The sequence below is a fragment of the Helianthus annuus genome, chromosome 13 (genome assembly GCF_002127325.2).
Source record: "Helianthus annuus cultivar XRQ/B chromosome 13, HanXRQr2.0-SUNRISE, whole genome shotgun sequence".
In the NCBI taxonomy this organism is placed as follows: domain Eukaryota; kingdom Viridiplantae; phylum Streptophyta; class Magnoliopsida; order Asterales; family Asteraceae; genus Helianthus; species Helianthus annuus.
This window is the reverse complement of record NC_035445.2, coordinates 92,985,845-93,057,933: the sequence shown is the minus strand read 5'-3', so window position 1 is coordinate 93,057,933 and position 72,089 is coordinate 92,985,845. Positions and strand designations below refer to the sequence as shown.

Genomic DNA, 72,089 nt, shown 5'->3' with positions numbered 1-72,089 from the left:
TGTAGCAAAAAGGAGCATTACCAGTATTAACGGTCTGGTCAACCTTACCACCCATTGACGTAAACGCGAACATAGAATTGTAACGTCGAATGTTCTTCAAAAAGTGCCTGCTTTCATTGTCATTGGACATGAATAGACTTTTATAATAAGGTGTCGCAGATTTGTAATCCGGTAACACAACTTTGGCATAACCACAACATAACATATGACATATTTTGCCACCCTCTTTTCTTCCGCTTCCTTTCTCTGCATCCCATAACTTTGCATAACAAACTTCACAAGTAATAACTTGATCACCATGATCCAAATAATTTGTTAAAACATACAACATTAGAGTTATATATACAACATTCATTACAATAATAAGATATACGTATTTAAGACTTGGTATTTTTACACTATGTAGCACTACTTATCACCAAACCTAACCTGTGGAAACACCTTTATAAGGATCTCGTTCGACGGTTTCCTCTGTGGTCAAGTCGATCATTGGTATAGGAGATGAAATACGTGGTTTGGATACCAACTTACGTTTCCCAGATGATAGCCTTTGCAAATTACAGTTCAATGATGATGTTCAGGTGGTTGATGTGATGCCAGTTGAAATATTAATTCCAAAACCGTTTTCTCTAGTTGTCCGATTGCTGGTACTACAAATAATGTTACCTACTACAATTGACAAAAAGGATACTCAAAATATCGATGCAAAACAATACAAACATAAAAAAATATAAAAACATTAAATTAAAAAATTACTTACTTGTTACCATACTTGACGGACTTGGAGTAACATTATTAGCCACATCAGGAGTGGATTCAAAATTGTGACAACCAATTTTGTTGACTATGTTATCCGATGTAACACCTATGGTAGTAGATCTTCTTTTGTCAATAATACATCTAGGTAATCGCATACTATCTCTATCCTTCTTTTGTAGAATCAGAGTCACTAATAGAAAATATTAAAGCACCCAAAATAAATTAGTTGTCACGTATTTATAAAAAAGTTAATTATTTCTAAACATAATTAAAATAATATACAAAAAATTAAACAAATGTATAGCGTCTAAAATAACATACCATCAGGTGCTGGACCATGTTGTGTAACACACGGAGTGGAAGTGGAATTAATATTGGTGGATACAATATTGAGGGATGACGATGTAGTTCCCCATTTGATCTCTTATTATCCAAGTATAATTTTCTTAATTTTCTTCTATGAGATGCCTCGTCTCGAGTAACAATTGGGAGGACAGCTAACAGAAAATCGTAGACATATTGACAAAAATTATAATGAACAAACAATAACAAATAAAAATAGTTAGTTGTAGATAAGGAAAAAATAATTTTCAGTTTGATATAAAAATATATAGTTAAAATAATACCATTCGTTATGCTTGATAAAGGTCTTCTGCCTCGTCGAACTTTGAAGAGACATAAATAAAAAAATGGAAGAATTAATAAACAATTCGAGCATAATAGTTAGCTAACTAAGTAGGTGTAAAATAATATAAATGGACAATGAAATAATTAGTGTTATACCGTTAACAATGTCGGAGGATGTGTTTCCATTTCGGTGAACTGCGGATTAATATATATATACATATATATATATATATATAATCAAATAATTGAGAAGGAAAAAAAATGTAAAACTTTAAATAACTTACCATCCTGAGTGTTTTCTTTATCAATCTCATTGTATACGGAGTCAATCTTTGGTCGTTTAGGCATTGCTATGAATTTAAAAAAAAAAGTGTTACATTACAGAGTTGGTATGTTGGATCACATGTTAAATAATATTTAATCAATCAAGATTCATATATAAACTGTAACAAACCATTATGGTGGTAATTGTGTACATCGATCTATATTTTATACGGACTCATAAATCATAAAATTTATGTAAACGGATATAAACAAAAAGCAGTTGCACAACAGTGTATATCAACAATAGAATGAATTCACATTAATGAACAAAAAATAATACGAAAAAAATAATAATTTCTAAAAACAAAATAAAACAAATAAATTATATAATAAAGTGAGTACTTGGGAACAATAAAAACAGAACCAAAACAAATTATATATCTTCTAACTATAAGGAGAAATAATAGTCTCTATAAATAACGCTCCATTAACTCCGTTAAATGTATCAACATCTTGTAAATAATGCAACTCTTCGTCCGTTACTTTAACGGTAACCATATGTCCCCAATCACTAATTAAAATCCATGTGTTGTACTCCATTATATGTGGTTGGTGCCGCGTACTTTGGAAAGAAACTGTTTGAGAATTCTGAAAAGATAAAACCTTATGCCATACTTCACCTTCGAGTTTGAAGAGTTCAACAATAAGCTCTTCAGGTTCGGAAACAACAAACATTTGAATATTCTGTTTTAATGTGATAAGATGCCCTTAGCTAGAAATAAGATCTTTAGTCAAAGGAAAATTAATAAGTTTGAATGTTTCAAATAAAACATCAATAGTGATTGGGGACATATGGTTACCATTAAAGTGGAGAATAGACAATTGCAAATACATTATTGTATCGACGCTTGATGTGGAGTACTATAAGGTCGTTAGAGTGGTCGTAGTACAAAGTGAAGTCTCGATAGGAAAAGATATACTTTTCGTTGAAACAAATTCAATCTTGCCACAGATAACGTTATCAACATCTATTGACATATCATTCAAAGATATTAGCTTCCGATTTTTAGATTTATTAAGGCATACACAATGCAAAATGGCAAACTGATTAGTTGATAATTCTGCACACCTTGCTTTACTAAAACATTTGAATTGACAAATTGATTTTGAAGGGAGCCTAGACAAAACTTCCACGACTAAGGTGTCAAAATCAATAACTTCCATGATCTGAACTACATCGGAACAAAAAAAATATGAAATACATAACAATTATGATTTGTATATTATATATGTATACATATATTACTATAAAGATACATTATAATGACAGCATGCAACTTAAGTGAATAATACTATGCGAAAACAAATATTGTGAAAAAAAAATACATACATGTTCAAATAAGATGGTAAATCATTAAATAACAATAGATTAAAATACAAAGTGAACAAACTAACCGAGTTCAAAGGTTGAATACCCAGGAGAAAATTAGCAACGGAAGATAAGTGTTTTGATCAATTCTTATTGAATCAGCCAATACGAAATGAAAGGGGGATATAGAACTAACAAATTGGAACAAATCTATATCAATATATAGAGATAGAATATACAAAAAATGGAAAGATATTTATGTAATATGTTACTTTTGGAAGTGATTAAATTGTAATATAGGTTTCCATAAATGAATTTGCTTACCTTATATTCAATATTTTATTTAGGAAAATGAGATTGATGACATCTTTCCAATTAAATAAAAAAAATGTATTGTGGAAATATGAAGATTGTAACTACTTACTATAATAGACATATCAAACACTAACAACATTAAAAACCTATTACAAAATAAGTTATTGGTATCATTACAAAACATCTAAATAAACTAAACCATAGGAAAGTACACAAAGTTTTCATGTTCATCACCACAACCACCAAAATGTATCTATTGACTAACAAACAACTAACCAAAGCATAGCTGTTTTAAACACACTTTATAGTAGTCTTCGTTAGATTGAAGTTACATCGTTCAACACAATCTTCCTCTGTGAAGTTACATATGTGAAGTGCAACATGTGTCCAAACTGCAACTGGTTATCATCCATGAATTTCCTCATCCATCAACAGCGTAACGTAACGTACCACTGTTTAACTCTGTCTTTGTTTCATAAACTTCAACATCACCGTTCATGTTTTGCACAGATATAGGTTGCAAGCTTTCAGACAGGCCGACTCTATTAACAACCACAACAGGCAGCCGCTAAATGCGTTGAAAGAAAGCAAAATATAAGCAAATATAAAAAATTATAAAATTTTTAATGGTTGATCATGTAAAAAAAAGTACCAGCCTATACTCTGCTTTACGGCTAAAGTTGAAGAATTCTGGATCCATGCCGAGACCGGAAACTTTGTTTGCATTCCTTGTTACCTTCTTTCGATGCTACACATTTTGAACAGCAGTTAACCGTTTCTTTGCCTTTTTTAAGGAAAATAAATATATAGAGGTAGTTAACAACAAATATAGTATATATTGTACAATTAAATATTTAATACCTTGACAGTTTGAGCAGATGTTGTAGAACGTTTTCGGCCTTTGCATTGTTTGTTGAAATTATCGACTGTGACGGATCGGTCGACAAAAAGTTTACCATTTCCCTTTCCTTTAACCTGTTGTGAAAGAATAGAGTTAGCACATGAAATATTTTACATCTTATATGTTTTATAAATTTAAAGCTAAAATTATTCTTCATCAGTTTACATATACAAAATGTACTATATCTTGAGAAAAAAAAGGCTAACATACATCCTAGACTGTCTTTCAATTTGATCTAATAAAGTTGGAGGTTATTTTTCTAATATACTAAAGTTATTAAATTAATTGTACAATGTCATAATTATTTAATTAATATTTGACTGGTAAACCTAGGAAATAAACAATGTAGTTGTTAAACATCTAATACAACTAATATGAGCATTGAAACTATTTCATGTACCTTACTTAAAAAGCAAATTGATTAAACAATGTGTTTGTACAAACAAACAAAAAAAAAACAGCCTATAAAAGTAATGATATAGATGAAACCGTAGGTTTAAAATCAGTACTAATGTTGGTATGGGTTAACTGAAGCTTGAATTCATAAACATGAGTTATAATACGCAATTATCATAACTAAATTAATATAAATATATAATAGTGGTTGTAAACTTACATCTTGGCTTGTCTTGAAACGTAAACCATCACCTACTTTCAACGTCTCTTTAACATGAACCTTCTTCGGTGTACTTGACGTGACTGTTACTGATGGACTTTTATCAGAAGTGGGCTGGTTATCATCTTCCTCTATGTCCTGCAAACATAATATTTAAAAAAACTTAAAAGAAGGATAAAAATGGATACAAAATTTAATACTTAATAGATTCGAACCTTAAAAAGCGCTTTATCATAATAGGCCTTAGAGATCTGAATTACATCATCATCATCATCATCAGATTCAACTTTCTTGCTCAACCTTATCTCAACCTCGTCTCGATACACGGTTAAGCCAAACATAACATCATTAAGTTTTTCAAAAACCAGTAAATCATCTTCTTGAACGCCAAGATCGTTGCAAAGTTGAGCCCAACCTTGTGAAAATACATAGTTTGAATTAACCTTACTTGTTGACACTGTCCACGGAGAACCCTTATAATTAATTTCATATGAGCCAGCCACTACATTGTCTCCAAAACATTGTTGAACAAAAGAATCTTCAATGATCTACATAATATGAAACATAACACATTGAATGTTGGCTATGTACGTTAGATTATAAAAAAGTGAAAAACATGTTAAAGATAAATTGTAATGAAAATGAAATGAAATTACGTACCGTAAAACCCATTCTTAGATGAAGATTAATTGTGAAATAAGATTGACGACATACGCCATTAACATAAGATGAAAGATGGAGACCAAAATGGTTCAATGGAAGAAATGTAAGCAGACAATCCTTTTGAAGTTCAAGCTCCGAAACAACTGTTTCCCAGCCGTCAGTTAAGACCGGCATACCTTTTACTCGTTTCAACATTACGACCCATTTTTTCCCACTTGAGTGATATATACGCAGCTTCCTATCGGCCCAATCCTCTCCATAGAATTCAGTAACAAATGAGATCGGGACATCCTGTATATATAATAGTGTTAACTATATTTTAGTATTATAAGTTTCAAAAATCAAAATAAAAAATATTACTAAAAAAACTGAATTATAGGTAACATATAGAATGCTTACTATACTCAATGATGATAGCTTCAGAAGATACTTTATAAACGAAGTATACATTTTCAAACCTGCAACAACAAAAATGCTAAGACGAATGATTTCAAAAAACAAATAATTTCACATTCTCATACTTTACCGAACAGTAATATATACAGTATAGAACAAAAACACTACAGACAGAACACTGATTGGCCTAACAATACTGAAGATTCAAATCATGAAAACACAAACTTATGTGGTTGAATAATCCAAAATTTCTATGACCTTACAGATATTATTATAACTAATTTGAATGATTCTGAAATTTAAAGTTCTTATACCCGTGTCTATCAAATTTAAAGTGAATGATTAAATACAGAGTAATAACCTAACGTTTATGTATAAAGTATACTCGGTATATAAACAAAATTTGAACATAGGATAACAAAAATAAACTACAAACACTAATTTCTACCAGTTAAAGTCTAGATCTTACGGAAAACAACAACATAAACGGTTAAGATTCAAAGTATATCAATGTATAGGTAAAAAATCAAAGATAGAAAGGATTATATCAAAAATTCATCAATAATCTAAAGGAACTTAATGTTGTTACCTACAAATCAAGATGCCAAGCCCTAATTCCGGAGTCGATCAGCTTAATAGAGAAGATTCCGGCGATAATCGTAGCAGTAGTTCCGGTCGGCGATTCACTTTAACATTGGGATGATGAAGTTTTGATATAATGGTTGCGTATGGTAAGGAATCTAAAACATAATTACAACCGTCATTTGAAATGTTACATAAACATCCCCTATCCTTTGAACATTGACGCCAATACAATGGATTTAACCATAAATTACAACAACACCCTTTTAGTTCCACTAATGGTTAATAAATATTGAAGAAAGTGTTAAAATATTAGTATTTTTAAATCATGTATATCTAACCACAAAGAATTTCCTTACAATGTATAACCACAAGGAGTTTATTTAAAAAGGTTAAATTCTGTATATTTAAAGTTTTTAAATTTAAAAACGGATTTTATTATTTAAATTCTGTATTACTTAAAACGTTAATTTTTTTTAAATAGTAGGAAATACTTTCTATAACTTGATTAATATATATGTTCAGAATAAATTATGGTAACTGTTTATAAAAGAAATTGATAACGTATTTTGTACATTACCTAAATACATTACATCTATAATTAAACTAGTGCTAATACCCGCGAATTTCGCGGTGTTGAGAAATGATAAGTTTTCTATTGTTTGAAAAAAAATACGTTTATACTTGGTCTTGAAACATAAAGAGTAGATTACAAATTGGCCCTATGATGCTGCTAAAACAGTTAGGTTAGTTGACTTTTAGCTTATTGGATGTGTGCTCCGCAAATGATTTTTATAATGATATGCATCTTAGTTCTACCACTTATATAGCAAGAAATCCAATCGGAACCCTTGATCTCTAAATCTTTAGTTCTATACAAATTACCACGCTTCATGGCCCCTTTGAGAAATGTGTCATGTATACCATAAAGGTTCGTAAATATGTGGTATGTGGTCTTCATCTTTCAAACCACCAAAATAAGTTTTCTTTAAGAGGGGGAAGTGGTGGAGGTTGTGCAGTATTAGCCTCAACACAGTAGCCCATTGTAGGGAAAAGAATCCTCTTCATGGGTACCTAACATAAAGTAGCAGGGTAAAGTTAATGAATTAGGTTAAGGGTAAAGCAAATAAATTCAGTTAACATATAATGATATCGCTTCACAAAAAAAAAAAAAAAAAAAAAAAAAAAAAACGATTTAACATTACATTGCAACCATGAATTGAGGGGGTATTATAGATTTACATGTTAATGCACCAACTTTCCTTTTATAGATAAATAACCAAGAATACATATATAATGATACGGATAATTGATATAATAATCTAAACCTTTTAAAAAAATTACTTTTTTGACCTGATATTGCTAACAGTGATTTTTGCTACAAAACTACATTAAAGCCTAACTTTGTTATTTAGAAACTTATGAGATAATATAAGTGTTAATATTGATCAATCAGTGTTAAACCTAAAACAGACTCATCCATGGTGTTTGTGATCAGAGTTGACATGTTAGTTACTTGAGGAAAAAACAAACAAATAGTGAATCGGGTCAACCAAATCTGACATGTCCGAAAATATACATAATTTTTACCTGAACTCGTGTTGACAGTTGACACGTTAGCCAACCCATCCAACTTGTATTGTTTGTACTCTTTCAAGTAGTATATTGTGGAAAAACAACATAGCATTCCTAGCTCTTTTTTTTCACATAACTCGGCTCAAGCACACTCTGTAGCCAGCAAGGCCAACAAACAATGAGTACCAGGTTACCATCAATTGAACCATAACTAAAAGGTCATATGGGGCCTGCTTCTGTCTGGTTGGTGGCTAACATGCAACAACGGCCATGTTAATAACTACCCCTTGAATCTTTGATGGCAATTGCCTCTTGTTTCTTCCATAATGTGTTGCTGTCGCAACTTGATTTTCAAGTTAACTGGACCATTTTTGAACTTCATATTAATATATCCTTATAATGTCTTTCAAACTAAATGACACAAAAATATAATCTAAAATAAAACAATTAATCAAAGCGAAAAGCGGACTCTTTTTTTTTATCTCAACAAAATGGCAGAACCCCTCATAATCTAAAATAATTATTTTAATTTTAAATTATTAACTTTTGGGAAAAAATTAATAATACAATAAAATTCGGGGTGAACGGGTCGTGTTCGAGTCACCAAGTGAATATTCGGATAGTGTTCGGGTTCGTGTAAATTTTTCGAGTTCGGGTTAGGATGAACTCGCCAACCCGCGAACACGGCCCGTTTAGCACCCCAAGCAAACGATCAAAAATCACAAAAAGGAAAGAAAAATAAAGGTGTACCAAATAACCGTAGTCGTCGTAACCGATGCGCTACCACCTACACTACCCAAATCCAACTGCATAATAAACAAACATAAAGTGTCTATAAATTTAAGAAACCAACATCTAGGATAGAGACATTTATTATAAAGGGATTGATTACCTATAGCTGGACGGTGCTATTACATCAACTAACTCATTCGTTGGCATAGTGAAATATGATTGTAAGAAAGTTTAAGCCTCAAACCAATGTTAGGATTGAACCTGAAATCGTAAAAACAAAACTGCAGTGTACTTGATACAATCAAATTCCCTGCCAAGTATACAAATCATGTTGAGATTATAGTTTTTAGGGCCTATTTTTTTCATTTAATTTTTTATACAGAAAATGTTTGTACATATACATCTATATATACACACACTCTATTCAGAATTACTTGAACCAAATTCCACTTCAACCCATAATAGTGCCAATAGCTGAAACCAATCCAAATTTCAATTTTTTTTTTGTAAACATTACTTTGGATCCTAGCCAAACATTCAACAAAGTTAGTAGGCGTACATGAAGTACAGTGAGCTAAGATGTGTAAATTAAAAGATAAGTTCTCTTTTAACATGAACTGTGATATATTGCAGAAGAATGATGGGAATAAATGTAATTGTGCACTATGGAAATTTTAACTAATCATAACCCAAAGTAAATAGGTAATGTAAGTGGGCATAATTGCATACATTAATCATATACTTAGGAGTTAGGATGATCTTACTTGTAACCCTTTTTAGCGAAACGGTTTTCATTTAGAAAAGAAAATCAAAATCACGATCACATAAAATTACTGTTGCAATGAAAAAACAAAGCGAAGACCAAAGTTCAAAGGAAACATACATTGCTAGACGAAACAATAAAAATCGCCATGAATGGCGCGATGTTAGCCGTCCCACCCAGAGTTGACTTGTCAACCAAAGCATCTATTGTTTGTACTCTTGGCTTTTGTTTATCAATAGCCGCTTCAGCCTGTAAACACCACCATCATTACCAAGTGAAGTAGCTTTGCTTTCAGTATCAGTCGCATTACAACACATTATGTTACATGCAAAGACTGACCATCAGGTTCATGTTGACTATTCAGACTGATCTGATCGACAGGCTCTTGTATGCCATCATCTCCCTTCAACAGCCTCTAAAGCAACTCAATCAAATACAAACACAAAACAAATCAGCAATCAACTCGGTATAAATGTAGGTTTTCGAAACAATCGAAACCTAATTCACACATATACACAAACATAAATCCAACAAATTAAATATATATATATATATATATATATATATATATATATATATCAAAATCAATAAGGTCTCTTTGAAAGAATCACATTCAATCAAACATACAGAATAACATATTTTATCAAATAAACAAAAACTTATACCTAATCGCAAAGTGGTATACGGATACTGCTTTAAGAGATGACTCGTTAAATGTGAAATTAACCTTGGCACCCCTTATTCTTGCTCCGGACCAAAGAGAAAGGGTTGTTTCTCGTTCCTAAAGATCACAAAACAAAATTATGATTTTAAACTCTACAAAATATAACAGTTTCTACATACAACAATATTTAACATATAAATAAATTAGATAATACGGGATCTACATCATATATGAGTGGCATTCCGAACGAAGGCCGTTATTTTCAAGACCAAATAACAGCTTAACGAAAACAGGGACCGCCCCGTGATCGATAACAACCTTTGTGTTCTCAGAGGTACCAGAAGTAATGTTTGTGAGTGCCCAAGCAACTTCAAACTAATGTTAAAAGCAAGTAATCAAACAAACATAAATTGAAGTACATCAAGCAGCATTAAAACCAATGGTTTGATATTATGCTGACCTGGAGCTGTGGGAAATATTCTCTCATCAAGAACTCGAGAAAGCGAGGTACGACACCAGATTGTATGACTTCCTCGATTGGAGGACTCCGTTCTGTGAAATAAAGTTTAATCGGTTCCCCGATTAATGGTTAATGATTGATAGGACTTCTTGAAGAAGAAATAAAATAGAAAAATAAACATTATACCAATTGAGAGCAATTTATGAAATTGAGTAGTTGCCTCCAGCTGCAAGTTGTTATCAGTTGAATAGAACCCAGCAACCACAGAAGGTTGTTATCAGTTGAATAGACCCCATTTGCTTCATGTTCAGGCTTACACGTACTCGTTTTCGCGGTTTCTCAATTGCTGATCACTTCGGCTCTTGACATACCTGCAAACGTAAGTTTTTTGTGATTAGTCGTTAGACTTATGGAATTTTTGTTTTTAGTAAATAATATATAAGATGGAAATGAAAGAGTCGTTACCTACGATGATTCTGATAGTAATTGTCAAGCTGATAGCAGACATAAATAGGTTGCTTCATTCTCTTTGTGACCTAATGTTCAGTTCATTTAATTACCAAAATGTTAGATGTTAAATTTAAAGTGCACATATCTCTAATCGTGAAGTCACTATTGGAAAGTAACTATTTTAAAACTTACTGTCAATCTTCTAATGCAGGTTTTGCTTGTTGTTGGGTCTTGTATAGATTGAACCTTTTGACTTTTTGTGCCTTGTAGGCAGGCATTATCGTACCGATCAATAATTTCAACTACCTACTTGAACAAAAAGTAATCCAAAATTACAAACTATTACAACAAAAAAGGAAATGTTCATAAAAGTAGTAAATTAAAACGGTTTGAATCATACATCACGAGAAGCAAGAAGGGAAGCTACTCCTATAGGTATGAAGACAACTGTCACAAGCATGAGTGCCGAAATCACCTGCAGTAGATTACATAAAAAGAAAGTAAGCTTGGTTCTTTGTCATAAGTCAATGAATAAGAAGCATAAGGAAACACTGAAACAACGACACTTACCCATTTCGGGGTAAGAATTGGCTTGCAAGCCAGAAGTTCTTGTTGTGTAACCATAGAAGGTAGGCTCTCTAACTGCAATTTCATCATCATTTTTAATAGTTCAGATGACAACAATCATGTAAGGTAAATGGAACCATATCATGATATTCAATTGATACATGGCTGTTTGATCTTTATAGCACAGTATAGCCATTGGTCCTAATATTTTCAGCCATTGGTCAAAGTCAGAAGCAGGGGCGAAGGTTTATTGGTGCCCGGGGGTGCACCCACCCCAATATTCCGGTTAGAAGTGTATAAGTTCTAGTTTTTCGTCCAGAAATTTTAAAAATTATATAGGATCGCCTCCCCCTAATTATTTTTCCTAAATATTTATACAATATATAAATTAAAGTAAAGTTTGTTACCACTTTTTATATAAATGATATGTAGTTTTGTAAATATATTTTAACTCTTATTTGTTTAACCCTAGGTTACCCACCACACAATAGACTTAATCACAAATTTTTTATGTCTAAGAACGGGTCCTTTGAATGAATGAAATTTTTTAGTTTTATTTGAAACTATTATTATTTGACTTGACCCGAATCGATAGCCGACCTGACCTGAAACATAAAGATAGGAAAAAAAATTTGGGTCCCATCACTTTACGCCCCCTCGAAACTTTTGGTCAAGCTCCGCCACTGGTCAGAGGATAAATATACAGAACTCATGGTACATGCTACATAGTAATATGAATGACATATGAAGAGAAAAATATTTACCCACCCTAACGGCAAATCATGTAAATCTTTTCCTGATATATGCATATTTGTTTATCGCATTGTAAGAGTTTACTTTAAAAAAAACAACTTAGCCAAAGTCACCATCTATATGCATAGGGACACATAACAGAGATAATCAAATCAAATGAATCATAATACAAAACCTAACATCAACGAAACCAATGAGATTTGGGTCGCACACTACTAAACTTGATAAATCGAAACTAATTGAATAGTAAAGACTTACCAGAATTGATTGATACACCGGATGCAGAGAAAGAGATGGTTGTACCCATTCGATTTGCGACTTCATTAAGGACACAAACAAATCTTGATTAGAATAAGAAATTAGGTCAGAAGCAACACTTGGAATATGAAAATAGAATGAAGAGCAAACATTCAACCATTAATTTTAGGGTTTTTATATGAAAAATGGAGGGGGTAAGGATTAGCGTGTATAGAAAGATGGAGGCTGGATTGAATAAGGGAAGACGAATAGGATTTTCAGAGAAGAGTGAGGAAGAGAAACCCTAGTTCTTTTTGTGTTTATATATACGATGTAATAATTCGACCCGATTGTAGGTATAAATGGATCCCGCGTGACCCATCATCAAAGAGAAATGAATTGGTGTGAGTTTTGGCGGGAAAATGAGCTTTGGAGGCCCTAGGAGGGGGACATGTGTCCCCTAATTAAGGCTTTTATTAGGTTGTATAGATTGCACATAAATTTAGAAATGATCATGAAATTGATTTATCGTTACAAATTTAATAAAATAATATGAATATTTTACAGTTACATATAACACAAAAAATATATAATTAAAGTTTTATATAACAAAAAAAATTTATAATAAAAGTCAAAATTTATAAATAAAGACTTTGAGAATTCAAAATTTGACGCTTTTACTGGGACGGAAAGAGTAACATTATTTTTTTAAAAACGGATTGTATTAAAAATGATTCTGATTAATATATATATGTTTATATTAAATTATACGTTTTTTAAATAATGTAGAGTATATATAGTAAAAAAAAAGTAGAATAATCATGACATATATAAGAAAAAAGGGTATAATTAACAACAATTAACAAACAAAAAATTTGTTTCCCGAAATAAACAACTAAACCATGAAACAATCACGTTCATATAAAATAACCACACGAGTCAAACCAATGTCAAATTTCGAAAAAAACCCAACAAAAATATCCAAAAATGAACACAAAACAAACGATGATATCAAATGTTTAAATTATAGATGACTAAGTTTCTTTCTTTGGAATTAGAAGCACTTCATCGACACCACTGTCTTTACGAATCTTTGATGAAGACTGGGAAGAAACATCATCCACGTCATACACGGTATCCAAATTGTGCTTCAAGTCACGTTCGCTGTTCGTATCCAAGTCAGCATCCTTCTGATCAAACGATGTTGTAAAGCCAACTTTAAAAACATTTGAGCAAGGGGTTACATCGTCTCCCATTTGGGATATAGAATCCTATAAAAATAAAATAAATAAATAGGGATGAGTTATAAATATTCATTTAACAGATAATGAGTAAAACTTAAATTATATATAAGGTAAAGGATAGTAAACCTTAACAGGCAAATCATCATTACGATTTGAATCGGATGGTTCGACATTGACGGCTTCCTCATCAATAGGCTGATTTTTTTTTAAAAAAGTAAAAAACAAAAATGATATTAATTAATAGTTAAACATTGTTGGCAAATTGTAATAATAGTACAAAGGTGAATTGGAATAAATATACCTGAATAGTGTCAAAAAGTTTATCAAGCTCGGACAAAACAACCGGGTTATCAGTCATCTTGGAGACTGAGTAGCCATTAGACTTCTTGCTGATGTTAAAAGAAGAAACAGCAATCTTGAACGCAAACTTCATATTGAGTAAAGAATTTAGCTCCTTTGGAAAGCTTCCTTCGTTTGCTAACTGTTGAAAAACAAAATATACTTTAGTGTTGTATAATAACCAAAAATATGATAAAATGAATTATTTAGTACATACTTCAATGTTGTTGTCTAAAAGCTGATTAGCATTAACCTTCAAAAGCTTTGTCACCTCACGCTCAAACAATGTTAGACTCACAATACCAGTACAATCTTGCACACGTATATAAAGTCTAATTCTGCAAACAAATATTAATGAGATTTACTTTTTTTGACAAACAAAACTTAACATGGATAATATTTACCTTGGAATTGATGAAACGGTCCTTGTATTACAAACATCAGTCTTGCATTCCAAGACAGTAACCTCTTCAAAACCATCAGTACCATCCTGTTTCTCTTTAACAACAGTAATGGTTGAAACCTTTTTGTTGCAGTTTGTGCACGCGTTGTAAAACCACTCATTGTTCGATGCAAAACTCTTGATAGTCCCAACAATGACAACAAACTTCGTCTGCGTTTAAGATATAGATAATGTATAACAAAATAGATAATGTAAAACATATTAAAACAATTTTTTATCCGTGTTACCGTGTCTATTGAGTTTAACGACCCAATGGGATAAAAAGTCAAGTCAGAAAGGAACTCTTCAGTGGCAGACTTCACAACAGAAAAACTTAAGCCAGAATAACTGGAAGAAATTTCGGGAGAAAGTTTCTCGATGAATCTAATAAAAAATGAAAAATAATAATTTAGAATCACAGAAATGCATACAAAATTATAAAAACATATTAGGATAGTGAACCTTTGTTTAAACTCAACAACTTCATCAATATCACTGTTAATTAAGACTCGGGTGACGGTATACAAATTAGAAACCGACAAATGCCCTGTACATAATTATAATTTTTTTTAATTAATTTAAACAATTATTTAAAGTGACTCCGTAAAGAAAAACACAATATATTTGAAGTAATACGATACCTCCCCAGAATCTGTATTTCCCAAACTGAATGATTATGACGACATTTTTTTCACCTCGATTGCTGCTCTCATACTCCATTATTTGATCCGCATAACCGTCCCAAAGTGTCACAAAGATCTGCTTATTGCTGAACATTAAAAAGGTTAACAAAAAAAGTAGTAGTTTAGAATACATAACATAAAAAAATATTATAAGGAATAAAAGTGAAGATAAAATAAATAAATACTTCAAGTCTTCAAGCATAAAGGTGACTTTCTTCTGGTTTTTTCCATTATTAGTTTCCATGTCTACCTCGAAGGGAAAACTTTTGACCAAAAAACCAATTACATCTAGGGAAAAAAGTAAAAAGTGTCAACAAAAGAAAAAATGTGTTATGTTGTATTATATAGTTTTAATTGTATATGATACCAATTGGACTTTTAAAGAACTTGTTGTCAGCTGTTGGATCCTCCACAACAGAATCAAACGGAGTAAAATCAAAACCCCATTCAGAACCAATAGCCTCGTGGCATTCCTCAACAACGGTGTTGTTATTAAGGTTAATCTTTGTAGGACCGGTTTTGCGACCGTTCGATTGCGTAACGAACGTTTCACGTGCGGAATCCGTGAACGAACGTGACCGAACACACGATAACGTACTACTAATGTGATTCCATTGATAGAATTGACGTGTACGGTACAAGAATCACAAATACAATACTTTCTCTCTCTACTTTCTCTCTCTAGAAAGTCTTCTCTCCAAGTCTCCTCCTAAACTTCTATCAAAATCTTTATTAAGAATAACTAAACTAGTGACATAATCCCCTATTTATATGGTCAAGGCTATTTAATGAAAGTTCACACTAATTACAAGTTTGCCACCTTGCCATTTCTAACTAAATATGACATTATGCACTTGATTCCTTCCGGCTTTTCACTACGACTCGGATTGACGAAGGCGATAGACAAAATATGCATCAACAATCTCCCCCTTGGATATTGCCGTAGTCAATCTCGTAGTGAAACTCGTAGCGACTTGACTTTCTCTCTCTCTTGAGTTCCTCTTGCTTGAACAGAATCCCGGTGGATCTGTCTTCAGCTTCCGTTGCTCTCTTTCTTCAGAATCTTCAGGCTCCCCCTTTCGTCAAGCTTCCGTGCTTTTGGGATCGACACCTGGCTTTGCGTATCAACAGATTGAATGTTGACGGAATCTTCAGTGAGAGTCTTCAACATGACATACTCGGATATAGCTTGGTCTTCTTCAGAAATTCTGCCTGGATCTTTCTTTCTTTGGCTATAACTTTCATCAGACTTCCCCTATCACCCTGCTAGGATAGACATCTGGGATTTGTTACCACCATAGAAATTATCTCCTGACTTCTCTCTGTTCAGCTCATCATCTGCATCATCTGCATATATCTCAAACACTCTATCACAAACAAATAAAGTTGCGATTCAACTTAATGAATCAACAAATCATTTGAGAATTTTTACAAATTAAACACTAATCACAAATTTGAAACATTTCAATTTCTAATTCAAAAAAAAAAAAATTAATGAATCATTTTAAACATTTCAAATGTCTTAACCAACCTGTATGTTCATCAAGTTTAGCCTTTGAGATTTTGAAAATCAGCTCTTCACCATCAGTTGTCGAAAATCTTTTTGGATTTTTGAAAATATGAAACATAAATGCAAAGACAGAAATTTAAATGCAAAACAAACATATTTTTGTGAGTTTGTGCAAGAGGATCATATCAGTTTTTGAGACATAACACAAGCACCGTTAAGCTTTTAATCGTTTTAAGTTCTAAACGATTCACGTAGATTGACGATATAATTGTCCTCTTAAATTTTCATACAATTTTCAATCTATTCAGGATACTATTTAGGTATTTTATGAACTTAGTTCAATTCATGTGTCCCACCTCTTGAATATACTCCCGTATCCAGAATCCCAATATTCAGTCTTACAGGTATGAACACTACAATGATGTCTGTACATAAATTAGGGGAAAGATGCGAGAACTGAGGGATCTCAGGTCAGAACTTCCGTTCAGCAGAGAGATATCAGCTTCGACTTAGCAGTGTGTCCCCTTTAGAGGATCTTTTCAGCTACAACAGATGATTATCAATTTTATTGTCTAATCAACTGAGGGCTTTATGCTATATTTCAAGCATTTTGTGAAAAGTATTAGCCAAGGACTAGGTCAGAACTACCGTTCAGCAGAAGTCCCGGAATAATACCCCAGACATCATAGAGTATAAACACCTAGTATATCAGAATACGAGACCTTTCAAATGAGATTTTAGGGGTTACCTATATATCCAAGTAGTGTTCCCCACGAATTTCATAAGTTTGAAATTTTAGGTTTATATCCCGAATAAATCTACTAAATGTACAAAAACCTATCGTCACATCATCAGTGAGACCGTTTATCACATTTTACATTACATTTCTTTAGCGTGCTGTGATAGTCCACTGATTTACTATCATTTCCTCTTTTTCACAACAAAACTCATTTTTAAATTTTTAATGTTTTTGACATTTTCAAATTTTCTAATTTTTTGTTAAAATTTTTCTCCCCCTAAAATCAAAATATGTTTCAATTTTGATTTTCTGGGAAAATTTGAAACAAACTGTACAAATTTGACAACTTGATGAGAATCACTTCAATTCTCCATCCACCTGGCATAAACAATCAGAACTCCCCCTCACAACAAACTATTTTCCCATTGTGATTTCAAAACACTTAAGTTTGTTTTAATCAAAATGGTTTTTCCGGAAAATAAGTTTGATTGGTTTTACCAATTGTAGATTATCATTTGTAGAAATATCCAACAAATGTTCGGGGTTGTGGTTCATCATCTTGTCTTTTGACCAATGTAGGAAAATACAAGTACAACTTAATGTCCTTGATTTACCATTTGCATTTCAGAAACCTCTGTACCAATTGTAAGAAATACACGAACAAACCTCTTTACCGTTTGAATGACGTTACCGAATACAACTCTAAGAAAGATGCCGATTCATGCTCCACGCTTACCAACCTGGGATCTCCGGCAAGTCAGGTTTTTCATTTAAACAGATTCACCCAAGCCTGACGGTCCTTGGGTGATTTCGAATTCTTGTTCAACAATGGTGGAAAATTTGCATCATCCATTGCTAAACCTGAATTCTCCTTTTTTACCTCAACCAAAAGCTCCTCTGGTTTTAACGAACCAGAATCATTGCCTGAAGGTGGCTTGTCCGACTTTGATCTGTCAGATTCATCGCCGACCTTCTCCTTTTTCTTCTCCTCTTTTGTCCCCAGATTTGTATCTGATGAATTCTTTTTGCTTGTTGTTGCAGCTGAGGGAGTTGATTCATCAGAACTTTTAATCTTTTTGTCCGGTGAACCCGAGGACAAAATCTTCTTGAGATACTCTCTCGCCTTCTTCCTCTTTTTCCTCAGTCTGTCTTTCTGCCCCTGTGAAAGTTTTACTTTCTTTTCTTGAGTTGACTGTTCTTGAACTTTAGGTTTCAAAACCTTCTGTTCCTGGGGCTTGACTTTGACTGGAATCTTTACCATTTTCTGAGAATTAACCCTCAATCTTTCACTAGATTTCCTTGGGTAATCTCTGGCAATGTGACCTTTGATGTTGCAATTAAAGCACCTCCTGGTCTCATAACTCCAATACCGGCAGTTAACAGCAATGTGTCCATGATAGCCGCAGCTGTAGCACACTCTGTTATCGTACCTATCACCATTTTTAGTCCAAACGCTCAGATCAAAGCATTGTTTGGCTTGGTGATACTCCTTCCTCAACTCTGCTTGATTTGGCGCTTTAGCACTGTGGTCTTTCCTGCACCCAACAATTCTTGAATTTTCATTCTCTACCTTTTGTAATTTTTCCTTTTGATTGGATGTTTGTACTGATGAGTTTCTTTCTTCGTTTTTAAATTTTTGTTTCTGTTTTACAATCTTTTTCCCAGGTTTTTGCTTAGAACATTCTCCCTTTTCAGTTGATTGCAAAACAGTTTTCTGAAATTTTCCTCTTAATTTTGAAATTATTTTCTTTTTCTTAATTTCAGCATCAGACTCAGTCTCAGACTCATCTGCTGAATAAAATTTCTCATTTTCATCATCAGTTTTCTCATCACAATCTTCAATTTTGACTTTGTCAAAATTTGTTACTTTTTCACTTATCGGAAATGAATTGATTGGTTTTGGACAGGGAAAATTCAAACTGTCAGATTTAGTCACAAAACCTATCAATTTCTTCTCAAGTTCATCAATTTTGTTCCTCGAATTCTCAGCTTCACTTTCAAGCTGAGATATTCTCCCAAAATGAGACTTGATTGTTTTCTCATTTTGATTTTTCAAATTTTCAAGAACAGATTTTTCATTCATCAAAACTTTTATCTGTTCCTGAAATTTTGATTCATTCGCTTTCAGGTTTTTGTTTTCAAGCTTTATCCAGAAATCCTCATCTTCTGACGATTTCTTTTTGCTTCCAAACTCCTTTTCTAGCTCTTTGATTTTCTTTCGAGCACATTCACCTTCTTTTTCAAGTTTAATGATTTTCTGAAGATGGGAATTTATCATTTTCTGTTTTCAATGTTGTTTTGACTAAAAACATTTCTCCCATCTTCAAGAATTCTCAGTTGATTTTGAAATTCTTTTTCACTTTTTGTTTTTTCAATTTCAAAATTTTTAATTTTCTCTTAAAAAATCTTTTCCTTTTCTTTCAATTTCTTGTTTTCAAATGTCAAACTGTTCAAACCAACCAACAGTTTGTCATTTTCAGCTTTCAACTTCTCACAAATTTCCTGAACCATAAGAATCTGTTTATCATCAGCTTGCTTCATATCTCTCAACTTCTTGATCTCTAATGCCAAACTTTCCGCATCTTTGACAAGTTTCTCATTATCGGTCTTCAAGTTGTCACATTTTGAGCATGCTGATGCTGAACTAGAAGATCCAAACTCTACAGATTCTTCAATCCTTGGAGTATCCTTTGTTTCCATCTTGTCGATTCCTGCACGAAAGAATTTAACAAAATCAAAAGGATTCAGATTATCATCAATATAACATTTCCTTTTGATATCATATTTCAGAATACTCTTTGTTGCAAGAAAATCACAAACTCTTCGATCTACTTCAATGAGAACATCCAGCTCCAATCTATGTAAATTCTTTTCCATCTCAGACAAAAATTCCCTCCTTTTCTTTTCTTCCTTATACCACTCTGCTCTAATTTCATTAAAGAACTGATGTGGAGAAAACTCGAGAAAGAAATCTTTCTGTTTTAGCTCAACCATAAACTCATCCCATTTAGCAGGTAATGCAGTTGTCAATTTTGATAGATATTCATCATTTGACAGCCTAATACCCCTATTCCACATATTATCCGTTAAGATTTTAAACCGATTTTCTATCTCTTTCAACGTTTCCTCCTTTTGGCATATGAATAATTCAAAACTTTTAACCCAAGTGTCCGTACTCACATTTCTATAATCGGTATCCATATTTCTCATATACCAATTGTTAAAATCCTCTAGCATATTGTTTTCTTGTTCATCAAATACCATTGCCATTTTTCGCAAAAACAAACCCGACACGTGTTTACCTTCAAATGGCGGCACCTCCAGTCCACTACACTAATCAATAATTGGGCCGATATCTAAGTGTGTCGGTGCTTGGATAACTGTTGGGTCTTGGGTGGTGCAAGTGGGTTTAATGGTTGGTTAATTTGGGCGGTGGAACCAATCAAAAAATTTGATTTGGTCACTTGGGCGGTGCACAACAAAAATATATAATAGGGCGGTGGATTATAGCTGATTGGGTAAATGGTCGGTATAACGGAGCCGTCAACAGACAAACATAACTGCTCACACTTCACATGCAAACACAACGGACATCACCTGCAATTCTTATCACATCAATTTACGAGAACTGTTGAACCGACAATCTGCTATGATTCAGAAAACATGTGGAGAAGATGACTAAAAGCGGTTCAACTGGATGACATATGAGCGGGTCATATCATTGACTAAAAAGCGAGCCAATCATAATTCATTACGAGCGGTTCATACATGTAACTATGAGCGGTCCATAGTGTCACTTATCAGCGAACCAGAACAATTTTAAACCTTTTGAGCGATCCTAGTCAACTCCACATGAGCGATCCAACTAATTTCCAATAAGCGATCCTGAGGTGTTCATAAAAGCGATCCACACCTGAATTTTGACGCGATTTCGGTTCGAAAAATTGCGATTTCTCCAAAACGGCTTGGAGTTTTGATGTGAAACTTGGTAGGGTTTTGATTCAATGATATTCGCACAATATACTAGAATTTCAGACGAATCGGACCGTGAAAACACGTTCAATTTGTCGAATTTCCGTAAAAACCGTAAGAAATGAGTAGAAAATGATGAAATCGATGAAATTGAATCTGATTTGGCTCTGAATACGCTGAAATCTGTACGAGAACGACGTGTTTGATCAAGCAATCGAGCTCCTAGCTCTGATACCACTTGTAGGACCGGTTTTGGCACCGTTCGATTGCGTAACGAACGTTTCACGTGCGGAATCCGTGAACGAACGTGACCGAACACACGATAACGTACTACTAATGTGATTCCATTGATAGAATTGACGTGTACGGTACAAGAATCACAAATACAATACTTTCTCTCTCTACTTTCTCTCTCTAGAAAGTCTTCTCTCCAAGTCTCCTCCTAAACTTCTATCAAAATCTTTATTAATAACTAACTAAACTAGTGACATAATCCCCTATTTATATGGTCAAGGCTATTTAATGAAAGTTCACACTAATTACAAGTTTGCCACCTTGCCATTTCTAACTAAATATGACATTATGCACTTGATTCCTTCCGGCTTTTCACTACGACTCGGATTGACGAAGGCGATAGACAAAATATGCATCAACAATCTTCAAACCACTGTTAGCGTACTTGACCTTCTGACGATTCTCAGCCAAGGAAGGATTTCTAAACGTCAAACAACGCTTTTCTTCTAAAAGATGTTGATATCCAGATGCGTTTTTAGCCAAAACAAAAGCTTGCATTTTTGTTCCCTGACAAACAACAACATTATTTTAGAAAAAAAATACGTACTTTAAGAATTAACAGTATATAATATTAAATTAAAACATAAGTCTATGAACACTTACCTCACTGTCCATGACTATCATATCATAACAATAAACTTTTCTAGCGTTATTGAAATCAGCTCTTGTCCACAAACGAACAATTCGTATTCTGATGGTGTAGTTATCAACGTTGAGGTCCAAATTATTCAACAGTGTGATTGCAGCTTCTTCCATTTCTGCATAAAATTCAAAGGAAAGATTAGAAAAAAAAAAACAATATATACTAACACATTGTAATAAATTATCAATCAATATCGTATAGAACAGTCAATGGTATTCTTACCAACGCTTATGAAAACTGATAGACAAATTGCTGAGTAGAGAAGATTGATTACAATGTGAAATGTTTAAAGAATATTTATAATAGGTAGGCAATGTTAATTAAGTAAACATTGCATATTATACAAAATTAAAATATCGAAAAAATCAATTATAATAAACGATGAACATGGAAATATGTAACAGAAAGGTCTTTTCTAAAAATACAGTCAATCAATCTAAATGTCTAAAAATAGGATAATATGTCATAAAAAATGATAAATTGAAATGTAACAAACCACCTTAGTAAACGGATTTGAAATATTAAATTCATTCTTTTGCTTTAATTGAAAATGAAGCTTTCCAGCATTATACAACTTTAGCAGTTATAAACTCAGCACTGAAATATGACATATCACACATTCAGGAGCATATCCATATAATGTGCATCAATATCACTATCTATACTATATTTCTTTACTTTTTAGGCTAATTATAGGTCTGTAAACGATTCAACTGGAAAAAAAATAAATGGGGCATATTATCAATTTCCATAGTTATCAATTTGAAATTGCAAAGTGACCTTCGCCCGGAATGTGAGCAAATATATCGACAACGGAGGGAATTTTTATGATTAATAAGTTTCAAAGTAATGAAAAAATCTAGAATTTGCAACCTATTATCTCATAGCTGAGATTCTGTAATTATAAATAATATAAAATCTATAACGCAAGGTGTATAAAAAGTTTATAATGTAACAACATAGTGTTATATATTGTATATATAATACTAAGTTCATAATACTATTTTATGAATACCGTAATATTATCTGAATACCTTAATATTAAAATCTTTATATATGCAAAAATTAGTTTATATATCGTTTTTTGATATATAATATGTGTAGATTTGTTAGATATATATAACACATTGAACATTGATTTTATTAACACTATATTTAGTTGTAAACAATAATCAGCAATGTCAATATGCGAGTATATCAATTTAATTTTATCCATAAAAGTAGTTTGTATATTGTTTGTTATCTATGATAAAATGTTATAGTGGGAAAAAAAATTACTAAAATAATAGATTAAACTTTTAAGTAATGGCATATAGTGGTTAAAATAAGAATTAAGATGAAAGTTATATAAAAACTTGAAGTTCAAGAACAAAACCAATGTTAAAACCAATAAAGTTGAAAGGCAAAAAACATGCCATAATTGTAATATAACTAATTACTACGGCTAACGTAAGGTACAACCCTCTCAACACTCAAAACCTGCTCATTTTCATTAAAAGAATAGTGAACCTGGTCACGGACCTTAATTCGAGCGGCTTTCATGAACTTCTTCCAAGAGGTTAAAGCGTATCGAAAACCACGACCATTGGTTCTTCTTTCACGTCTGGTACTGTTGGTAATCTGGAGAGGCGGATCCAGATGCAAAAATCTTATGGTCAAATCTTTTAAACCTTCATGAAGCTTAGCCATGCGTGAAACAGGATCAGGAATTCTCTGTATTGAAATAAAATTAATAATAAAAGTTAATTTTTATTAAGTAAAAAAAATAAAACTTGTTTATATCTGTTTTTAAAATGATATCCAAACTTACAAAATAATCTTCACCAGCCATACGAACAAACCGAGTAACACCACCATGTATTTGTTCTTCAACTTCATTTTCAGCGTCTACAGGTGCAACTTCAGTCTGCAAATTAATATATATAAAATGTATTACATTATGATATGTATAAAATTTATAATTAACTACCAATATTGAATTTACCTCATCAAGATCTACGTCAGGATAAGTTATTTCAACACCGTTTTTCCCAAAGACTTTTAAATAGAAAAAATGACCAAAACCTTTGGTGAATAAGAAATAACTACCAACCTCCAACTGAAACAGACTAACAATTACATCCATACCAACGGTAAAACCAACTTTGCCGTTAAACGTTACAATGGAAACGTTAAACGTTTGGTTGTCTATCATTACAGTAGAGATTACATCATTTGACGAATAATCGTAACTCTTTGGCAAAATACATTGAGGAATGACCTGTAGGATGATAAAAAAAAACAAAGTGAAAAAGGTTAGTATTAATATATCTAAAGTAATAATTAAATACATTAGGAAAAATAGAATCATATTTATCTTACATAAAAGTTACATGATGGAGGGAGCATATATGTCCAGAAAGAGCCACGACTAACCCCATCAACGAAACTTGTTAATTTAAAGGTAGTAGGATCTACAGGATTAAATACTACCAAACATCCTTCGGTTAGACCCAAGTGTTCTACAACATTGGACCAACCATGAAAGAAAAATAACTTCCCTTTAGAAGCGCTTAAAAACATTAAAGACACGGCCATCTTCAGTGTGTATCATAACATTAGTAGGGCCTTTGTCAACGCCCCATAGTTTGGAAGCAGCATCCTCGGGAATGGACTAATAAAACAATGAAATGGAAAATGAATTATAATTATAGTCAAAAGATTAAAACAATACAATAATAATAAACTGTATTTAATAAGAAGAAAAAGAAAAGAACATAAATAACTAAAGTAATAATTATTCATTTACCAGAATAAGTTGGTCTGCTCGATTCATTACCCTACAGAACCAGGGTCCTCTGTAACTGAATTACATAATACAATGTTAACAAAATATAACATGTTAAGGTTATTGTTAGAAAATAATAAAAAAGCCACAAAATACCTTGATGAACTTTCACCCATAGTGAATACCTTCAATAACGGGATACATAAACAAACGACATCAAATCAAATATTATGCAATCAAAATAATTAACAAACAAAGGTTTCATGAATATGTTGAATCAGGATTTGTATAACTTAAAAATAACAAAAATAACAAATTGAAAAAAATTTATAAAAATATTAATTCATAATTAATAAAAATATATATTACATAACAATCGATAAACTGATTTTCGTTTCAATAAGTTGAATCAGGATTTGTATATCAATTGTATTTAGAACAATTGTAAAGAGAGATTAGGGTTTATGATATCGATAACAATTAACATATATCCGTTACAATCAACTACAACATACAAATCAAACAACTTAATTGTGGTTTTATAATAAAAAATAAAAATCAATAACAGAGGTGCAATATACTTACCGATGCTTGTATTTGGATGTCTGATGATGAACAAAAAAAAGAGCACGCTTCTCAAGTGAACGATTGAAACATTATATTAAAAGCAAAATTTTGTATATATGCAATAAAAATGGAAACGGTTCTAAAAATACCTAAAATAAATTATGATTATTTAATAAGATTGCAACCTTCTATATATAATGAAAATAAGGCGGTTAAAAAATTGAAGGGAATATAGAGGAGATCTGTGGTGAGAAAATAAACAATCTGTTGATGAAGCAACCAGTGAGAGAAATTTGATGGAATTTTTTTGAGGGGTCGTTGACATTGCCGAGGAGCGTAAGGAAATGATATACCTTAGCATTTCCTGATACTCCTTGACAACATCAACGACACCTCCATGTTCCAAGCAAAACACTGTCACTGTATTTTTCTTCAACTGAACGATTCTTCTTATTACCTTTAATATGTATCATCTAAAATGTATAATACAATAAGTTAGTGAATAATGAAAACAAAACGATACCTTAATGAAGAAGTCCCAGGCAAATTAGAAACCTACAAAAAAAGGTTTGAATGACAAAAAAAAAAAAATCAGATCATATATTGTAAATCATCCGTAATGTTAATACTCAAAAATAAACAGATCTTGAGAGAAAATCAGATAAAGGCTTAAATTAAAATAAAAATGATCAAAAAACAAACAAATGAAACACATTTAAAAATATTACATTCAAATAATTTAGGGGTCATAGAATACAGATTCAATCAAATTAAAACAATTTTTTCATGAAATTCAGATTTAGCGATTTGAATCAATGTAACATCAAATTCAATAACAAAAACATACAGAACGGGAGTATGAATAAACATTATATTCAATAACAATAACATAATGGTAATAAACAAAAAACACATATCTGGAATTACATTCGGAGTTAGAGTTTATACAACAGAACAATACTTCTTCAAAAAATTAATCAAAAAACAAAACAAAAGTTATTAAAAACACAGACCTGGATAATAAACATAAACAACAAATCTATAATGATAATCGGAGATAGGGTTTCTTGGATAATAAAAATTAATCATAAACAAAACAAAAGGTAGTATACATTTCAATCGGTTTAGGGTTATGAGTAAACATCAAATTCTATACCAATAACATACAGATCTTGAGAGAAAATCGGATACAGGCTTAAATTAAAATAAAAATGTTCAATAATCCAACCAATCAAACAAATTTAAAAATAATAGATTGAATTAATTTAGGGTTCATACAATACAGATTCAATCAAAATTAAACATTTTTTTAATTAAATTCAGATTTAGGGATTTGACTAAATGTAAAATCAAATTCAATAACAATAACATACAGATCTGGAGTATGAATAAACATCAAATCTAATAACAATAAAATAATGTTAATAAACATTAAACACAGATCTAGAATTACAATAGGACTTAGGGTTTGTATAACATAACAATATTTCTTCAAAAAATTTATCAAAAACAGAAGAAAAGGGATTATACACACATATATGGATAGATAACATTAACATACGAAATAAAAGATATTATACATTACAATCGATTCAGGGATATGAGTAAACATCAAAATCTATAACAAAAACATAAAGATAATAAACATAAACAACAGATCAATAATGACAATCGGAGCTAGGGTTTATTGAAAAGAAGAATAGTTTTTCAAAAAGTAAATCAAATTCCGAACAAAAAAAGAATGATTAAACTAAGAAATTAACAATCTACACTTACAGCTTTCGATATGGATCAAAGAACAATTTCAGAAATCGATTAAAGATGATGAAGAAAAGGACGCAGTATATGTTGAAGAGAGAAGGCGGTGCTATTCGAGATAATTGAAGAGAGAAGGCAGTGAAGGTTTTTGTGTATTTAATAGCATTCAAGGAAATGAAGGAAATAGGTAGAAAATGAGAATGGCGCCCAATTTCACAATTATCTGGCCAAAGAGAATAGCCACATCATGGTCAAATAGTCAACCATTATTTTGCTTTAGTATAATAGATAGATTCTTTAAAATTTAATGTTTTGTTCACTTTATAAATATATAATCGTATTTTATATATTTTGCTTTTATATTTTGGGAACATAGATATAAGATATATACCACCACTTGAAAGAGGCATGAGGCCCATTGCAAAACGCATACCTTCATAGAGGTTATTTAGACCATGTGTAGTGGTTTTATCAATAATGCCCCCACCATGGGGCATTTTCTGCCATGTGGCAGTCCAGTCAGCATGGGGGCATTATTGGGGGTTATTGCAAAAGTGCCGTGGTGGGAATAATGCCCAATAACGCCGCTTCCAATCATTACACAATTATTTTTTAATTAAAAACTTAAAATACTTTATTAAGTTAAAAAAATACAATAGTAGAAATAAAAAAAACCTATTCAAAAGTAAAAAAAAAAATTACATTCCAAAATCTAAATAAAACTAATTTCCAAAAAAAAAATTACAATACTAGAAAATGCAGGGACTAAAATGAAAATTTAAAATCCTTTTTTATAACCTGCAATGAAAACTAAAATGAAATGTAGGGACTAAAATGAAAAAAAACTTTTTCTTTTTCCTTTCACCCACAAGAACAAAACCTGCAACTTTTCTTCTTCTTCCTTTTTATAACCTGCAACTTTTAAAACTAATTTCTTTTGTTTTTTTAAGTAAAACTAAGTATATACACATGGCAAGGTTCAATTGGGCAAAGAAATAGAGTTTTAGCGTTTTTTAAAGCACGCCGGGGACAATTTTTTCTCGAAACACGCTTAAAAACGCCCAGGTGTAATGGGATGGGGGCGTGTTCGGGCGTTTTTTTTTTTTTGAATTTTTTTTTTAAAAAAAACGCCCCATTACGGGCGGTCTTAGTGATTGTCCGAATGAAATGCGGAACTTCTTTTTTTTATCGGCAAATTTCTTTTAATTCCTATCGTTTGTTAGACTTGAACACAAGACCTCCCTTTTAAAGTGTTTAAAGGTTTTGACTTTGTCAGTGGACAACCACTTCATTGGTGCGAAACTTATATATTGATTAGGGTTTTATTGTATGTGAATAGAAATCGTTTTCATGTTTACAATATTATTTTTGACGACCGACAAAATCATTTTATTAACGTGAAAAAGCACTCGACTTCAAACGGTTTTTCACCCATAGAAAACTAAGGGTCTTCACTTCCTCAATTACACCCGAAATCTGAGGCGGTTTGTTGTTAAAGATCACATTGTTTCTTGTTCTCGTATACTCCAAAAAGCTGTTAGAATCACAGCATGCATGACCTTTCTTCTCCTATTCGGCCAGCCCAATCCCTATGAATGTCAAGCAAATGAATGATATGAAACACAAAGATAGGTGGAATATGGCACCAATGCGAGGTTACTTGCCAAATCGTTTCGGTGAATTGACAAGATATAAAAACATGGATCAGATCTTCATCAATATCACCACAAAAACGACAAGCTGGATTTTGCACCACAATGTTTCCACGTCTAAGAGCTGAAACCGTTGGCAGCCGGTCGAGAGCAGCCCGCCAAGTGACGAACCCCATTTTCTTGGGCACCCAGTTGTTCCAAGGAAAAAGAAGACCATGACCCAGACCAGAGGCGGATTCAGTGTACAAGCAGGGGTAGCTCCGCAGTGTAATTTTTTTTTTTTTTCAGTTTTATACAAAGGATACCGGAACCATCCTTAAACTTTTGCTTGATAGTTTTAACCAAGAAACTACTAGGCGAATCAAACCCATGTCCACCGATCACTGCTCTTTGTTAAAGAGACTGAGCTAAGGGATATGCATAGATTCTTCAGCTCATTCAGTTCCTGTTGGTTCATGTTTACAAAGCTAGTTTAGTATTGACAAAAATGATTTTTTATTTTATTTTTCAACTAAGCTATCTAGTGTGTGAAATCACCACATTTATTTGTGCATATATAAACGCGCAAATAAGTTATGTGAATAAAAAAACCATTAAACTAACTTTTTTTTCACCTAAACATATTTACGTTGACGTAAGTTATACATGTGTTATAAATGAACAATTAAACTACTTTTTTCATGTCATGCGTAATGGGCATTATACAAACGTGAAAATGTTTGATAATGCCCTCAACACCGCCTCCTTGGTATTATAGGTGCATGAAGAGAGTGGGACATTTCTATAGTAATGCCCAAAGAGAAGAAAAATAATGGAATATAATGAATGAAATGAGCACTAAGAGACATTAACTGTTACATATTTTTTGAAAGGGCATTATGATGGTGATGTGACGAAAAATGCCCCTAGTGGATATTATCCATTATCTATGGTCTTATATATAAATTTCAGGAGAATGGGAGACAATATTACATTTATAAATCAATTTCTTTTATTTTTAAGATTAGAACATTATATTATATAATTATATAATTTGCAACACCTCTAGGCAATGAGGTGTTTGTTGATGCAGATTTTGTGTCCGATGCTTGTCGAATAGATTAGTTATTAATTTACGCTGAATTTGTAATAGTTAGTGACACGGTCTATCGAACGTGTATAGACCCGCTCGTTTGAAGTGGTCAAACGAGAGGGTTATTCGTTTGACCGTGTGTGTTCGCTAGACAAATTATGGTTGTATAATGTTTGGTGTCGAAGGATAGGGCATCGAAGGATTGTGTATATCCTTCGATGAGCTCGAAAGATATCCATCGAAGGATGAAGATGGACCTCGAAGGATATGTCATCCTTCGAGGTATATGTGTATCTTTCGAAAGCTGAATGATCGACAGATGATCTTTCGATTAGTCAGTTAGATCCTTCGACCATACAACCTATGTTGGGTATAAATACCAACACTTTGTCATTTGCAACATATGAGAGTGAGAGGAGGTTTGTGACCTCACCGGGAGAAATCACCACTTGATTTCTCCCTGGATGTATACTTCTTTGGTATTAGTTCGGTTATCATGTAATCGGGCCGACTTGTAATGTTTTACTACCGGATTAATACAAAGTTTGTTTGTTTATCATCTCTTATCTCTTCCCATCTTGAACATAATCATGAAAATCACGGTTTCGATCCCGAAACACGGACCTACAATTGGTATCAGAGCCATGGTGCCCGATTTAGTAAAACTAACCGTTTACTAAGTCACATGTGCTCTAGATCTGTGATTTTTGTGCGTTTTTGTTCAGGATGTAAAAATGGTGAAAATGAGAAAAACTCAGATCTGGACCCGAATATTCAGATCTGTGCTAAAACGAGTGTTGGGTTTTATGTTTTTCTCCTAAATACTCAAGTTTTTATCATCAAAAATTATCTACAAAGTGTTTCATCAAATCTGCAAAATTACACAGTCACTGTGTTCTTGAAGTTCTTGATATCTTCATATTTCGAAGGGTCATCAACTACTTCGAAAGATCAGTTCTGATATGATAGCAACTGATGTTTGTGAGATCCACATCTGACATGTGCCCGAAAGGTCAACTTACAACTTCGAAAGATCATGTTGAGATTTTCGAAGGATCATCTATTCTGTTTTGAAAGATCCCTCACCCCACAACAACTTCGAAAGATCAACATAACCCCCAACGATTTCGATAGATCATCTTAATCCCCAACAACTTCGAAAGGTCAAACAAGATTTCGAAGGGTCATCTCATCTTTTTCGAAAGATCAGACAGATGTAGTCGAAGGATAATTCTCACCCTCAATTTCGAAAGATCAGATGTTTCGAAGAGAGTGAGAAAGAGCTGCTGCTGTTGTTCACCTACATGAAGAATGGCGGCTGCATTTTTTTGGGGCTTGAGTTTGTTTATCATAGAGATTAACGGCGGAATGTTTGATTTCAGTGGGTTAGGGTTTTCATTAGAGATATGAGGATGAAGGTGGTTGGATGTTGGTGATGGTATATCGCCAAGGAGAGAGACAGTTTGGGGGTTTGACCAAAGTAATTGTGTGTTGCAGAGACATGTCTCAAATGTTGAAAAAGGGCAGCTAGTATTTACTGTTGGGCCCATAAATGGATTATCTCCTTTGGTTTATTTTATAATGGGGCATGTTGGTAATTCAGAACTAACACTTGTTGGGCATGTTGGAGCATGCATCTATTGGTCCACATGACCATAAAACAAATTTAGTGACAGTTTCAACGGCTGAAATCTATGATGTTATGTGGTCTCAATGTATTTAATTGGTCGGGTGTTCGTGAAGTTGTTTTGAACCCGTCTAAATGTCGACGCCAAATCCGTACGGATTTTGGGAGCGCGCGGGATGATGCGGCATGATGAAAACAAGAGATGATGAAAACTTGATTGTTGAAAAATGTGGGGTAGTCACGGTTACCGATGCAAATGGCAAAAATGGTGACGCGACTATAATGGGCCAAAAACAACACGGTATGTTCACTTCCGCACGTCAAAATTTATGATTGTTACCGGTTATTCGGAAATGTTCGAAAGCATTTTGTTTATTGTCATATTCTCGCATTTGAAGACGAACGTATGAACCTGGAACGTCTATACCGGTCCTAACGAGTTCACAAAGTCTTTGGAGGGATACAAGTCGGATCCTACGGGGTACTAGGCGAAATTTCCTTATCAACTAGAATATGCAACGAAGAAATCTTTTTGTTTGTTGTCATATTCTCGCATTTGGTAACGAATGAATGAACCTAGAATGTCAATACCGGTCCTAACGAGTTCACAAATTCTTTGGGGGGATACAAGTCAGATCCTACGGGGTACCAGGGGACGTTCTTATTCAACTAGAATATGCAAAGAAGAAAGTCATGTTCGTGAATTTTCGGAACCGAGAACATTCAATGAAGATTGATGACAGTTCCGCTCAGTGGAGGGAATTGGTGAACATTTGATGACAGTTTCTTTGAAGTGGAAAGAATCTGTTAAGGTTTAGACATTTACCAAAGAAATGGGGGGATAAAAATTTTCATATGTTGAATTTCTTCGGTAAATTTCTAAACGCAATCACAGGTGGTAGAGTTTGTGATTTTCTGGTGATTCAAACGGTTCGGCGTGGAATGTTTTGCACAGACATGTATTTGAGGATTTTAATTAATTCTCCAGCCAGCGTGAAGGGTTTTGCACGGAAGCATACAGGTATCTAAAGTAGACAGTTGTTTCAAAGTGCTGTTTACTGAAGACCTGGGGGAATCTTTATGGAAGTTGATAATTCAAGGCTGAAGACCTGCAGGATTCGGTTTTGGGTTTGATGTTTCTTTGGGATTTTACAGGGATCTGGGGGTAACTCAATTCGTTGAGTTTGCAAACGATGTACTTGGTCAAGCCGACCTCCTGAGTACTGATGCTGAAGATCCGTAGTGCATTACGTGGTCAACTTCACAAAGGCGAGACAATGAGATCTGGATGTAGTTCAACTAAGCGTGCCGTTTGGTTGAGCTTGCAAGGGATACACTTGGTCTAGCTGACTTTCCTGAGTGTTGATGCTGAAGATTAAAGTGCATTACTTGGTCGATTCCACAAAGACGGTTTACAGAAGACAGTTCACCAGAAATCTCTATCAATGTAATATGCTTGAAGATCAAGACTTGATGCAGTTTTTAAAGAATGGAACCCTTATCAAATGTCGGTTGGAGTATTGGAAGATCAGCGGAAGATCGGTCAATTGAGCCTTTTGAGGAAATTGCACAACACCCAACACGGATACGCGTACTTTGAGGGGGAAATATTATACAAGGAGCATCAAGATACTACTTACCTGGATCATCGGTCAAGGGGGAATTTGTTAACACAGAGAAGATGAATACTTGACTGAAGATCGATTGCAGTTGCATTTTCAGCATTCGACAGCAACGGACAAGGGGGAATTTGTTGATGCAGATTTTGTGTCCGATGCTTGTCGAATAGATTAGTTATTAATTTACGCTGAATTTGTAATAGTTAGTGACACGGTCTATCGAACGTGTATAGACCCGCTCGTTTGAAGTGGTCAAACGAGAGGGTTATTCGTTTGACTGTGTGTGTTCGCTAGACAAATTATGGTTGTATAATGTTTGGTGTCGAAGGATAGGGCATCGAAGGATTGTGTATATCCTTCGATGAGCTCGAAAGATATCCATCGAAGGATGAAGATGGACCTCGAAGGATATGTCATCCTTCGAGGTATATGTGTATCTTTCGAAAGCTGAATGATCGACAGATGATCTTTCGATTAGTCAGTTAGATCCTTCGACCATACAACCTATGTTGGGTATAAATACCAACACTTTGTCATTTGCAACATATGAGAGTGAGAGGAGGTTTGTGACCTCACCGGGAGAAATCACCACTTGATTTCTCCCTGGATGTATACTTCTTTGGTATTAGTTCGGTTATCATGTAATCGGGACGACTTGTAATGTTTTACTACCGGATTAATACAAAGTTTGTTTGTTTATCATCTCTTATCTCTTCCCATCTTGAACATAATCATGAAAATCACGGTTTCGATCCCGAAACACGGACCTACAGTGTTGTAAGCTATGCTTTATCTGTGTTTCTTGCTTAGGTTAGTTGTACTTCAGGTTTACGTTGAACAAGCTTTGGTTTTATTGGTATCAACGTTGATGTGCAATGTTGGTCATAATCTTTGTATTGAAATTTGTACAACAGTTTCAGTGGAAAATATTTGCTTGATCCATGGTTTTGTTTGGGTGGTTTTCTTTAAATTTAAAACCGATTCCTTATCTTGATGTGCAAGTTTGGTCATAATCTTTGTATTGAAATTTGTACAACAGTTTCAGTGGAAAATATTTGCTTGATCCATGGTTTTCTTTGGATGGTTTACTTTGTATTTAAAACCGATTCCTTATCTCACCAAAATCAGTTTTTTTCTCTCTCTTAAAAAGTCGCACCACCCCATCTCTGTTATCGTGGCTGGTTTTATAAGCACCACATCATCATTTTCTAATTCACCGATTGGATGGTGGTGGTAGAGGCCTTCGGCAGGAGGTGAGGAACCGGTGTGGTGGTGTTTGTTAGAGCGTCGGTATGTTAGTTTTGAGGCTTTCGGAGGGTGGTGCGACTTTTTAAGAGAGAAAAAAAACTGATTTTGGTGAGATAAGGAATCGGTTTTAAATACAAATAAAACCACCCAAATAAAACCATGGATTAAGCAAATATTTTCCACTGAAACTGTTGTACAAATTTCAATACAAAGAGGGTGGTGATGAACCGGTGTAGTATAAAGCATTTAGCGACATTGTTGGGCAATGTTGATTGTACTCTTTCTTTTACAAGTTATACGTCGGTTTTCTTGGAAACCATTCTTAGATGCATGGTTTTCTTTGTGTGTTTAAAGTTGATTACTTTTTTCATTTTATCAAGATTCTTTAGCAGATTTGGTTGATGATGAAGCCATCGGGTATTGGTGCTGAACCCGGTTTGGAAAGTTGTTGCATGTGAGTGTTTAGCCGGTGATGATGGTTGCCGCTACTTGGCATGGAAACTCCGGTTGCAGCTGTAGCGGCACTGAGTCGTGCTATCTTGATGACAATGAGGATGTTTGAATACGAGCCTCTTTTTTTCTTTTTTTCGACTTTAATGAGGTTTTTTTATGGTGGTGGTTGGGTTGTTTGATGATATTTGTGGTTGTGCTTTTTACGATGTTATTAGCGGCAGTTGTGGTGGTTGTTGTGATGGTGTTGGTGGACTGAGATGGTAGAACGTATGAATGGACATTTGAGACATGAATTAGTATAAACGAGTACATAAGCTTTCCAAAATGGGGTATACATCAATATGTTTATTTCAGATAAATATGATGATTTTACCATAAGTAACCAATTTGTTAGTTTTACCTTTTACAGAGACACTATATGAGTAACAAAAATTAAATCAAACTAAACCAATTTTTAGAACATGTTGAATTGCCATGTAAATATGTCGATTTACAGCTAAGAATGAATATCGAAAAGTTAAAAGAATTCATAGTTATGCTATTTGATACGGTTTAACGGAACCCGTCGTAATGCGCGCCCCCGCCGCATTGCGGCGGGGTACTCATCTAGTTTTATTTTAAATGTGATACATAAAGCGGTTATATTTCCGCTTACTCCAGTCTAGTCTCTTCTGACTGCCACATCAATCACCATACATGTATATTATGCGTTCCTCGTGATTTTTTACTTAAACAATTGATTTTATAATATATGTGAACCTATATGTATTTTTTTATATATGACAATCCTAACTTCATATATTAAGAGATAGCAAACTTGCGAAGTTACATCAAAACAGAATGTAGGCGGGCAACAAGCAGCGCTGCTACCCTTTTCTAAATTGCAAACACTAACCTTCCAAATACAAACCCCTATCCCCCTTGCGGCAGAACAATTATTGTGTATGATCCGTTGGACCGTGGTCTAAAAGTGAATGGCATCTGACGCTAGGGAGCCAAATGTATCAAAGGCAAAAGGGAAAGAGACATGCTGGTTGTCTACGCAAGCTTTAGCGTGCTTATCCACTTTCTTTGATTATGCATTTCTTGCTGCCTGTCCAGCTACAAACAAACCAACAAAATGGGAAACCCCCGTGAGGTCCACACAAGCATGTTTCCCCAGCCCAACCGAAGACAAGCAGGTCCGCTAGTCGCAAAGTAGACCTCACTTCCATAGGGCCTGTGAGGAAATTCACAGGGGTCTCCCACTACTAGAAAACTGCTATTATTCACACGTCAATTTCTGAGTTACCCTCATATTTCCCACAAAAAACGGTGCTGTAGGAATTCTACTCGTGGGTAATCCTCTTATGACGCATTTCCTACAGATTTTCCTACCCATTTGCCACACAAACGTTTTGTTGGAATTCTCCTACTTATTTCTCACGGGATTAATTTTCTTAACTTTGCAAGGCATTTCTCATAGAATATTTATTTTATAAAATTTTGTGTTTAAATCAAATATATTTATATTTATATTTATTATATAATATTATTATATTTTAATTTTTTACACAATTCCTACGATTTTTTTCTCTTCCTACACAATTCCAACGGAATGTATTTGTTTTCCCTACACGGTTCCTACGAAAATATATTTTTTCCTACACAATTCCAACTGAATGTAATTTTTGCCTATGCATTTCCTACAAAATTAGTTTTTTCCCTACACAATTCTAACGAGATGTATTCCTTTTTCCTACTCAATTCCCACGAAATTAGTTTTTTTTCCAACACAATTCTAACGGAATGTATTCTTTTTTCTTACGCATTTCCGACGAAACTATCTTTTATTTCTACACAATTTTTTTGATAAATTGAAATCCTACGCATTTCCTACTAATCGTTAAAATGAAAACGAATTCCGTCGGAATTCTGTCGGAAATTGCCCACACTTTTCCTACGCATACCGATTCCTACAAATTTCCGACTAATGGTTAAATGAAAACGGATTCCGTCGGAAATACGTGGGCAATTTCAGACACTTTCCCTACGCACAACAATTTGTGGCTCTTTTTGTCACAAAACTAAGACACTGTCCTGTTCATAGGAATTTTGTGGGAAAAGTGTTGGCATTTTTGTTTGTAGGAAATGGGTAAGAAATTTTGACAGAAATAATAACAATTTTCTAGTAGTGTACTTCTTAGCAGAAATCCCAGCTATGTGTTTTAACTTTTTCAATAAATATGTTCAAGAACACCCATTCATTCCAAAAAGATAGCCTGATGGTAAAATTTTGTATTTTTCAATTAACTAGTAGGTTTCCAACCGCGCGTTTCGGCGGGTATGCGATAGGAATCTGATTGGCATCCGTTCTGTTGTTACGCTACCATCACACACTATAGTAAGCAAAGTAAAATAACCAAAAAACAAAGTTGTAATACGACCATGCACGTGCCGGTTCGTTGCGACGGTCACAGTATGCATAAGTAAATAGAAATTCATATTACCTAGCAATTAGAACTTGTCCAAGTCATATTCAGCTCATATTTATAAATAATGAAAAACTTATCCAAACTAAACAAAAACTAAGACGGATATCTGTTGGTGCATACATCTGTTGACTTCGTCTTGTATCGATTCTTAGAGTAGATTGTATAGATTAGGGCACGTTTTACGAGAAAATAGGCAAGTTAGTGAGATTAGAAGTTGATTTCGCTCATAGAAGCAGATTCCGCTCCAAAGTGTCATTATGTATTTTCGTGCGAAATCACATGAGTTTGATTTCGCTCCAAATGGTTTGATGACATTTCGGGCGAAATCAGGTGCCTATATATAGGTCACCTGGAGCGAAATCAAGGAACAGTCCCTTGTATTCCATGCCGAAGTGCTGCCGGTGTGAGGTTTGATTGTAATCAACGTCAGATCAATACAATCAGTGTTTAAAGTGAAGATTCAGCTATTTCTACCTTTGTTTCTTGTTTTCCGCACCTGAAACAAAGTAAAACTCCTCTGAACGACTCATTTGGGTAAGTCGAACGATCCTACAATTGGTATCAGAGCCAGTTGGAGGAGTTCTGCAGTTTACAGCCAAATTTAATTGAAATTTCTAGCTTCTACACTTTCTTTCATCATTTCAGGAAGTTTTAACGGTCAAAACCAGATCAAATTTTCTCAGATTGTATAAAATTGGACTTAGACAAACCCTTGAAAGTTTCATAGCTAAAATCGGACTAAAAATGGACAAAAATGACCTACGAGCTGATTTCGCTCGAATGGATTACTTTTGATTTCGCTCAAAATTGTTTAATTTCGCTCCAAACAATTCGCTGATTTCGCTCCAAGGTACCGATCCTGAGTGATTCCGCTCCAAAATTCATTGTGATTTCGTTCCAGGGTAACCATTTAGAGGTTTCGCTCCAAAATCAGTGGTGATTTCGCTCCTGTGTGAATATAGTGATTTCGCTCCAGATTAGATCTTGGTGATTTCGCTCAAGAAGTGTTATTGGTTAATTTCTCTCCAAAGTAACTGTTTTGAAAAACGTGATTTGTAATCATGAGTGAAGAGTTCTACAACGCGTTCGCTTCATCCCCGACTACTCCGGCTTCTATTGCTCAGAATATGAACTTGGAAAACGAGACTGGAACGTTACAAAAGCCTCCGAAACTGATGAGTATCGAAGAATACTACGGATGGAAAGACAGATTCGAAAACTGGGTTCAGGCAAATCATCTTAGGTCATGGGAGTGTATTCTGAAGAAATATGTTTTGCCACGTACTGAGTTACAAGTTGTGAAAACAAATTCTGAGTTTAGTAATGAAGAACGAGATATGTATAAAGCCGAAAAAATGATGATCAGTCTATTACAGCAAGCCATCAAAGAAGACATCTTCATTCTACTACAACACGACAAAACTTCAAAGTCAATCTGGGATGCTCTTCGGGTTAAGTTTAAGGGTAGTGAAAACATGATTAAGAGAAAGAAGGCGTTGCTCAAGAAAGAGTTTGATCTGTTTAGCAGTCTACCGGGTGAAGACACAAAGAAGCTGATTGAACGTCACTGCCACTTGGTGCGATCCATGTCAATGCTCAGTATAACAAAAGATCGTGAAGAGTGGGTAGACAAGTTAGCTGATGCGTTACCACAAAAAGAATGGGTAACCTACTTGATGATTCTAAAAAATACCGGGGTTTATGATGGGTTAACGATTTCTCAGTTTATCGAGAAGATTGAAGGTCAAGATTTGGAACAGCAAAAGATCGCGAGGATGAACAGTCCAAGTGGTCAACAGGATGTAAAAATGTATTACAAAGGTAGTGTTCCGGTTCCAGAAATTGAGAGAAGTCCGAAAATCCAGACTGCATTTAATGCTGGGGATTCTACAGAAAAGGTTAATCAGAGTTCAACTAAAAGCAGCAGTGGATTCTCTTCATTCCCAAGTGTTAATCCAAAGGAGTCAACTACAAGTTTTCATTCTCAAAGCACAAAAACAGGAAGTGGTTATGTGATCCAGTGCAACATCGCTTTGAATCTTCCAGAGGGTCAAAGTTTTTCGGAAGAAATCGTGAAAGATCATATGGCGCTACTTGATTCTGTACTTCTCTCGTATGAAGGTCTTGTTGCAGGACGGATCGGAAATCCTATGCTCACAAAGGAGGATTACGATCAGATAGATGCCGAAGAGATGGAATTAATGGATATCAAATGGTGTCTAGCAAGTGTTCTTAGGCGAGCTGAAAATTTCAAGCTGATTACTGGGAGAAATGACTTTCTTGATGCACATGTTTCCACTTTAGGTTTTGATAAATCTAAAGTTACTTGTTTTCGATGCAGGGAGAAAGGCCATTTCAAGAGAGAATGCAAGAACAGGGAAGCTAGTGGAGCTCAGAATCCGTTTGGAAAAGACGATTACTACCGGAAAGCCATATATCAGCAGGTTGGTCAACAACGACAGCAAGAACCACATGTGGCTCATGGTAGTAGAATCGAGGATTCAAAGAGAGCGTGTTTGGTGGATTTTAACTGGAACAATTACATATCTCCTGAAATCAAAGTCTGTTTAGTCAATCAGGATGACAAAAGATTACCTGATGGTTTCAGCTGGGATATGTTTGTTGATGAAAAAGGAGAGCTTAAAGCGTTCATTGCTAAGATCGTTAGAGAACCAGATATGTTTGCCACATGGATGAAGTATATTGGTGAGACTGTGAAGAATGTAGAGAATGAGTCTGTTACATCTGATGAAAGCTCAGAAAGTGCTGATGAGAACTCACAAAGTTCAGATGAGAGTGTACAAAATGAGGCTAGTTCTGAAAAGGAAGTTGTTTTTGATAAAACACCATCTGTTTCTGGTTCTTCGGATAATGCGTCTGAAAAATCAATTGAGTTTGATCAGTCTCCAACTGATGAAAGCAGTGAAGATGAAGAAGAAAGACATATTAATGTTGCTAAATCTCATTTGTCTCCTGAAAGTTTTCAATTTTATTTTGCAGAACGCTTGGAGAAGCTGAAAGAGAAACGAGCTGCAAAAGAACAACAACAAATGAAATCTGAAGATGTTGTTCAGAATGAAGAAGTTGAAAGTGTTGCTGAGGAAATGGTTGAGATTAAACAAGTGAAGAAAAAAGAAAAGGTGACTGATGCTGAGAAAGTGATCGAAGTTGAGAAAATCATTGAAGTAGAAAAGATTGTGGAAGTCATCAAGCCTTGCTTGAAGTGCTTGGAATCTTGCAAAGAATGTGCAGCCAAAGACGAAAAGTTGGCTGAGTATGAAAAGAACAAAGAGCAATTACTGTTCAATCTCAATTATGTGAAAGAATCTTATGATGTCTTGAACAGAACAGTGACTGGTCTTCAAAAGAGAAACTCAGAAAGAGAGAACGCTTTGACAATGATGAATGCTGTGATGATGTCAAAGCAGAAAGCTATCAACTTCTACATCGAAGAAAGTGCTAAGTGGAAGCAAGAGTTGGAAATAGAGAAAATTGAGAATGAGAGAATTAGACGATTATTACAAAGTTATTCTAGTTCTGACTATCTCATTGATCGAATTTATCCAACTGTTGCAGGTTTCGAAGCTTTCCAAGACGACAAGCCAAAGAAGAAGGATACTGGTAAGAAACCGACTGTTAGCTATAACAAGTGTCCGCCTCCAGTATGGGAAGGGTATTCTCCTAGAAAACCAAACGAGGAGCAACTTGAAAAAGCAGTCAATATAAAGCTAAAAACCGACACAACTGATGATTTACCAGAAAACATTGACGTCACTTTCACATCGTCTGACACTGATCATGAGTCTGAGTTAATCAAAAAGGTGGTCGATCAGGTGTTAGATACTGATGAGGAGTCTGAGTCAAAGTCTGAGTCTGGAGGTCAAAGTTCGTCAGTCAACGATCCAAAGTCGTCGGTCAAAAAGGCTTACAGTAAAGAGTTTTTTATATCCAAATCGATTTTGAATGATGAAACATTTGAAGTAGCATATACTTTAAATGATTCTGACAAACTATACTCTGACAAAGAGTTTCCAATAAGAAGTGTTCGTTTTGATATGATCAAAAGGGTTTTCAAAATGACAGAAATTAATATTTCTGAAATAAAAGATTTAAATCTTACTGGGAAACCTAAAAAATACACTTCAAGAGTTCAACAACGTTTAAACAAGAAAAAGGGTTACAATTCTGGTTCTGGTTTGCAAAAGAAACCAAACCAAAATCGTAGCTACAAAAAGAAAGGTCTTGGTTTCATTCCACCAGAAAATTCTAAAAATGACAAAATTTCTAAAAGAAAAACAGAATTCGTTTCAGGTGGAAGTGCCGAGGATGAACAGAAGAAACCGTTCTGGAGACAATCGAACCAGGAGTTTCTTGCTAAGAAGAGAAGGAATGGAACTGGAGTGTTTCATCCAACAGAGACTCGAACCTGTTTCAAATGCAATGAAGTTGGTCACATGGCATGGAATTGTCCGAAGAATATCAAGACAAAACAGGGAGTTTCTGAAAAACTAAAAGAGAAAGTTATTGATGTTGAACCACCAATTGAAAACTTCAAGTTTTTTGAAAATTCAATTCATGAAGTTGGTGAGTGTTCAAAGAAAAATGTTTACAAAAAGAAAGCTAAGGACAACCAAGTATGGGTTGTTAAAAAGGTTGATGAGATAGTCGGCGATGAATCTGGTTCCACAAAGCCAGATGAGCCACAGGTTGAAGTAAAAGATTCAGTGAATGATGATGATTTCCCATCACTGAAATTTGAAGAAATTAAAAAGAAAGTTGGTAAGGTTAAAATCTCGGATCAGTTTTACTCCGAGAAAAATGAGTTTGATGTCGAGAAAACATTCAATGGGAATGTTAAGAAAATTTTTGGGAAAATGCTTAATGGGAAAGCAAAAGGGGTTAAAGATTTTTATGCAACTAAAAAGGCAACTTACAACCCTACTAAGCAAGAATTGAAAACCCTCAAGGCTGAAAAGACTTGGGTGGAAATTCTTTTCCCGTAAAGTCTTAGGACTACGCCAGAGATCCCAAGTTTGTAATCGTGGATCAGGAATCGGCATCATTCTAATTTTTGAATAGATTGTATGAAAGATTTTGAATGAGTTTAAATTTTACAGGTTGAAGGACTACGCCGGAGTTTCCAGGTTGGTAAGTGAGAAGCAGGAATCGGCATCTTGACTGGTAAAATGATCTAGTGTAGACGTTTTATTCCTATACTGGACAATGGTGATGGTTTTTACAATTGGTACAGAGGGTGCATACTTTCATACGGTAAATCAGGGACATTAATTTGTACTTGATCTACTACAAGTGTTTGGTGAACAAAATGATGAACCATATCCCCGAATTTATTAATGATGATTCTACAATTGGTAAAAACAAACTTATTTTCTGGAAAAATCATTTTGATTAAAACAAACTTAAGTGTTTTGAAATCATAATGAGAAAATAGTTTGTTGAAAGGGGGAGTTCTGATTGTTATGCCTAGTGGATGGCGAATTGATGCGATTCGATGTCAGTTGTCACTTTATCTGTACAGTTTGTTTTCAATTTTCTATATTTGGGTCAAGAGATTAGATAGTTTTCAAATTTTTTAAAAAAAAAATGTGTTTGCATTTTAGGGGGAGTAGAAAAATTTCAGAAAATCCAAAAACATTAGAAAATTTGAAAAAAATACAAAACTCACTTTTTATTTGAAAAATATTGATAAAACAACAAAAACATGATAAAATGTAAAAAGAGTTTTGTGGTAAAAAAAAAAAGAGGAAATGATAGTACATTAGTGGACTGTCACAACATTCTAAAGAATTGGAATATAAAAATGTGATAAACAATCTCACTGCGGATATGTCAGTAGGTTTTTGCACATTTAGTAAATTGTGACGAGATATAAACCTAAAATTCAAACTTGCTTATTCTGTGGGTAACAATTTCTTGGATATATAGGTAACCCCTGAAATCTTGGTTGAAAGGTCCCTTATTCTGAGATACTAGGTCTTTATGCTCAGTGATATCTGGGGTATTATCCCGGGACTTCTGTTGTATGGAAATACTGACCTAGTCCCCGTATAATACTTTCCATAAATGCTTGAAAAAGCGCAGCCCTCAGCAAATTGATGAAACAATAAAATTGATAGTCATTGCTATTGTAACAAAAGATCCTCTAAAGGGGACACACCAAAAGTCGAAGCCATCATCTCTCTGCGTATACGGAAGTATCGACCTGAGCTCTCATGGCCCTCGCAATTAACCCCTGGTCAGATATCATCTGTGGTACACTCACCTGTAAGACTGAATATTGGGATCTGGATACGGGAGTATATTCAAGTAGTGGGACACGCGAATAAGTTTAAGTGTTTAAGACATTAATAACGTATCTCGAATCAGTTGAAAATTGTGTGAAAATTTAAGTGGACAAATATATTGACAATCTAGGTGAATTGTTTAGAGCTTAAAATGTAATTAAGCTTAACAGTGTTAGTGACTCGTCTCATAAACTGATATGATCCTCTTACACAAACTCACAAAAATATTGTTTGTAAAATATTTCATTTCTGCATGTCTTTATTTCTACAATTGGTGTCTTTATTTTCTTTACATTTAAATCCAAAAAGATTTTCGGTGTGTTTTAGCATAAATTTTTGAAAATTCAAAAAGATTTTCGACAACTGGTATTGAAAAGCTGATTTTCAAAATTCCGAGTGCTAAACATAATGAGCAAAATTTGAGGGAGAGTGTGTACTTGAAAATTAAATGTTTTCAAAATCTAATCCTTCAATTGGTTCATCAAAATCTTTGTTTGTTCTGAGGGAGAGTCAGTGTTGATGCATGTCTCTACAGTTAAAACATGAGAAATTTACTGTGAGGTAGAGTCTATACAGGTTAAATGTGAGCTTAGTTATCAATCTTGAGCAGAGCTAGAGCCAAGTTTCGATCTTAAAACAATCTTCTGAAGAGCCAGGTCATTCGATTCTGAAAAGCTTTTGAGAGCCAGATTCAGATACCTGAGGACTTTGTGGACAGAGCATGTGCCAGGTTTCGATTCGGTGGTCAAAGCTTGAGCCAGGATAAAGATTATGTATCTGTGAAAGCCAGACAACGATCCTGAAGCAGATGATGCTGAGGAACTAGAGGAATGCCAGCATATCGCAAGGGGGAGTCTGTAGAAGATGTGAAAGAGTAGAGAAAGTGAAGCCCAGAGGCTGATCAAGGCTGAAGTCTGTCAAGACTCGACACAGTTAGACTCGTCAACATCTGAGGGGGAGTCTGTTGGTGCATACATCTGTCGACTTCGTCTTGTATCGTGTCTTAGACTAGATTGTATAGATTAGGGCACGTTTTATGAGAAAATAGGCAAGTTAGTGAGATTAGAAGTTGATTTCGCTCATAGAAGCAGATTCCGCTCCAAAGTGTCATTATGTATTTTCGGGCGAAATCACATGAGTTTGATTTCGCTCCAAATGGTTTGATGACATTTCGGGCGAAATCAGGTGCCTATATATAGGTCACATGGAGCGAAATCAAGGAACAGTCCCTTGTATTCCATGCCGAAGTGCTGCCGGTGTGAGGTTTGATTGTAATCAACGTCAGATCAATACAATCAGTGTTTAAAGTGAAGATTCAGCTATTTCTACCTTTGTTTCTTGTTTTCCGCACCTGAAACAATGTAAAACTCCTCTGAACGACTCATTTGGGTCAGTCGAACGATCCTACAATATCACTGACCGCTCAACAGCTCAAGGGTCGGCTTCTCCATGACAACCGTTGCGTCTTCTTCAATCAGATCAACATCCGGCTAACACAGATCCGTAAGGTACACAGCAACTAACGAAATCGCTCAAGAAAACCCAATTTAACTGTAGGCCCTGGTGGCGGTCGTTGTTGGTGGTCATAAAGTGGCGATGGGTTTAAGGTATAATTATACCTCTGGTCTACCTCTGCAGCAATTGTTACCATAAGCTTTCACAGATGTCCCAGAACTACAATTATCATATAACATCTTTTATAAATAAATGATTTTAAAAAAAAAACTTCTCATGCATAATGATAAATGATGGCATCTGCGTGCTAACCATTGTTGAATAGATCTTCATGTTTTCAAAAGATCTTTAAGTAATTAATATATTGGTGATGCTAGAAAGACAAAACATATCATACGAGCAATGTCCAACAATATCAAACCTGCAACATCAAACCTGCACCGTCCAAAATCAATACTCTCGATAAAAAATGGTTAAGTTCTAACACATAAATTTTGCCTCATTTAAATTATTTTACCTTCAAACTTAAACACTAAAGAATTATTTAAGTTCTTCAAACTTAAGCATTAAAGAATTATTTAAGTTAACCTTAATGAGTATCCCAAAGGCTAACATGAGACACTCTTTTCCATCAATTTCATTTTTCAACTCCATAATTATTCGGTGCAGTTGATAATTTACACAACAATTCAATAGCCATGAAAATAGGTTCAACGAATAAAAAAAAATAATTTATAGGTAAAATACTAAAAGGGAGCATTCAAATTGCAACCATTACTGGTCAAAGACCAGTTAAACCAAAAACATTCATACCTCTGTAACATAGAAGTGCTATATATTCGATCCCGTTCATGGCTTACGTAATAGTCCAATACCCCTGAAAATATGGTTCAAAGAATAAAGATTTAATTAACTTCTACTGATAACCATGGTGATGCAAATATATTAATATGTAACAATGCTACAAACATCTGTAGAGAGAAATATGTAGAAAGATAAATTTCAATTTGACAATAAATGTCGTTCAAGCATTATCACAAACACCTGGAAGACACTCGAAAAAGTAACCACATTCTCATAAACAGACAACATGCACTTACAATTTCAAACCACCCACCATGATTTCTTAAAATGCTGTCACAAATATGTACTTTCTATAATTCTCTAGCATATAATATTAAAAGTAAATGGAGTTAACTTTATGCTTAAATATCTAAAATTTGTTGTAAACCAATGTAAGTATAAGAAGAATGCTATAATCAGTCACTCACATTCAAAATCATATTTATTGAGAAAACAGAAAGAGATAACTAAATTCCATCACTTATATTAACAAAGAACGAGAAACATCTAACGCTCCATTAGCTGCAGACCCAATTATTGTTCCTCACTTTCTTACACACCAACTTCAATAAACCCTAAAACCCCATTATAAAAATGAGAAGTGAAGCCCTTAACCACCATCACCTTCTACCGTTTGTCGCGTCAAAACCACCCGACCATCATCACCAGCTGGAGACGACGGCTCTGCTCTCTCTCTCCACCGCTAATCTGTCTCTCTCTCTTACTCCTCTCTCTAAAACCTATTCTCTGTGTTCATACAACAAAAGAAAAGAAATGGAAAGCGGTGGATTATGTTTGGCATTAAATCCCTAAATTGCCCTTCGTTACTGTTCAATTGCTTCAATATTAATATGTGTATATTAATTTTTTTTTTTTTTTTGAAAATTAATACTTCATTAAAAACGCACCTCCGACCCAATCGGGCAAAAGGCCAATACAAAACAAAACCCCCGATCCAAACGAGCAAAGGGCAAAATTACAACATATATACATATTAAGTCGGATTGGAGAGATGTTCGGGAAGGTCTTGCATGTCCCTAAGGGTCTGATCGAGGATCATAATCTGTCGGTTTGTAGGGTTGGAGTGTTAGCTGGGGTGTCTCAAAGGATCAAGGAATCAGTGTCGCTAAAATGGAAAGATAAATGCTTTAGAATATGGGTTGAAGAGGAACAGGAGGATTGGTTACCGGATTGTTTGGATCATGAAGTCTCCGACGTTAACTCTGATTCTGTCCGTCCGTCTCCAGCTGGTGTTTCTCCGGAAGCACAGATGGAGGTTAACGGTAATGGGGGTTTTGGGGATGCTCATAAGGTGGTCACCGGTGCCGGGGACTCGGGGGATGATCAGAAGGTGGATGGTCAGAGGGAAGAGGAGAAGACAGAGGGGTGGAATCGGTTGGACGACGAAGTAATTGGAGTCTCTTCGGGGATCGGAGATTTTTTCTCGAAAAAGTTGGCGGATGGTGGAGTTTCGGGTTCTGGTGTTAATGTAGTGCCTTCCCATGCAGGTGGCCCCACCAGACCGGTAGAGAGAGAAAATTCCCAGTCCACGGACAATCAATGTGGTGATAGTCCGGTTACCGAGGCTATGGATGAAGGAATAATCCCACCTGGTTTCAAAGTGGGGAATTGGAAAGAGTCTTTTGGGTCGGTCGTTGGGCTCTCTAAAGGATGTAAAACTTATAGGAAGCAAGCTTGTTGTAGGCCCAAAGCCCAAATGGAGTCTAATTACAATTATGAAGAGCCCACTAATAGAAAAAGGCGGAGGCAGACAAAAACAGTGGGGATAAGGATAAAGTTAATAATGTTAATGGAGATAAACATTTTTTGTGGATCTCAATGAGAGGTTGGCGGAGACTCCGGATATCTCCGTGGGTATTGGGTCGTCGGATTTGGCAGGGGTGGCAGAGAATGAAGTAGTTCTTATGTTCCTAACACGATTTCGGTTACAGGAGAGGATGCAAGGAAGGAGAGATCGGAAGCAGAGAAAACTATTGAGATCGGCAACGAGATCGGTATCGATCTAAGAAGACATCAGAGGTTAATCGAAGAAATGATTGAAGAAGAAGGCACTCAGAAGGTGAAGTCATGAATTATATGTCGCTCAATGTTCGCGAAATGGGGGTCCCTCGAAGGCAGGCTGGGTCAGTGGGTTGAGAAAAGAGCTAAAGTTAAATTTGATTGTTTTACAGGAATCACAAATGGAAGAGGTTAGTCATGATTTAGCTAAAAAATTCTGGGGTGATTCTAATTTTTTGCTGGAATCGGTGGGAGCCACTGGTAGATCAGGAGGCTTGGTGTGCTTATGGGACCCGGGGATGTATAAAATAGAGGGGGTTATTAAGCAAAGGAACTTCTTGCATTTGTTTGGGTGGGCGAAGGGCAGTAAACAGAGATTGAATATAATTAACATTTATGCTCCTCATAGGGCTAGTGAGAAAAAGGATTTGTGGTTATCATTGTCAAATGTTATCAAAGCTAGGGACGGACAGTGGATTCTCCTTGGGGATTTTAATTTTGTTAGAACTCCGACGGAAAGAATGAACTCGTCTTTCAATAGAGGTAGTGCCAGTGACTTTAATTTCTTTATCAATGATTGTGAGTTGGTGGAGTACAGTATGAAAGGGCGAAAATTTACTTATCTTTTGCCGAATTCGAACAAACTTAGTAAGATCGATAGGTTTCTGGTGTGCAAAAACTTTTTTAGCCTGTGGCCGGATGCATGTTTAAGAGCTTTACCGAGATTGTTTTCGGATCATAAGCCCAATCGTCTTGGAAACAACATGTAAAAATTTTGGAGCTAAACCTTTTAGATTCTTTAATTTGTGGCTTGAGTTGAATGAATTTGAGAATGTGATAGATTTGACGGTGGCTTCCTATGTTAAGGTGGGGGACAGGCCGGATGTTGTTTCAACGAATAAACTGAAACATGTTAGGAACTCTGTCAAAGCTTGGAGGGCTGAGAAAAAAACGAAAGATAAAGAAGAAGAAATCAGGGACAAGGAAGAAATGGAATCCTTGGATAAAATTTGCGAAGAAAGAGAGTTAACGGAAGAAGAGGTGTGGATAAAGGAGGAATGTTTGAAAAATATGTGTGAGAGAAACCGGTTGAAGGCCATGGATGTGAAGCAAAGGGCGCGGTGCAAATGGGCCATTGAGGGGGATGAGAACACCGCTTTCTTCCAGAGACTTATAAATAACAGAAAAAGTGTTAACGGAATTCCGGGATTGCTTGTCGGTGGGTCTTGGGTGGACAAATCGAAGGACATCAAGAAAGAAGTGTTCAGTTTTTTTAAGAATCATTTTGCAGAAAAAGTTAAGAACAGGCCTAGGCTATGCTGCCCGGGGATTAAAAGTTTATCGGATGTTGATGCTAATTTCTTATCGGAGCCGTTTTCGGCCATGGAGATCAAGGAAGCAATTTTTGAATGTGGTTCGAATTAGGCCTCGGGTCCTGATGGCTTTAACTTTAAGTTTGTGAAGCACTTTTGGAGATTCTTTCAGGATGATTTTAAGGAGGTTATGGATAATTTCTTTGGCTCCGGGTTTATCGATCATGGTAGTGCTACGTCCTATAAATCTCATTGGGATTATCAGCAAAGTTATCTCTAAGATCTTGGCTAACCGCTTGAAAAAGGTGATCGGTAATTTAATTTCTGGGTCCCAATCGGCTTTTGTCAAGGATAGGTATATCCTTGACAGTCCTATGATTTTAAGCGAGACTTCGTCGTCTTGGCTTAAGAAGTCTGGTAAAAAAGCTTTTATTTTCAAAATTGACTTCGAAAAGGCGTATAATAATGTCAATTGGGAGTTCATTCTAGATATGATGCATCAAATGGGCTTTCCTAGTAAGTGGTGCAACTGGGTTAAAGGGGTGTTAAAATCTGCCAGCTCTTTGGTCTTGGTTAATGGCTCTCCGACGTCTGCGTTTTCGTGTCAGAAAGGCCTTCGCCAAGGTGATCCTTTGTCCCCGTTCCTTTTCCTTATTGTCGTCGAAGCTTTGTCGTGTTTAGTGGTTAAAGCTTGCGAGGTGGGGAGATTTCACGGGGTGAAACTCCCTAATGGGGGCCCGGTGGTGTCGCACCTTTTTTTATGCAGATGATGCATTGATTCTTGGGGAGTGGGATAAGGAAAATTTTTTTACGATTGCGAGAATTCTGCGGGTGTTCCATGCGTGTTCAGGATTGAAGATCAATATCCATAAATCGAACCTTTTCGGAGTAGGGGTGGGCGAGAATGAGGTGGATAATTGGGCAGAGTTGGTAGGTTGTAAGAAAGGGAGTTTTCCGTTTAAGTATCTCGGCATACCTCTTGGGGCTAACATGAATAGAATCTCTAATTGGGATCCGGTTGTGGAGGTTTTTAAAAATGGCCTTTCTTCTTGGAAAGCTCACTTGCTTTCTATCGGAGGCCGGGTTGTTTTGATCAAAGCGGTTCTCGAAAGTCTTCCCGCCTATTACCTTTCTATTTTCAAGGTGCCGGTTAAAGTCGTTCAAACCTTGGAATCTCTTATGAGCAATTTTTTGTGGGGTGGATCGGAGGATGTTAAAAAAATGCATTGGGTGACGTGGGAAAAAGTTACGCTCCCTAAAAATCTTGGCGGTCTTGGTTTTTCCAATCTAAAAACGACGAACGAAGCTCTTCTTGCTAAATGGGTTTGGAGATTCAAAGTGGAGGAAGAAAGTCTTTGGAGAAAAGTGGTCTTGGCGTGTCATGGGAAGTCGAGGAAATGGTCGTTTTTGCCTTCAAACCGAGCCATGACGGGAGTGTGGAAAAACATTGTTTGTTTGCTGTCTAAAGTTCTTTTAAGGGGAAAAAAGATTCACTATTTCTTTAAAGGTAATGTGGGGAATGGGAGTAGTATTCGGTTCTGGATAGATCATTGGGCTGGGGACGGACCGTTAATGGATTTATGGCCCTCGTTGTTTGCCATGGAAACTGATAAAAGTTGTTGGGTTAAAGATCGGATTCCAGTGTCGGGTGGGTCGAACTCGGTGGAGTGGGATTGGTCTAGGAAGCCGGGTACTCCGGTGGAGGTTGCGGAGTTGCAAGGTTGTTCGGTTTTATTGGAAGGCCTGCACACGTCGGGGTCGAGAGACAAGTGGAGATGGACTCCGAACGTCTCAGGTATATATTCGACTCAATCGTTCAAAGCCTTTTCTATAGATCCGGAGCTGCCACGTTGCTCTTTTTCGGCCAAAGGAAGTAGGTGGGTTCCGGCTAAGTGCAACATTCTCGTATGGAGGGCGGTATTGGATCGGCTGTCGACAAAGCAAGCGTTATTAAAAAGGAACATATCGGTGGGTTCGGGCTTATGTGGTTTCTGTAGTGACGCCACGGAATCGGTGGATCATCTCTTTACGGCGTGCCTCTCGGTCCATCAAGTATGGAGCAAGTCCAGCGCCTGGGTTAGGTTGCATCCTTTCTTTGCTTTTTCATTTCGAGATATTATGGATATGCATAAAAGTTTGAATGGTAATAAGGACTCAAAAGAGAAAGTCAAAGGATTGATCATTATTACGTGTTGGTGCATTTGGAAAGCGAGAAACACAGTGATTTTCGACAACGGTAGCGGTAATGAGGATGACATTTTTAGGGAGGTTAAAACTCTTAGTTTCTTTTGGTTAAAAAATAGATCCTCCCATGACAATTTGGATTGGGGCGAATGGTGTAAATTTCCATTGTACATGATGTAATTGGTTGTTAGTGGGGCGGTCCTGTGTGGTTTTTTTTAGCCAGGCCGGCCGGTGTTTTTTAATACAAGTTAACCTTTAAAAAAAAGAAAAAAAAAACATGTGTATAATAATTAGTCATAAATTCAAATCTTGTAAACAACATGTGTGGTGTGATTTTAATTGATAAAAAAATAGTTTTAATATTATGTTACTCCTTGTCACATCATGTTGTGTCGGTCGATTGCTGCAATAATTGTACGTGATTACTTTAATTTTAGATCTTGTCTTTTGTTCTGTACTAATTTATCACATGGTATGGGTTTACTACAGTATTCAATATAATTATTTTTCTTTGCGAAAATTTCTATGATTAAAAACATATCCACAAGAACATACGTAAATACACACAACAGCATGCAGTGACCTATCTATTATAAAGAAACAAACTAGTTGAAAATATTAATACCGATACATAAACCAAGAGCGATTGTTGTCCACTAGTTTTTGCCCCACCCGTGTTGCGGGGGCACTAAGCCAAATATTTTTCTCTCATAACATATACGTCTATGTTTCAGTTACTTGTACATACTACTCATAACACAGTCTCAGAAAAAATTACATCGAGTTAACCTGTTAAAACAAAACACTACCATTGCTAAAAAACTAAAACGATGAAAAAACTATAATGTTAAACTGAGGGCAAAATTGTAATTTTTCTGGACAAATGAGCGTGTACCAGGCAGCCGCCTGGCACGAATAAAAATTGCACCGTGTCAACAAATTAAAACAAAACACAACCGTGTTTTGTCAAAAAAAAAAAAAAAAAAAAAAAAAAAAAAACTAAAACGATGACATGACGGTAATTTTACACTGATGAAAAAATTGTAATTCAACAGGAAAAAAAATAATGGCAAAACTGTAAATTTTAACTGAGGCAAAATCGTAATTTGTCTAGGAGAAGAGAGAAACAAAATCAATGGCAACACTGTAATTTAAACGGGATAAAATCGTAATTTAGCTGGAACAATAGCGGAGTGCCAGGTCGCATTGCGAGACACTAAGCCGAATATTTCTCTCTCATAACATGTGCGTCTGTGTTTCGCTTACTTGTACATACTACTCATAACACGATCTCAAAAAAATTACATTGAATCAACCAATTAAAATAAAACATTATCATAATTTTGCTTAAAAAACAAAAACGATGGAAAATTATTATTTTAAACTGGGGAAAAAATTGTAATTTTTCAGGACAAATAAGCGTGTACCAGGCAGCCACCTGCCACGAATAAAAAGTACACCGAGTCAACCAATTAAAACAAAACACTACCACAGTTTTGTCAAAAAAAAAAATTAAAACAATGACATGACTATAATTTTACACTGGGGGCAAAATCGTAAGTTGACTGGGTAAACAAACAAAAACGATGGAAAAATGTAAATTTAAGTTGAAGGCAAAATCGTAATTTAGTTAGGAGAAAAAAAAACAAAACTAATAGCAAACCTGTAAATTTGTATGTGGCAATTCGTAATTTTGAACCGATGGCAAAATTGTAATTTTTCACTAGGAGCAAAAACATAATTTTATTTTGAACTGGGCAAAAACGTAATTTTGAACTGATATCAAAATTATAAAACAAGAATAAAATTGTAAATTGATTGAAGCAGTGAAAGAGTGCCAGAATAATTTTAAAGCAAGAATAAAATTGTAAATTGATTGAAGCAGTAAATTCCTTCACAAGTCTTGTTTAATTGTTTTTTTTTTTTTTTTTTGAACGGCCAACAAACACAATCCCAAGCACTTTCGGGGCATCCACTGGACAAACGGAGTACTCCAAGAGTAACCCGAGTCCACCACCAATTCCGGGGAAAACCCGACGTTTAATTGTATATATAAAAAAATATAAGATCAGGTTGAAACCTCCCTAACTTGTAGGAACTCGATAACTCCGTTATAATCCTACCTCCCATGCAAAATTTTTAACCATTTTCTCTTAAAACATAGATGAATATTTAACTAAGAAATATGTAAAAAACAATTGGTCGTGCATTTACATAGGGGCGGATAGGCCCTCTTTTATGGGTTTTCAGGAACCTATTTTATTTGGTTTGTGGAAGAAATAAAAGAGGCCTCCTTTCAAGTTGTGAAGCATAGATCAAAACATCGGACGATCTCGCGTCAGAAATGGTGGGATTTTAACTTAAACTTGTAATCGGTCCGTCTCTAGTTTTATTTGCTTATTCTGTTTTTTTCTGTTTTGTTTGGTCCAGCTTCTGGCTGGAAAACTATGTGTTTGGTTTGTTTGTTTTAATATGAGATCCGTTGGCTATTAAAAAAAAAATTGATTTGGAAAAAAATAGTAATAACCTTGTATAATTAAAAAAAAAATAGTTACAAGAAACCTACTAAAAAAAGGACCTGGATTCACTACTGCATTTAATTGTACGGTTGTGCATTTAGGGGCGGATAGGCTTCTTTGTAATTTTTCACAAACTTTTTTTTTTTAATTTCCGTTAAGTAAGATAATATTTAGATATTTTTAACATAACTTTAAAATAAAAAAAAAAAAAAAAAAAACATATTTCATGGAGTTTCACGGTTATCACAACTTAAAAGAGCATTCCTAAGACTACAAGGTATGGTGATGGACCATCCTTGGAGGATGATCCGCCACATAGGCGCCACGTCATATTCCTCCCTAAGATAGTCCATCCTCCAAAACTAGAAGGCATGATAGGATGGTCCTAGTCATAGTCCTCCACTACTTTTTATGTTTTTTTTATTTTTTTTAGTATTCTATGTTTTTAACATTTAACAAATATACTAACAAAATATTTTCATTAATATTAAACCCACATTACATAAATATAAAAAAAAACATAAACTTAAAAAAAAAAAAACAAAGACTTAATAAAAATAAACATAGAGTTAAATAATTTGATGTTTTTTCATGATGTCGTGTTGTAATTTTTTTCAACATCGAACGTTTCGGCTCGGGTTCGTCCTCGACATTCATCATCATTATTTCCCATTCCATGAGCCGAATTTTTTCATCGGAAATTCGGATTTTCTCATTCGCCAATCGGACCTTTTCGCGTAACTTTTCTTCCGATGCACGACTTTTTTCTTCGACGCCCCGCTCCTTCACCTTCGTCTTTTGGGCCGTGACGTCGTTCTACATTTTTAGGTGTTCCATAAACTCAACCATGTTCGGGTCCACCTTTTCCTTTTCTTTTCCCTTGGCCCGCTCCTTCTTTATGTGACACCTCGCGTCCGATCCACCGGCGCTAAAACTACCCGTTTCCGATGTTTTTTGGCGTTTCGCCATCGCCACCTCGTTGGGAATAGGCGCCCATTTTGGTTCGTCTTTTACAACCATCCACGCGCGAACGTGAGGAAAGTTGGTACCATTCTTGTCCTTATACTTTTCCAACGCCATTTTGAACACATCCTCGTCGTTCCACCCGCTACGACGGTCACTTGTATATAATTTATTATATTCCTCGCAAAACCTATTGATGGACGTGTTCATTTTCCGCCACTTTGAGGAAACCGAGTCGAGATCTCGATACGGGCCTTGGTCCATCAAGGCGAGAAACTTGGCCAATACCTTGGACCAAAACCCCTCACCCGATTGGTTATTACCTATAAAAAACAAACAAAATATATAAAGTGTTAACATAATAATAAACAAAAAAAAAACTTTAACAAAAAAAAATTAAAACTTTAACAAAAAAAAAAACCCACTGTTAACAAAAAAAAAACTTTAAAACTAATAAACATAAAAACCCACTGTTAACAAAAAAAAAATAAACTTTAAAACAAATAAACCTAAAAACCCACTGTTAACAAAAAAAAATAAACTTTAAAACTAATAAACCTAAAAACGAACTGTTAACAAAAAAAATAAACTTTAAAACTAATAAACCTAAAAACGAACTGTTAACAAAAAAAAAATAAAGTTTTAAAAATTTAAACTTTAAAAAATGTAAACTTTAAAAAATGTAAACTTTAAAAAAATTACGAACCTTTTAACGGGTTGTCAGAAATGCCAATGAAAGCCTTGGCTAAGGCTTCTTCTTCGATTGGTGTCCACTTAGTCGCCTTCGGTTTCGACGGTTGATCACCCACCACTTGCTTGCCTTTGTTTCGTTTTCCTTTCCCTTTAGGCGGTTGGGTTTCGGGAACAATCTCCACATCGTCTTCGGGTTCGGATTGGGTTGGGATCGGGATCGGTTGAGGTTGAACGGGTGGTGTGGGGATCGGTTGAGGTTGAACGGGTGGGAAGTTCTAAGCACCCCGCATCATCATTTGTTGAAGGGCTTGATTTTGGGAGATTTGAGCGAATTGGTTTGGCGAGTGTTGAAATGAAGCAAACGCGTTCGGTGAATATTGCGAGAATTGGTTCGGTTCTAGCGTCGGATAATATCCCGGAACCGAAAAAACATTAGATTGGGTCGGATTGTTGGGAGTATTCGGGTTGTTCGGAGTGTTCGGGTTGTCCGGGTTGTTGAACGGATCCATGAAAAAGTGTAAAAAGGTTTATAGTGGAAGAAGGTGTATAAAAATTATGTGAGAAAGAGATGAAATTTTGGGGTTAATTTGGTGATTGAAAGTGAAAATGGAAGGTAAATATATATATTTAAAAAATGTGACCGTTTGGATTTTTTCAAAATATGGAAATTCTTTTTTTTTATTTTTTTAACGGTCGAAATATTAATGTGGCCCCACTTTTTTGGACCGTCTCCAACGGCAAGGAACGGACGGAGAGGCCGCGACGTGCCGGGGGCGGCACGGTGTTGGGTGCGGCGCCGGGGTGCGACGGTGTGGGGACGTCCCCCATACCGTGTAGCCTAAGTATAAAACATAATGTTTTTCTTGAGAAGTGTAAGAAGACATTGTAATTGACATGTAGGCATCATGTTTAGACTTAGGCATACTGTTTTCGGTTGTATTGGTAAGAAAAACACCAAACATAATAATTTAAGACACAATACAATGAATTTTAGGCTTAAAACTTAAAACATCATGCCAAAAACGTTAAGTATTGTGTTTTAAGTGTTAAATAGTGTGTTTTAAATTTCATGTCTATAATACATTGCATTGTGTTTTAAATTGTTATGTTTAGTATTTTTCTTACCAAAACATTATGACTAAGTTCAAAATATGATGCATGCATATCAATTCGTATGTCTTCTCACTCCTTTCACGAAAAATGTCATTTTTACATTAAATCCAAAAATCTCATTTGTTTGTTACATTGCGAGAGATGGAATCTTAAAGAGTAAAATCCAAAAATCTAATTTGTTTTTACATTGAATATATAAAGAGAAATTCATAACTTTAAAAAGTTAAACAGCTCTTTCTGTTGCAATAATTCAATGCTTATCACATGTGTATATCCAATAACTAGTGTGATTGTATACGTGTCTGAGTAAAAAAATTATAGGTCGATTTAACATGTGTATAGATGTTAATATAGTAATGATTGTTTTGTTTTATATGCGCATATGTATATCTATCTGATTTAATATATCTAGTTGATTTTTCGCCCGCGCGTTGCGGCAGGGACCCAATGTCTGCAAAACGCGTGTCAGCAGCAGATACCGAATATCAAAACATAAATAAAAATGACGTGGTAAGGATGGTCAGTCCGTCCTAAAAGAAGCGATTTTAAATAACCTAATATATAATAATAGGACACACACGTCCTACACGTTGAAAATTCGGTTGTTTTCAATTTAGTTATTACGGTGCTAACATGTTAAAATATGGATGAGCTCGGTACTGGTAACTGCACCGAAAGTACCGATCTGGAAAATCATCGAAATTAGGTACCGGCACCGAAAATGCTCGGCACAATACGGTATGTTATTTGAAGGTAAAAATCAATAAATACAGGTATGGTGCTAGACCGGTGTCGAACCGAAAGTAACGATTCTGAAAACGCCAAAAGGTGGGTACCAAATTGGTAACGAAAATGATTTGGTAATAGTAAATTTGGTACCGATACGATACCGGTTTGATTACAGGATTTGATACGATTTGCTCATCAATAATCTAAATATCCAAGTTAATTTTACATGCTACAATTCATTCATTACAGAAAAAAGACAAAAAAGAAGCAAAATAAGTTGTTGTGCATATAAAACCTCATTCAAACGAAATACAGTTTACTTACTATGTGTATGAAAAGTAATCAAAACGGTGCAATTACTTGCATTGCTACGTTGCTACAGTAATCAAAACCGGTACCGAAAATACCGTTGCCGAAAAGTGTGTACCGGTACCGAATATACCTGGAACGGTACGGTACGGGTCGGTACTGGTACGGCACCGGTATTTGAGGGTAAATACCGGTGCCGAACCGGTACCGAAAGTACACTCGATTTGGTAAAAACGGGTACCGATACCGATACCCAATACTATTTGTTCATCTCTTAATGAATTACTGTTCATTCACTTCTAAAATTAATATATAGGTAATATTACATTTGCTTTTTTAATCTCATAATTTTTTTGTTTATTTCATTTATAAATATTACTTAAACTTATCTTAATCTCTATTATATTATAATAAATGTTTTAAAAATATCATCAAGTCTCTTCTTTTAATATTAATATTATATTTAAATAAATTCGTTATAATATAAATAATATTATGAAAATATATATTTTTTATTTACTCTATTTGGATACTCAAAATATTTTAGATTTTCGCAATGAATGGATAACAAAATATGCTGAATTAGTAGTAGAGATAAAACAATTAATATAAATTATATTATTGTAATTTATTTGCGATAATTCATATGTTATTTTTATTTCAAAATATTAATGTTATTTTAGTTAACATAATAATTAAAATAAAGTTCTTATCTAAGTGCTTTCATTTCAAAAACAGCTAATTAGTATGGGAATATATTTATAGATTAAATCCCTATAGTATGAAGTATTTCATAAAAATAACACAATTATACTTATTACACGGTAGATGTTAATATAGTAATGATAGTTTTGTTTTATATGTGTACTAGTGCTAATACCCGCGAATTTCGCGGTGTTGATAAATGATACGTCTCTTTTTTTAGGAAAAAAAAAAGTTAGTTTAAACTGATCATAAAAGAAATTGTATGCATGGACATATTATACTAATATTGTTTAATACATGTTTCTTACAAATTTGTCAGTTACGTTAAAATTTGTAAAGTTTATGAAATAGAAACAATAATTAAAGATAATAAATTAAAGATATAGATGGATAGTATAATACCAATTCAGGTGTTACTGTCATTGCAAAAAAAATGATAGTTAGGATCGTCACTTAGTTGTAGATAACCTTCGACATTGCTAATATGTTCGTATTCTTGCTGAATCAAAGGAGCGTTGTTTAACAAAAGTTGTCGACCATGTTTATTGAATATAATGATATTAAAATGTGTCGAATCCTTTAATTAAAGATAAAATATCACCATGATTTAACCGAAGATCTTCTATGTCACCATGATTTAAACCAAAATCCATAGTGGTATGATGGATTTTGGTGGACATGTTATTACTGCTTGTGATGTTTTGGTTTGTTGGCTAGTAGTTTACTGTTAAAGATAATTATCATTATATGATAGTGACGGATACCATTATTTTGGATATAAGTTTTAGTGGTATTTTTTGATAAGTGATTATTGATGTTCATAGATAGTTTTAAGTTAAGATTTGGTTGTTTGTATGTTATTTATATTATTGTATAAGTTTGAAGTGACATTAGTTAAACTTTTAATGCATCAAGTAAACAATACAAATGAATATCATAAGACAAAAAATAAAACAGTCAATGTTCGGAAACTAAAAGTAAAATAAGTAACCTATAAATTTGTAAATATCTCTTTGTATACAACATTAGTAGTTTTATTCGTAATCTTCCAGTCAACATCTAAAACTAAAAGTTTTAAGCCGTCCATGCTTTTGACTCTTGACAGTGCCACGTAGAGTTGTCCATGAGTAAAAACAGGCTGCCTTAGAAACAAACCAACTTTCGATAGAGACTGCCCCTGGCTTTTGTTTATTGTCATGGCAAAACAAACTGAAACTGGGAACTGTCTTCTTTGTAGCTTAAATGGTATTCGTTTGTCTGATGGTGACAAATTAATCCGTGGAATAAAAGTTCTAGTTCCAGCGTTACTTCCAGAAATGACCTTTGCTTCAATAACCCGATCACCAAGTGTAACGACTTGTAATCTTGTACCATTGCATAGACCATTTTTCTGATCTAGGTTTCGTAAAAGCATTATTGGAATACCAACTTTTAAAACTAATCTGTGATTAGGCATACCTGAAAGTTTTAGACCATTTAGAACATCAGGGGGGTAAACATTGTGTCGCATATGGTCATTTACATCCTCGGATTGGCATATCGAATCAGAGCTTAGATACTCCTTTTGTTCACCAGGAAACTATGCCAATAAAAGGTCATTTATTTCGTGAACAATCTCGTTCTTTGGCGCGAGTATAGCTCTTTCTTGAAAGTAGTTAGGATCTTTGAAATGTTCAAGTATCGAAGGATACACAAATTTGATTAAACTACCAATTGGATCAATGGAATCAGTAATCAAGAGTTCTTCCGGAATGTCAATAACAACCTCACCATCATTTCGACCACTAACCTTGCCCTCACCAATATCCAAAAGCCAATTTGCAAATTCTTTTGTTTTTTCAATATCAGCATCATCCATCCCAACAGTTAACCTCATATTCTTTGTTAGCTTTAGTAATTTGCAATTGCTCCAAATATATGATGAACTCAAAGAAGCGTTAACAATGTCTTATCTAGAACCATTAGGAACACTTGGAAGAATCTGGCTAAAGTCACCGCCAAAAACAATTACCTTTCCTCCGAATGGTAAAGATACGTTCTCTGAAGAATCAGACATAAGTATGTCTTTTAAGGTTCTATCCAAAGCTTCAAATGCATGTTTGTGAATCATTGGAGCTTCATCCCAAATAATAAGCTGAGTTTTTTTTAAAAGATGAGCAATTTCGGTATCAGGTTTCACGCGGCAAACAGAATCTTCATTTAAATTCAAAGGAATGGCAAATCTAGAATGTGCTTTTCTACCTCCTGATAGTAGCAAAGACGCAATACCACTTGACGCAACATTTAATACAATTTCACCTTTACTTCGGATGGCCGATGATAATGTCTTCCATAGATAAGTCTTACCAGTCCCACCATATCCATAAAGGAAAAACACCCCCCCCCCCTTATTTATTCTAACAGCATTCGTAATTACATCCAAAACATGTCGTTGTTCGTCAGTTAAGCTGCCAACATACAACGTAACTCATCTTCCAGAGTAGCATTGTCGTAAGATAGCTCTTCGTGAATCAAATGATTATTAGCTGAAGAAATAGATCCGCCGTCTGGATACGGCATTGTTGCAAAGTTTCTCAGCGAGGAGTTGTTACGAAGTAAGAATTTCTCAACTTCTAACAACGCAAAATTCTTAATCCGAGCGTCAGAGTAATTTAAATCTGTCAAAAAACCAAATAAAAAAATAGGCCCATAAGTTGTAAGAATTTGTAAATAAACAGCGTAAAATTTGTTTAAAAATATACTTATTACTAAATAACGTGTGTCAGACAATTTAAACAAATAAACATAATATAAAAAAAACTGTTTCTTTAAACAAATTGCTTTTTTATGATATAATAGAAAACATACCTTCAACGTCTAACTCTTTTTCTTGTCTTTATACAATGTCATCTGGTAAATATTTCCATGTCTGGTCCCATACAAAATCAGGTCTAGACAAACTACCAGACATCAACATTGTTCCAAATAAAGTTCGTAGATAAGAAGCAGTGCCATAAACGTTTGCTTCTTTAATCGCTTCAACATACTCGTTGTCATCATCCAAAAGCCCATAAGCATAGCATGCATCTCTAAACGTAGGATATAATCGACCGTTTACAGTCCGAATATCTTCAAATGATTTTGGTCCCTTTACTTTGTTCAACAATATTCTTAGATAATAAGCTTCACCGGCTGAAGGGAAGACATAATGAATCCTACCGATTGAAGAATATCGTTTCCTTATTTCCCAACTTCGAGAACTCGTTTTAAAAACAAACTTTGATGGAAATTCAACATAAGTAAGTTGACGTGCCTGAGGTAATCGTTCGTTACACTTCATCCAAGATAAGAAGATGGTTGAAGCAACAGATGGTTTTCTAAGAACATCGTCAATGTCATCATCTGCACCATAAACTATGTTTTGTTGACCGGGAAGATGAAAAGGCAGACGCATTACTGAAGGATATCGATAATGAATGTCATATGAAAAAATTCTCCATGCAGATTCGCATGCAGAGATGTATCGGCAATCATAATATTTTTCTATTTCATCCACAACAGGTTCCTGGTCATCATTATTGTTACTATCTACCACTCTAAGAGTAGTTCTATCTGGACCTTTATTAATGTATTTGAACAAATACTTGATAGAACCGATTTGGTTGCACCATTCAACGTTAATATGAGCCTGGTATCGTTTTAAGAGCAATTTACTATATGGAACAACAAATCGGTTATCAACCTTGACACGCGATTTTTCAACATATACGCCAGAATCTCTTCTACGATAAACTGGAAATCCTTTTTTGTCCAAACAAGTGTTTTCGGCGAACTTCTTGGGAAATTTTTTTGAACATTTACGGTCCAGCATGCAAGGAGAATTCATGTTCAGAACACCACACGGTCCATGAATCATGTAGTCAGCCACCAATTTATACAACTCAGGATCTTCATCTCTATCAGGAATCTCGGCAGAAATGATTGGATCAAGTTGGTCAACGGACGCTATCTTGCTATCAGGATGCATGAATACACAAATATGCGCATGAGGGAGTCCACGTTTTTGAAATTCAACGGTGTAGAGTGTGACAACCCGAACTTTCAAGGTTAGTAACGTTTAAATCTCATGATCTCGACTCCTCGTTATTTCTTTTCATAATGCCAAGTATTAGTGTTACTTGTTCGAACAGACCGCACCCTAAACCCTTGTAACCCGATAGAAACTGATTGGATTTAAATTAGCTCATTAGATTTATGATTTGGATATATATAAGTTAGTGGGCTTGAGCCCAATTCGGATAGTCAACAGGAAACCGCCCCAAATGTGTTATTTTAGCAAAACTTGTTTAATTGTTTAGTTTAAAACTCAAAACCAAAAACAAACTTTACCTACTTCCTTGTGCTTGCAACTTATCGGCCCAACCTTAAACAACTCGGCCCACTCTTTTCTTTTCCTTCTCAAATACGTAAACAAGGTGTTGTGATTAGTGGCAGCCCTAAATAAACCCTCACCATTATTATTACGTACATACTGTTTAAAGTTCTCAACTTCTTGCGAACCCTGGCACATCCTCTTTTGAATTCGGTAACCGGCGACAGAACCCTTCCCCTTCGAAGTCTGTGTATTCAAGCATCACCCTTACCATTCGGTTAGTGTTATTATCGTCCATGTTGAGTCTAGTAGTTGTGTTGGCTATGTGCAGTATGTTCGTATCGTATATGTGTGTTACAAGAAGGCATGATTATACTTGTTAGATAAGATATATTTAGATCAGACGGATCGGTTAGGTTAATATAATGAGTAACAACAAGAACTAATTTGTAATTCCAAGGATTTCGTGATGATGTGGTGTGCTAGTTCTTGATAAAAAAAATAGGACTTTAATGGTCGAACTTGTGAACATGTAAATTGTTATATTACAGTGATGTGTTTAACATATAGGACTCTAATTATTTCCACATGATAACCGGTTGTTTGAGATCTTGGTTAGTAACCCCTACTTGTTATGTGAACATATATATGAAAAGAATGATCCAACAATTTATGTTAATGATATGAATGAATTGTTTGTGCTGGTAATTACTCGTCTAGATAACGATCACTGTTGTTGAAATTATATCAATGTTATGTGACAAGTTGGTAAATTATGATTGTGATTTGTGACTTTAATCTTGATTAAACTGGACTCAATATTATGTTTACTGATGTTGTAAAGAATAAACTAATGAATTCAAGTAATTTAAGTTGGGCTAGCCAACTCCTTAATTATATGCTGAAATTAAGTGATATGTAGAGTAAATCTGATGTGGGTGGTGATGAATGGACCGAAGTTTCCCTTGCTTTTCCTTAGTGGGCCGCCAATAAGCATCAGAATTTAGTGGGCTGGGAGTTAGTGTGTTGACTTTTTGGGCGGCATGCATAGGGATGTTGAATGCAAAAAAATATGATCAGTGAATATGGATGTTGAATGCATCGATGTTTACAAAAGAAAAGTATAATATGCATTTCCTAACTCAGATCAACTTTGTTCATGCATGTTAATTTAAGATTGTTTTGTTTTTTTTGGAATAGCTTATGTAATGTAAGGTGGATAGGACCTATTATCCTGAAATAATAAATTAAGTGAAATTTACTGTGCATTGTGTGATACTGTGTGTTAACCTGTTAACTTGATCACATGAACACCGGGTTGTTTGGACACTAGGGTATTGCAAAACCCTACTCGTATACTCATTTACATGACCTTATATTATAGGTCGCGTGTAACTGGCCTAACCATTAATTAACGTTAGAAGTACATTATCACACCGAGCAAACAAAGGTGAGTTCACTGCTCTTTTTCAAGCATGCATCCCGGGGAGGGATATCGGGTAACGTTCCAGGGAGGAACGTCAGGTTTTGGGATGTTTGTTATTATTCTCACCTTCTATCATATAAGACCCCTTACATCTACCGACAGTTGCCGAGGAGGCAACGAGGTTATTAGTTGATAGCGCTATTAGGTTTGGCACCCTCACACCGTACCTGGGAGGACGGGCGTGAACTAATTTCCTTAAAGCATGACCAATGTTTTGATAGAGACATTGGGGTTGGGCAAACACATCTTGTAGCCATTTTGGTATTCGAGTTAATAACAACATCAAATCAATTTGTTAAACTATTTTATACATGTGACTGATAACTAAACACGGTAACAAAACTTTGAACTCACCAGCGTTGTCTGACACACTTGTTTGCATGCTTGTAGGTCGTTAGCTGTTTTGCATTGGAACTTGCTATCTGGAGTAGCTGGAGAGGTCATGGGTCGACTGGGGGAATTAATGCTATTGATTTCTTGATACTATATATTGGTTTTTAAACTATTTAACTTCGTTTAATCTTGCTTCCGCTGAATACTTTGGTTTTCTTTTGAACTTGGATGGTGTTTTATTAATAATCAAGAACTTTATTTTAGAATTATGTATGGGTTCTATGTAATTAGTGGCTCGTTGCTGGTACGTCACACGCCTATCAGGGACACTCCCTAAGTGGTATTTTGGGGGTGTGACATAGACAACTACAAAACAGGATTAGATAATGGAAAAACATTATAAATACAAACATAAGTAAATCTTATATAGACAGATGATTATTAATAAGAATAATTCACAACTTATTGAATAAAAGTAAAAAAAATTTGTATACTTCATAATTAAAAAGAAGCGTACCAGAGTTGACTCTACCAAGTAAGTTGTTATCTTTAAGGTCCTTAGTTATGGAATCAAGCTTGATCTTGAAAATTCGACACAAAATGTCTGGTCTATCTTCAGGTCGTATGGTCGTATCTTTTAAAAACCTTTGTATTTCAGGCCACTTTGGGTTACATGTAATCGTGATGAAGAAATCAGGATACCCAAACCATTTGCATAAAGACATTGCGTCTAAATAGTTTTGCATCATATAGCACGAACCACCGGTGAAAGAAGAAGGAATAAATATACGTGATCCGATTTTAGACATGTCTTTGTTGCCATCATTATTTTCCTTTTGTATATTCTGCAAAGTATCAGATCTCAGGTGAGTCTGCTGTCGTCTTATGTAAAACAACCGTTCGCTCTCTATCATAGTGTAAGCATCAACAAAAAATTGTTGGAAAAGTCGTCTTGCATAATGAAGGAGAGAAATTTGTTTACACGGTCTTGAAGTCGATAAGCAAAGAACTCACGCATAGTACACATTGCTCGCTTGCTATTGGTGTCTTCGGTAAGACCTCTATGAAGGATGTCAACTCTATACATATCTTCTCCATACGGGAATAACAAAGGATATTGTAAAGAAAGATACGACGAATGTAATTCACTAATACGCTCGATACGACCTGTTTTGGTTTTTACGACAATATCTCGATTTTCAACAGCCTGAGTTATATATCCAATAACCAATGCAGCAACTTCAGAAGCTTCAGGCAGGTTGTAAGTTCTACCGTCTTTCGATCTCTTACCAATAAGACATAGCTTTAAGTTGATATGAGGATTTTGTTTAAAACAATCTCTGGCTTGTCGATATGTTTTAACCAAAGCATTGTTAGAGTCTAGCATATTTGTAAGTTGTTGGATAATCTCAATATCATAAGATGTTTCGGCGGATGAATACGAACTGTCTGAAGACCTGAAACTTGCAACATACGAAACATTTATTAATATCTTACTGATGTAATTTACTTAAAAAGTAACGTAACATACTGAGATTAGAATAAAAAACATACCCAACAGCGTTTTGGCGGTTGAACACTTCATTATCCGTGTCATATATATACAACTGGCTGAATCTTGGCTCATCCCCGTCAACTGGTAAAAGGCTACCAATTGTATGATAGTTTTGACCACTTAATCTAAATACATAAGGAGCGTTTCCACGGTTGATAGTTTTGTCAATCCTACCTCCCATTGAGGTAAATGAGAACATCGAATTATATCGTCGAATATTTTTTAAAAAAAATTACTTTTAGCCTCACCACTAACAAAAAGTTGTTTCAAAATCATAGGAGGATGTTTTAGGTCAGGTAACAAAACTTTACCATACGCACAACAAAGAGAAAAGTTCGTTTTGTTTGGCTTTTTTTCTCCCCTGTTGGCCTCGGATTTCCATAACTTTGCATTACATGATTGACATACCATGATCTGGTCACCATGATCCAAGTAATCTGTATGTTTTTTTTTTTTTTGTGATGCAATAAATAAGTTGACAAACATAATATTTTTTCAAACAAACAAATGCAAAATTAGTAAACTGCAAAAGAAATAATAAGTAAGGCAACTATACCTTTTGAAACACTAGTCAGCGGGTTCCATACAATGTCAGGAACGTAGTTATCAGACTCTGCTGCCAAGTCAACCATAGGTATTGGTGTAATATTTCGACGAATGTTTTGTAACACGCGCTTCCCCTTTGACATGTTTCTCAATATTGAATGTGATGGTGATTTATTGTTAGAGTGTCTTAAAACACCATTGGAAGATGCGTCATTTCCTATATGTATAGAAATGAATAAATAAAAGTATAGAAGTTAAGGATGATGGACTATTAGAATGCAAATTTGACATTACCTAAATTGGCTGAAACTTTGATATTTGTTACAAAGCTAACGGACGATGGAGTGTTCACTGTAAATGTTGTATTCGGACTGGAATCTTGGTTTCGAACCAAAGATGAATTGAGATTGATACTCGTAACATTTCGTTGCGATGAATGGTTATTTAATTTTTTGTTTTTCAAATATATCATTCTGGCTTTTCTTCTTTCAACAGAGTCATCGGTTTGACTATTGTGAACAATAACTGATATCAAATAGGAATTAATTAGACACACACACACACACACACACACATATATATATATATATATAGATATAATATTAGGCTGCATTTCTGAAAAGAATTTTGAACTTACCATTGGAGATATTAGACAAAGGAGTTGTTGAACAACGATTTAGGGAAGGCAAGTCCGCAATTGATAATGCAGTGTTAAATGCAACTGTGGTACTCGGACTCAAATTTTCTTTATGAGATATAGATGAACTTAGATTATTGATTGTGCCATTACTTCCAGATGATCTGTTCATGAGTCTTTTATTATTCAAATACATCCTTCTTGCTTTTCTTCGCTCAGCTGACTCATTTATTCGATTATAGCGAACACTATCTGTACTCAATTAGAGATTACTTATTATTTAAAAATATATAAAAATATTAGACTACATTTATGATTGAAAAATTGAACTTACCATTCCATATCTGAGACAATGGAGTTGGTGGACTACAAATTATGTTAGGAACGTGTGCGTTGGTTGATGCAATGTTAGGTGTAAATGTTGTATTCGGACTGAAATTTTCTTTGTTATGCATAAATGAGTTGATGGTACCATTTCTTTGGGATGCATTGTTATAGAACCTTTTGTTGTTCATATATATCCTTCTTGCTTTTCTTCTTTCAGCAGCCTCGTTCACTTGGATATTGCAAATAGTAACTGAAATGAAACATTGATTAATAAAATATTACATATATTTTTAATAATAATAATACACTGTAGTAATCGAATTTATAGTTGAACCTACCATTGGAGATATCAGACAAAGGACTTGTTGAATATCCAATTATGTTAGGAACATCTGTACTTGAGGATGAAGTACTTTTTCGTCTTCGTGACATTTTTTTGAATATTCAATATATCTCGCATGTATTATAAAAAAAGATTAAATAATGTACAAATGAAAACGATAAAGGAAAACAGTAATGAGATAATAAAAATAGAAAAATACAAAACTATATCGCTGAAATGAAAAATTCGAAGACTTCCATCAAACATGTAAATAGTAAAGCAAGATAAATAATAAAAGATTATTAAACTAAGTCTTCACAAAATGTATAATGTTATGAGAGCACATACCTTAAGAGAGAAACAAAGAAGACTTATGTGTTCTTCATTTAGAGAATGATGATACAAATGAATGATGTTTGATACAATGAGTGTTTATATGATTTGGATTTATATAGATTGGCAAAAATATTAAAAAAGGGAAGTAGGAGTAAATTATGGATGAATTAATATTGAATAGAAAGTAAATTGCAATCATATTTGATTTAGTACATTTAACATAAGTTGTTATTGTTTTAGAATAAATGAAAAAATAGGAAACTGCTGATAATTGATTTACATAGTAATATAACAATTGTTTCTACTAAACATATTAACGTAAGTGTATATATATATATAATAAAAATATTATAAAATAAAATAAGATATTATTTAACATACATATAAGATTTTTGGAGAGTGAAAAAAATGAAGCTATTATTTAAAGATAAATGGTAAGACACATGTATAATTTATATTTTTTTGGTAGAATAAAGTCAAGATTATATAACTTATAATGACTCAACCATTTTTATTGACAATTGTATATTAAAACACATCAAAATGAAACACATTACTGAAATATAAAATCAGTATGTATATAATGTAGATGACAAATGTATCATGCAAAATGCAACAATGTAGAGGCTAATGTAAACCTTAATAATTGAAAGACAAACCACAAAACTTCTAATATTTTAAATATAATATATATTATTGAAATACCAAACTGATTCAAAACATGATATTGTCCACACAGAAAACAAACCAACCAAGATCAAGTAGTATTATAACATAAAATAATAAAAAAACAATTCGAAACCACGAAAGTAATGCATAATAAATTATTTCTCGAGCTTTGGAATCAGCAACTTCTTCTTCTCATCACTGTTGACATGTTCCATTTCACTTGATTTATGCACCTTTGTTGCTGACATCGAGCAATGCTCTTCCACATCATAGACTTCTACTAAGTTATGCTTGACATCATCTTTATTAGCAATTGTAGTAGGAGTGTCCATGTCAGCCAAAACAACGGGTGAGACAGTGCTGTCCATGTTAGAAACAGGAGTTGTGTTTACAGATCCAGTTGCAAGACAATCCTACAAAAAGGTAGTATGTATTTATAAAATTGAATCATTTAACAGTTTTTCAGCACTAACATGAGATTGGTATCAAACACATTAAAAAATAACGTTAACTTCATCGGCTGACTGACTCTGAAAATCAGAAATACCAAGATTCATGGAACAATTTTCTGAACCCTGTGTGCGTGAAAATAAACAGTTATGGAAAGGTATATAATAAAAAAGAATGGAAGTAAACATGTTAAGAGCAAAAAAAATTAAGTAACAAAGTGAAACATAGTTTATAAGAAAAGCAGAACATACAGTTATCTGTGGGAAACACTGTTTCTGTTCAAGTACAGATATAACATTAGGATCCACTGTAAGTTTGGTGATACCATACTTTTGGATGTTATACTTCAAAACATACTTGGTCACTTCTATTTTAAAAGCAATTTTCTGGTTGACCAAGACATCTAGTTCAGCAGGAGTCTTCAACGGATCAGAACGCTGACATAAAATAAGACAACATATAAGGAACATGTATAATTTATAATAAAAAAATTACATTAAGTCAACATACAAACTCAGGATTGGCATCAAGAATATCGACAACAGACTTTCCAACCAACTTCCGTGCTTCACGATCAAAGAGAGTTAGCGTAACAGAAGCAGAAGGGTCTTGCACTCTAACATGTATCTTAAACCTGTGAAAATTAAAGTTGAAATGTTTGTATGAAATGTTTATTAAGTGAATACGTTTAAATAAAACAAAAACCACAGATACGTTGGTTTGACTTACTTGGGAGAAGCAGTTATTTCTTTATTAATACAACGATCAGAAACACATGTCGGAACCTCTTTTTCTGCTCCTGAACCCTTTTCTTTCGCTTCATCAATGAAAATAGGTTCTTTGTTTATCTTTTTGTTACACCTGTTACAGCCATCATAGAACCACCCTTCATCCTTGTAAATTCCCATAATGGTTCCAAGAACAATGACTTTGCTAACATTCACACATATTTTATAAGGTATTATGAAAAAATGTTTATTGCATAAAGTATAAAATAAGTAAGTGATTTGAAAATTTACCTTAGATATCGCAAATACATCTGAAATGTTGTAAAAATCTTTACTCTCCAAAAATTCTTCTTCCACAGATTTGGTCATGAAACCAAGGCTACTTGACTCACTTACCTCAACATCACTTGCAAGCAGACTACAAAAAAAAAAATACTATCCAAGTAAATGTATTATGTAATATACTTATAATCAACGAAATAAGTCAGTTTGTTAATTAACCTTGTTTTGAAAACATTCACTTCGTCAAAATCATGGTTGTAAAAGAGCCTACTCACAGTATATGAATTGTTAACATATGGGGAACCTGTGTTGTAAGATAAAATTGCAAGTAAAATACCTAAAAATGATAGAAGACTTCATATTAACGTGCTATAATAAATTAAATTTACACAAAAAAAAATAAAAATTTAAATACCGTTCCACCACTTGATTTTTCCAAACTGCAAAATTATGATAGCATGAACATTCTTTGATACTTTCCAAAAAAGCTATGATTTCATCACAATATTGGTCCCATAGGATAAGATATACTTTCCGGTTCCTGCATAAAAGTTGATTTTTATCAACACATAAATATTTTACAAATTAACATTAGTATTGATGTAATACTTTTAGATTTGTATTATTAATATGTATAATATATTGTATATGAAGAGAATAAATAAAATACGTACTCCAGATCTGATATTTCAATGGTAACTTTTACAGATTCCTTCCCGGTTGACTTGTTACGAATGACCTCTTTTGGAAATGATCGTGTTAAATAACCAATGACGTCTGAAGCAAAATAATAAACCAAAAATATTAATAAATTTAGAAATTGGATTGAAAAATATATATGAACAAATGGGATTTTATATGAATAGAAATTATATATACATACCAACTGTAACACTTTCATTGATAGCATGGTTTAATATGTCACCAAAATTTGCGAAATCAAACCCATATGGAGATCCACCAAAATCTTGACATTCAGTAACTTGGGTAGTACTTTGGAAAAAAATTCTGTTTTGATTTTGAACATACTTGTAGGTTGAGTTATTGAACCCTATTGTAGGATTTATCACAATCAAACATTGTTTCTCTACCAATGATGCCTGAAACTGTGCCAAAAATCG

General features: G+C 34.4%; 4 protein-coding genes and 1 long non-coding RNA gene across 20 annotated transcripts; all 5 read right to left on the bottom strand.

Annotated features, from left to right (window-relative positions):
- Positions 1-3,456: 3,456 nt before the first annotated feature.
- LOC110898674 lies at positions 3,457-13,001 on the bottom strand. Of its 16 annotated transcripts, none has more exons than XM_035982076.1 (21): positions 12,715-13,001; positions 11,707-11,778; positions 11,537-11,611; positions 11,329-11,442; positions 11,152-11,222; positions 10,873-11,057; positions 10,687-10,778; positions 10,450-10,601; positions 10,228-10,343; positions 9,902-9,977; positions 8,960-9,811; positions 8,818-8,873; positions 8,083-8,427; positions 6,500-7,566; positions 5,914-5,972; positions 5,512-5,805; positions 5,067-5,399; positions 4,852-4,989; positions 4,196-4,309; positions 3,987-4,082; positions 3,484-3,902 (listed from the first exon to the last, which is right to left on the bottom strand). In XM_035982076.1, exons 15-21 carry the CDS (start codon positions 5,962-5,964, stop codon positions 3,756-3,758), a joined length of 1,173 nt encoding a protein of 390 aa, XP_035837969.1. In that variant the 5' UTR covers positions 5,965-5,972; positions 6,500-7,566; positions 8,083-8,427; positions 8,818-8,873; positions 8,960-9,811; positions 9,902-9,977; positions 10,228-10,343; positions 10,450-10,601; positions 10,687-10,778; positions 10,873-11,057; positions 11,152-11,222; positions 11,329-11,442; positions 11,537-11,611; positions 11,707-11,778; positions 12,715-13,001; the 3' UTR covers positions 3,484-3,755. The 16 variants fall into 16 exon arrangements, with proteins under 16 accessions (XP_035837965.1, XP_035837969.1, XP_022001183.1 ...); XM_022145491.2 differs by lacking the exon at positions 10,450-10,601 and having other exon boundaries at positions 6,500-6,650; positions 7,378-7,566; XM_022145493.2 differs by lacking the exon at positions 10,450-10,601 and having other exon boundaries at positions 6,500-6,650; positions 7,378-7,566; positions 8,083-8,220.
- A 32,766-nt stretch (positions 13,002-45,767) lies between these two features.
- LOC118485691 lies at positions 45,768-47,145 on the bottom strand. The gene is made up of 3 exons (XR_004877529.1): positions 46,828-47,145; positions 46,370-46,433; positions 45,768-45,991 (listed from the first exon to the last, which is right to left on the bottom strand). It is a non-coding gene; the product is annotated as an uncharacterized LOC118485691 (long non-coding RNA).
- A 12,792-nt stretch (positions 47,146-59,937) lies between these two features.
- Positions 59,938-60,822, bottom strand: LOC110901308 (ATP-dependent DNA helicase PIF1-like). Its single transcript, XM_022148145.1, has 2 exons — positions 60,657-60,822; positions 59,938-60,404 (listed from the first exon to the last, which is right to left on the bottom strand). Exons 1-2 carry the CDS (start codon positions 60,820-60,822, stop codon positions 59,938-59,940), a joined length of 633 nt encoding a protein of 210 aa, XP_022003837.1.
- Positions 60,823-60,894: 72 nt separating this feature from the next.
- LOC110901309 lies at positions 60,895-62,952 on the bottom strand. The gene is made up of 3 exons (XM_022148146.1): positions 61,890-62,952; positions 61,409-61,603; positions 60,895-61,190 (listed from the first exon to the last, which is right to left on the bottom strand). The coding sequence occupies exons 1-3, from the start codon at positions 62,950-62,952 to the stop codon at positions 60,895-60,897; spliced, it is 1,554 nt and encodes a 517-aa protein (XP_022003838.1).
- A 6,683-nt stretch (positions 62,953-69,635) lies between these two features.
- LOC110901310 lies at positions 69,636-70,938 on the bottom strand. The gene is made up of 5 exons (XM_022148147.2): positions 70,688-70,938; positions 70,469-70,592; positions 70,210-70,395; positions 70,015-70,083; positions 69,636-69,921 (listed from the first exon to the last, which is right to left on the bottom strand). The coding sequence occupies exons 1-5, from the start codon at positions 70,864-70,866 to the stop codon at positions 69,664-69,666; spliced, it is 816 nt and encodes a 271-aa protein (XP_022003839.2). The 5' UTR covers positions 70,867-70,938; the 3' UTR covers positions 69,636-69,663.
- Between the last annotated feature and the right edge of the window lie 1,151 nt (positions 70,939-72,089).

Excerpts from the sequence above, each read along its gene's own strand:
- LOC110898674 (XM_035982072.1), bottom strand. The coding sequence starts at position 5,964 with ATGTATACTTCGTTTATAAAGTATCTTCTGAAGCTATCATCATTGAGT. Across the intron at positions 5,806-5,913 it reads AGCTATCATCATTGAGTATA|GATGTCCCGATCTCATTTGT; the intron begins GTAAGCATTCTA and ends TTATATATACAG. Across the intron at positions 4,310-4,851 it reads GTTTCAAGACAAGCCAAGAT|GTTAAAGGAAAGGGAAATGG; the intron begins GTAAGTTTACAA and ends CTTTCACAACAG.
- LOC110901308 (XM_022148145.1), bottom strand. The coding sequence starts at position 60,822 with ATGAGGTTAACTGTTGGGATGGATGATGCTGATATTGAAAAAACAAAA. Across the intron at positions 60,405-60,656 it reads TGATTCCATTGATCCAATTG|GTATGCCTAATCACAGATTA; the intron begins GTAGTTTAATCA and ends TAAAACTTTCAG.
- LOC110901309 (XM_022148146.1), bottom strand. The coding sequence starts at position 62,952 with ATGCATCCTGATAGCAAGATAGCGTCCGTTGACCAACTTGATCCAATC. Across the intron at positions 61,604-61,889 it reads TGGAACAATGTTGATGTCTG|ATTTAAATTACTCTGACGCT; the intron begins GTAGTTTGTCTA and ends GTTTTTTGACAG. Across the intron at positions 61,191-61,408 it reads TACTCTGGAAGATGAGTTAC|GAGGTAGAAAAGCACATTCT; the intron begins GTTGTATGTTGG and ends TGCTACTATCAG.
- LOC110901310 (XM_022148147.2), bottom strand. The coding sequence starts at position 70,866 with ATGGGAATTTACAAGGATGAAGGGTGGTTCTATGATGGCTGTAACAGG. Across the intron at positions 70,593-70,687 it reads GAAATAACTGCTTCTCCCAA|GTTTAAGATACATGTTAGAG; the intron begins GTAAGTCAAACC and ends TAATTTTCACAG. Across the intron at positions 70,084-70,209 it reads AGTGTTTCCCACAGATAACT|GGTTCAGAAAATTGTTCCAT; the intron begins GTATGTTCTGCT and ends TCACGCACACAG.